Source organism: Sceloporus undulatus, chromosome 4, assembly GCF_019175285.1.
Source record: "Sceloporus undulatus isolate JIND9_A2432 ecotype Alabama chromosome 4, SceUnd_v1.1, whole genome shotgun sequence".
NCBI classification, from domain to species: Eukaryota; Metazoa; Chordata; class Lepidosauria; order Squamata; family Phrynosomatidae; genus Sceloporus; species Sceloporus undulatus.
Genome location: NC_056525.1, coordinates 199,324,554 through 199,396,642, shown reverse-complemented (window position 1 = coordinate 199,396,642; position 72,089 = coordinate 199,324,554). Strand labels below are relative to the sequence as shown.

General features: G+C 40.1%; 1 protein-coding gene across 1 annotated transcript; it reads left to right on the top strand.

Moving 5' to 3' along the window:
* The first annotated feature begins 32,924 nt into the window (after positions 1 to 32,924).
* Positions 32,925 to 66,791, top strand: LOC121929349 (transmembrane protein 68-like). Its single transcript, XM_042464836.1, has 7 exons — positions 32,925 to 32,939; positions 37,331 to 37,646; positions 42,967 to 43,131; positions 47,406 to 47,599; positions 62,703 to 62,763; positions 64,216 to 64,355; positions 66,702 to 66,791. Exons 1-7 carry the CDS (start codon positions 32,925 to 32,927, stop codon positions 66,789 to 66,791), a joined length of 981 nt encoding a protein of 326 aa, XP_042320770.1.
* The last annotated feature ends 5,298 nt before the right edge of the window (positions 66,792 to 72,089 follow it).

Genomic DNA, 72,089 nt, shown 5'->3' with positions numbered 1-72,089 from the left:
GCAGAATTCCTAATTTTTGTCTTAGTTCATCAACAAGCATTTTACATAGATCAGCACGGCCCCACAAGTATCTATTATGTCTTAACCCTCTTTTCAGCTTCTGCACACTATAGTTCATTTTATTCAAATAAACATAATATCAATCTAGCTAGAACCATTTAGCATTATGCCTGAAAAATCTCTCTCTTTCTTTATAATTTTTCCACTTAGCATTTCATATAACAAGGAGAGGAATAAACAGAAATTGCATAGAGCTCATTCTTATCTTGCCTTTGAAATAAGGATACATCAAAATACGTTATGACTGCAACAGAAAATAGATGCTGATGATTAGTGCTCCAAAATTCTGTACCAGTAACATAATACTGGTATGGCTACCTAAAGAGTGTAGGCCAATATTAAGAGTGCACTCTCCTTTTTATTTTTCCTTGTGTTGTTGAATTTGAAAATTCGAATGAAGTTGGAGTTGTAAAATCGAAGGCTTTCATGGCCGGCGTCCATAGTTTTTTGTGAGTTTTTCGGGCTATGTGTCCATGTTCCAGACAATGAGCACTATCAAGCAGACATCAATTGTCTTTTGTAGACCCTCCACCCTGAAGCCTGTCATTAGCAACAAAAAGAATACACATGCAAATCACTCCTGCCTTTCCAGGTCACACATTATATATACCCAAGTCCTTTCCAGGCAAACATTCTCTGAAGATGCCAGCCACAGATGCTGGCAAAACGTCAGGAAGAAACTTTTCTGGAACATGGCCACATAGACCAAAAAACCCACAAAAAACTATGAAGTTGGAGTTTCATGTGACCTAACTGGCTTCACAGATTTGCAGACAATGCAAACCATTCTCGGCTGAAACAGTTAAGGCTTACTACTAGACCTATGTCGTCCAAGTTCCCAAATCTCTTTCAGACAGCTCACACAGTGCATAGGAGTTGCATAGGCGTTGTTAACTCCCCATAACTTCATTGTTCACTATTAAATTCTCTTGGTATTAATAGAAACTTGCGAGGGGCAGGGAGGAATAAATTTGTGGTGTAGAATCAAAAGAGGAGGAGAGGAAATGAGGGATAAATGGATTAAAAGACAATGATAACGTTTTCCTAATTTTGAAAGGAATAGACACGTTAGTCTCTTGCAGCAGAAAAAGGAGGAAAGAGGAAAAGGGAGGACTAAGGGGAGAAACAGACAGCCCCTTTGCAGCATCTTCCTGGCAGCTTGGGGGCATGTTGTTTAGACGACGCATGCCCCCAAGCTGGCAGGAAGCTGCCATAAAGCCACCCACTTGACCACATTGTAGGCAGCTTTGCGGCACTCCAGCAGTGCGGTGTTTATACGCAGCACGTCATAGGAGCACCACAAAGCTGCAGTGGCAGCAGAAAAGCCAGCTTTTTGCTGGATCAAAAAGAGCGGCTTTCTGCTTCTTCTTTTTGGGCCAGCAAAAAGCTGGATCAGGGCCATAGCACATGGTTGCCACGGCCCCAAGCCAGGGTCCTCTGTTTCAGCCCTAACTAGTTTTTATTTTAGCATGAATTTTTATGGATACAAAGCCATTTTTTTAGATGCAATAAGAAGTCCCCCCCCCTTCTCAAGTTTTATTATGTTAAATTGCGTAGAGGGTCCTTCTCCGGGTACTTTGATAAATACTGTGACTGTGTTTGTCAGCACAGTATGTGTCCCCTTGGTCTTTATATGATCTTTCTGCCTTGCATAGAGAAGTTGCTTTGGTTGTGTCTTTCCCTGTATACATCAGGAGATGGAAGTACGGGTGGAGGGTTGTTACAAATCTTCAACATGGAGAGACAGGATTGACATTGCTAGTATGAAGAATGAGGCAACCACACCAGGCAGATGGCAGGAATTACCACACAATAGTAAATATTTTGCAGAAGACTGACAACTTGGACTGTTATGTAAAAAGGAGGAAGGGAGGGGAGGGAAAGTGGGAAATGGAATGTGGCAGCACCTTTAAAACTACATTTTAAGACTAAATATTTTAGCATGAACTTTCATAGATAAGCCCATTTCTTCAGATGCATTACACAGAAAGCCTCAGATATAAAGTATATTTATACAAATGTAGGAGTAGTATAGAATAGGATCCAGAAAGATGCAAATTATGCTCCTTACTCTAAATTTTCAAATGCTATGTGAGGTTATGCAAGTCTTTCAGATCTTCACTATGGTCAGTTAGTATTGATTTGTGAATGCAATATACATGCTTACCAAGCCAGTTTCCCTAGGTTGAAAATTATCTCTGAAAAGTTTCTGTCTGTTATACGTGCAGTACCAATGACTTTTGAATTAATATATGCAGTATTGATCCATACATGCCTAATACCCATAGCTGGACCACAAGCTGACTAGACTGAATAAGCAACAGGTGTATAACCAAGAAACTATTCTCCAAGACTATTCTCCCACTACAGTTGTTGTTTGTACCTTCATTTCATTTCTGCCTTATAGTGACCCAAAGATGAGCCTGTCATGGGGTTTTCTTGGTAAGATTTGTTCAGAGAGGGTTTGCCATGTCCCTGAATCTGAGAGAGTGAGACTTGCCCAAGGTCATCCAGTGGGTTTCAATGCCCATGTTGGGAATTGAAACTTGGTCTCCAGAGTCATAGTCCAACACTCAAACCAATACACCATGTTGGCTCTTATAACGTCAAATAATAACACTGGCTGTCTTCCTTATAAAGGTAGAGGTAGTCTCTTAACATGAATGTCTAGTTGTAACCAACTGTAGGATGTGGTGCTCATCTCCATTACTAAGCTGAAGAGGCAGTGTTGTCCAAGGACTACTCTGGTGGTCGTGTGGCCAGCCTGACTGCACCAAACACTGTTACTTTCCCACCAAAGTGGTACCTATTTATCTGCTTGCATTTAAATGCTTTTGAACTAAGGCCTAGTACAGACTGGTGCTTTAGGCCAGCCTTGGGCCAATTTTAGAAATCCGTAGGGATGGGTGTCCATACACTCCCAGCCCTACTTTCTGCACCCGTGCATCTTCTTGCCATGCCCCCATCTACATAGGGCACCATGATGACGTCCATAAAAAGAAGCTGCCTAGAGTGGCTCCTTTTTACGGAGTGTGTCAGTGCTGCGCTGTGCAGTTAACGTGGCACTGATGAGGGGCAAAAAATGGGCAGGATGCAGCCACATGTCTGCATCCCCCCTAAGTTGGCAGAAGCTGAGACTAATGACAGGAGCTCACCCCATTATGCAGCATTTGGGCCTTGAACTGCCAACCTTCTGATCTTCTAATCATCAAAATTGGTATCTTATCCACAGAGCTCTACCACATCCCAACCTGTCTTCCTTATAGGTGTTTTAAAAAATATTATTCAGAGATAATTGCTTGAAAGACTTGAGGTACCTGAATGCTAAGCGTTAATATTTAAAGGGTATTCAAAAATAAGAACTAATTATGCAGATAAACAACTTAAAATTTTCCTCAATTTTTTTCCTTAAACAATAAGAACATATGACATGAGGCATAAGAAATACTAAATATTTTCATATTGTTGCTTTATATTATTGATCTGGTGAATAGGCTTCAACATGGAAACAATGATCTTAATGTGAAGTTGAAGGATTTCATGGCTGGTGAAATCACAGTTGGTGAAATCAAGACTCAGAAAATGCAAATGAAAACCACCCAAGGTGAGGATCATTAATGGATCATTAATTAAATGGACATCCTAAGGCCTTGCTATTTAACAAAAGAACAATACAGATTTACATGTAAATCACTTCCTCTCAACCAACAGTATAGATACCCCACTGTCTTCCATGCCAGCATTCTCTGAAGATGCCAGCCACAGGTGCTGCCAAAACATCAAGAATAAACTCTTCTAAGTCACAGCCTCATAGCCTGAAAAACTTACAAAAAACTAATTATCTTAATATTCACAAAAGAATTAAGACACTATGGCCTGATACAGAGAGCCAAAATAAAGCTGCTTCGAGTCACTTTGGAGATATGGTGTTTCAATGATGCATGCTTCCTAAGAGTCTGGAAGCTTCACCAAAGCTGCACTCCAGTCCTTAGGAGTGGAGTGTGGCTTCGGTGCAGCTTCTGGACTCTTAGGACGCATGTATCACTGAAACACCATATCTCCAAAGTGACTCGAAGCAGCTTTATTTTGGCTGTCTGTATAGGGCCTTTATGTACTATACCTCCCTGGTTTTAGAAGCTAACTGTTGCAATGATGACTGCATATGAGAATCTTCTTAGAATTGCATCAGTGTTGATTTCAATGTCAGGTGTGTTCACAGAGTAATAATAGATCAATCAGCTGTCCATCTCACATTGGGAACATGCACATTTGACAGCAGAGGAAGATATGCTAGTTATGACTGAGAAGTGCTTTCAACCTAATGGGGATGACTTGCCACATGTTCAGTGGAAGGTGCGCTTCCCTAATATCCAAAGTTGAATTTGAACTGGCCTGAAATAGCTTAGTTCCCATCTTTAAGATAAGCAAGTTGGTATGAGTACTGTATGTAAACTGTCTGTACATTGTTTTTTGTGGGTTTTTCAGGCTATGTGGCCATGTGCTAGCAGAGTTTCTTTCTGACGTTTCGCCAGCATCTGTCTAAGACCTAGTTATGATGACAGAGCTCCATTGTTGTAGTTATTTCTGCCAATGCCATCTCCAAAAACCTACCTCTTAAGCCAGGCAGTGTTTTGCAGATCAGTGGATGGGAAATGATGTCTGCTGTCCTTTCCCAGCTCTGGTGTGCATTGGTACATGTAGCCGGAGAGGCCCCACAGTGTCTCACCTCAGCTGCTTGTCTCAATGTGTCCAGTGACCATGTGAGTGCTGCTGTCATCTCATTTCCCCAATACTCCGATTTACAGTCCTTTGAAACTCTTCAACTGGGATACTGTCTGGCTTAAAAGGTAGGGTTTTGTGATCCTGTTTGGTCATGAATGATCATAAACATGAATCTCAAACATTATGAGATCTCAAATCTGGCTTACAATCTTGTAAACTTTGGACAGGCTGCTATAATCAAGAGCCATAAAATACAGAAACCTTTACTGTACAAATGTATAACCCATTTAACAACAGTAAGATGAAGTACCAAAAACTTTTGAGCATCATAGCCAAATATAGGATTTCTTGAAGGAAGACAAAAAATATTGCTACTTATGGATATCCATTACTATTCAAAAATATTTGAATAAAATATAAATTTAATTCAAATAACAATGTAACAATTTAAACAACAATCATTAAACAACAGTACTTTTACAGTACAATTTAAACAATAGTACTTTAGTGGCAAATAGTAAGAGCTGTTTTAATAGCTGCTATTTACTCAAAGGTTACTATTTGTCTCTGGTGAAGAGCTAACAGTGACATGCTTCGCAATCCATACTATGATTAATTGAACTATTTGTGCAACCCCCTAATCCAGTAAATTGATTCTATTAGCACAACACTTCTGCAAGTTGTTCCCTGAATAACTGCATTTGTTGTTACACAAGGGTTTTTTTTTAAACAGCTCATTACAAAATCTCTGGATTTAGCAATTGCAGAACTGCTAGTGGAACAACACCACGTCTTATTTTCTGCAATAATACATACTGCATACAACTATCATGTTTACTCAGAAACAATGCTGAAAGGTCTGGAAACCATGCCCTATGAGGAAAGACATAGGGAGCTGGGGATGTTTAGCCTGGAGCAGAGAAGGTTAAGGGGTGATATGATAGCCCTGTTTAAATATTTGAAGGGATGTCATATTGAGGAGGGAGCAAGCTTGTTTTCTGCTGCTCCAGAGACTAGGACCCAGAGCAATGAATGCAAGCTCCAGGAAAAGAGATTCTACCTCAACATTAGGAGGAACTTCCTGACAGTAAGAGCTGTTCGACAGTGGAACAAACTCCGTTGGAGTGTAGTGGAGTCTCCTTCCTTGGAGGTCTTTAAACAGAGGCTGGATGGACATCTGTCAGGGATGCTTTGATTTAGATTTCCTGCATGGCAGGAGATTGGTCTGGATGGCCCTTGCAGTCTCTTCCAGTGCTATGATTCTAAGACCTTTTTTTTTTTTTTTAAAGATCTACTGCTGAGTTGGTAAGCATAGCATTGCTGCTTCTGACACCATTACAATATTGCTGTACCATCTGTTATATAACAAATATGCAAACAGAACATAATGAAGTGCTTCAGCTAACCGTCCATCATTTTTCCAGAGTGAGAATATCAATGTGGATCATCTTCATTTAAAGTACAACTCCCAAAGTTCTTTCTGGGTCTCAGTAAGAACATAAGAAGAACCATATTGGTCCAGATCAAAAGGCATATCTTTTCAGCTTTCAAGTTCCCATAGTGGTTGATCAGATTCATTTCTTGGCAGGCCTCAAAATACAGTTGGCTTTCAGTATCTATGAGGGATCTGTTCTGGACTATCTCACAGATACCAAAATCTGTGGATGCTCAAGCCCGTGTTGCCCTCAAAAGCAGCGTGTACATGCAGCTGCAGTCCATTAGGGATAGCCCCCATTCTCCCATGGTGGCACATGCATGTAGTCGTGCCACCACTAGGGACAACAGAATTAATAATGATAATAATAATAATAATAATAATAATAATAATAATAATAGGTTTTATTTATATACCGCCCAATCACTGAGAATCCGAGCGGTTTACAACAGAGGGGATAATAGACGGTTCCCTGCCCTCAGGCTTACAATCTAAAAGACACGACACAAAAGGAGAAGGGAATGGTGAAGGGGGAGGGAATCAGGTCCAGCAGTTATTCTCTCCCTCTGAGGCCTGGACCAAGGCAGATGGACCAGAGGGAGGGCTCTTCTTCGTCAGGCTAGCCCTGGTGGAACTGGGCCAGCCTATTCTCTCCCTCACAGGCCGAAAGATGACAGTTATGGAGGGAGGAGTCTCTATCTTCAGGCTAGCCCTGATGACGCTGGGCCAGCCTATTCTCTCCCTCACAGGCTGAAAGATGACAGTTATGGAGGGAGGAACCTCTATCTTCAGGCTAGCCCTTGATGATGCTGGGCCAGCCTGTTCTCTCCCTCACAGGCTGAAAGATGACAGTTATGGAGGGAGGGGCCTCTGTCTTCATGCTAGCCCTGATGATGCTGGGCCAGCCTATTCTCTCCCTCACAGGCTGAAATATGACAGTTATGGAGGGAGGAACCTCTATCTTCAGGCTAGCCCCTGATGACGCTGGGTCAGCCTGTTCTCTCCCTCACCGGCCGAAAGATGACAGTTATGGTGGGAGGAGCCTCTATCTTCAGGCTAACCCCTGATGATGCTGATGATTCACGATGATATGAATGTGCCATCATAGGACAACAGGGCTGTCCCTAATGGCAGTGCAGCCACCTGCATACACTGCCATTGGAGACAACTGAGGCTTGCTGTCTGCAAATGCTTGAATCCATGGATAGCAAGTCTGTGGATACCAAGGACCGATTGTAGCATATGCATATAATAACATTCTCCAATGCATATTCTCCAGTAGGTGCCATTCAAAGGCATATTACCTCCAACACTGGAGGCATTATATTGCCATTGAACTAGTAACCATTGATAGGCTTATCCTCCATGACTTTATCTAATCTCGTTTAAAGGCCAACCTAGTTGGTGGCCATTATTACATCTTAAGATAGAAAATTTGTTAGTTTAACTTTGTCTTGTGTGAAGAAGAACTTCTTTTCCTCTTTTGTCCCAGCTTTTTAGGTCACAAGCCATGAAGGTCTAACATGAGTATTCCATGTTGTACATTATCTTGAAAGATAACAATAACAAATGATCGAGGCTGCCTATTCATTTTGAAAATAGAATCTTTGTTTCAGGCTATTTGAGACCTTGGAAAGTTACTTAGCTATGTCATTCATTGCAGTTGTTGTGTTATTCATTGTAAAGCCCCCAAAAGTAGTCTGTTGTCACTGTGTACAATAATATTTCAACAGATCAGAAGGTTACAGATAATTGCACAATACAAAACAGCTTTTGTATGTGGTGTAACTGATTATGTAAAACTGACCAAAATAATAATTTGAAATTTTTTAAAAAAAATAAACACAAAAAAGGGAAAAAATGAAATATTCATGTCAGTCATACCAAATTCATACAACCATGTCTCCAACTGAGCTAATATGTCCTGCTTTAAATTCATCTGACTGTAGTTGCAACTTTAGTTCACCCTAGGGCAGCAACAAAGCAATAAAAATCCTAGATGGGACTAATCCAGCATGATGAACAGTCACACCAAAGTGCAACACCCACATTCTAGTAGATTTTAATCCAAACTATAGCAGTATATAATAGATACAAAGCCTGGCAATCCCAAATCAAAGCATGAGCAACACAAAACAGATGTGAAGCAAGGAGAGTTCCACAGCAATGCAAAATAAAGCAGCCACAACAACAATAATACAGTCTTAGATCAGCTCAGAACAAGGCACAAATTGCAAGGCTTGGCCGATAATCTTAAAACTCAAAACAACAAATTGTTTTCATCAGCTTGCTTTTATGGTTTCAGCATCCTAAGCACAACTAGTACTCAAGCATAGATGATTAAGCAGAAAAAAGGATCCTTCATTTAATGGTTGATTCTCCTGGTGGATTTATGCCTAACCTATATCTACAAGTGCTTTGGTTCTGAAGAGGAGGGAGGGTCCAGAGACAATTGTCCCTTTTATTGTCTATGATTTGCCTGCTTGCACGGGTATGAGAGGAATTTTTTTTCTGTTCTGCCTCAACTAAAAATTCTACCACACCATCTCCATTAATTTTTTCTTCAGTCACCCAAACTTGTAGCATTGCAGTAACTTGAAACTGCAGTTGAACATTTAGAAATACAGTTTAGGCATCCAAAGAAAAAGGGTGCAAGAAAGGTTACCAAGGGAATACAAATGCAGCAAACAGAAGAGTTCTGGATGTGAATGATTTTCAATCTTTCACTCTCTGCAATGCTAGAATTCTGGGGAAAGGAGGAAAATTTCATTTTAGAAAGCAGTGCCTGCCCCATAACTGCACTCCTGTTTGTGATGCTCAGTCATGTCCTCATTAGATCATCTTTCCATCAGAGCTGTAATATCTGACTACATTATCAATCTTATCAGCTGATATTTGGTGAAAGCAGAGGAAAGGCTGAACTAAGGTATAAGACTGAAAAGAAGAAAGTCAATCAGGGAGAGAGAAGAGATCACCCACAGGGGCCTTTGCAATCCTTACGTTGCTGCCCTCAAATTATCTGACTAGAAATTCCTTAGAATTCTTTTGAGGAAAATAGCAAATTAATTATATGCATTTCCTATTTTCCCAGACTGAGTCAACGAGGTTCTTTCAAGGCCTTAAGGTAGATATCATGTAGAATGGAATTTTAAGAGAAAGCCAAAATCATTTTTGGGCCATTCACCTTGTGCCAGAAAAGGCTTGCTTGGTCTGCATTACTTCCATGAAATAGAAAGAAGGTAGTATAATCTTCTGGTTATTTCAGTTCAATTCTCATTCTCCTCTGACAGGTTTGAGAATATATGGGGGTTGTGAAGGTCAGCTGGACACTTTGAGGTTCAAAAATGGGGTTCAGGGGCTGCATTTATACTGTAGGCTGCACTTTTCCCATTCCTGCTCTAGAACCATTCCAACTGATAGGAGTGTTTCATCATCTTTAATGTCTTTACCAGTTCTACTGGAGTGGCATGTGCATTGTCTTTGGTTTTCATTACATGTCTTCCCATTTTTCCAAGATATCACTGGATTTTTCTGACAGAGGTTTGTAGGGCTGAACCAGCAGATTTGATGATGGCTACATGATCTGCCAAGACTGTTTGCAGCAGAAAGAGAATATCCTCAGGTAGGCTGAGTTAAATTGGAATATTTTTCTTACCTGGCAGGGGTGCGGTCAGAGGCCTGAGACATTCTTTGCTTCTATAGATCAAGACAAACTTTACTGTGTCTCAACATGCAATCTAGCTCTTCCAAAGTCAAAGTAAGAAGTCACCAAGAGAACAAGGAGAATTTGTGACCCAGCATTGTGTAATGGTGTGTTCCTCCCAACAGTGTGTATCCTGATCCTTGCTGATCCTTGCAATGTATAAATCACTCTATCAATGGCTTCTCCTCTATCTCCGTCTTCTTCTCCTTCCCCTCCTCCTCCTTCAGGAAATAATAAACTATACAAACTAAGTCAGGATACAGACCGACAGAAAGAGGTGGCCAGGAGCCGCCTCTTTTTTCTGCGCAACCGCGCCACAGCAACCAAATTGTGTGGCATGGCTACGCGGAAAGAAAAGGAATGCTGAAAAGCGGCTCCTTTTAGCGCTGCCTCAAACTGCCTGCAGTGGCACAAGAACGTCACTGCCAGCGCACCCATCTGGACAGTACACAGCAGTGACGTCACAGCTGTGCGCGCCGTGTATACAGTGCCACACAGCTGTGACATCCTCGTGATGTCTTAGGGTTGTGGGGCATCTGGAAACGGTGCCCCGAGGCAACCCTAGCACATCGCCAGGATGTGCTAAAGGGCCCATTTGTACAGGGCCAATGTTTCCTAAAAAAAAAAAAAATCAAGTATGGTTACAAATGTCCTGCTGTTAAAAGACTAGGAGTTCATTATTCTGATGCTGTATATTTAGGAATATGTGATCATATAAGCTGTGGAATTTCCTGCCATTGGAATCTAGGTTGGAATAATCTCTATTATCCTTTCACTGGCCAATAAAACCTTTTTTTATTATTTAAACAGGTATTTCATGATTAATTGACTGAGGATATTGTCTAATAGGGTGTATGTGCACATTGCATTTTCATCTTTGTTTAATCTTTTAAATTTTAAAAATGATTTATGCTGTTTTAAATTCTAGGAGTTTAACAGTATAGCTAACTGAATTGATTTTCCACTTTTGTATCATTACTGTATTTTGTTTTAACCTTGTTGTAAACCATCTGTGTCTCATGTCAGAATAAAGGTGAGGATATTAATTAAATTAATTAATACTAATAAACATTACACTTAAACACGCCCAATACATTATATCACTCCTTCTGACTCCTTGGAATAGGAAAACATACCCATTCCAATTTGTGAAGGAAGTAACTGCGGAAAAGACTTTTGTAATCCAGTTTCAGGACAGTGGAGGTTAAGATAACTTTCCTTATTAACTTTACCAGGGAGGAGGTTGTTTATCACTGAAAAGCTTTTAATACTATGCCAACAACTCAGAGCTTTGCCTAAGTCAAAGATGTAATGATAAATGAGAAGGCAAATGAGAATGAAACAACAAATCATACTTTCATCAAAAGTACTACATGTTGCACAATGTAGTACTCCAGAGAAGTATGCCAAGAGTTCTACATATGAAATGGGACTCATCCACTTATTCTTTTTCACCAAAGCTCTCTGCTCCATCTCAAAATCCAATCTTCAAGGCCAGGACTTTTTCCAGAATGGCATGATATGTGACAGGATGACAGCATTCACAGCCATTGAATAAAAAGCGGCACTTTAAATATCACACAATGTCATGTGATAATTTTCATGTTAATGTGCAATATTAATGGGAGCATCCTGCTATGCTCCCGTCTTTTTTGCCCATGTGATAAAGTCCATATACATTCAGTAAGGACTTTATCACAATAGACAGTGAATCATTGTAACAGCTGGTTAATAGCATCTTTTGCTGGGACTTATCACATAATATTGCCTCTTTTCTGTCATCTTGGTGTTTGGTAGGCATTTCTTTTTGTTCATGCAAAATTTCAGTGAATAACTTTTCTGCTTCTGTGGTGCTAGCATTTGTAGGAGTTTATTGCTTGGGCAAATAAACTGGCTTACCTCTTCCAGCTTCAATTCTGGATGGAGGATGCCCCCAGATGTTATAATACATAAATCACCATCGATCTAGGTGGGGTTCATCCCAGGTGGAAGCCTCACTTAGCCCACACTTTTTCAAAGTCGGGGAGTTTCCAACTTCAAAAATTGGCCAGCTGAGCGAGTCTTTGAAGAATGTGACTTCCTCCCTACACTCCACAAGGCACTTTTTTTCCAGATCTAGGATGATTAATTGCAGCTGGTTTATTGTGGCCAATTAAATACTGTCATTTTAGTGCTGCTGATCCAGCACTGCTAGTTTGGCATGGTTGATTAGTTGGTCACAGCTGTTTCCATATGGCTGATTGAGCGCAATTGTTTCAGAGCCAATGGGAGTGGACAATTCAATGCTGCTCTTTCAGTATGGCAATTCAATCAAGTAGCTATTTCAGCACTTCTCTGCCACTTGTCCCATTTCAACACAGGCATTGGAAATGGGGTGAATGGGAAACGTAATCATATGAAAGGGGTGAGTGGGGAAAGTGATCAGATGAAAGATTCGCAATCAGATTAAAGCATTTGAGTGAAAAAAGTGATCAGATGAAAGCAGTTGAGTGGGAAAGCTACAAAACACACTAATACAAAGCCATTTGTACCCAGTTACATACACAAAATTGTGCTGTTTCTCGTTATCTATTTTCACCTCTTTCATCATTCTCCATCACTATCAAAAGCAGTACAATATTTTTCCTTGACATATATGGAAATAGCTCTATAAACTTCAAAGGCAGTGGATTATTCCTATCTGGCCACAGATTCCATTGCATCCAACCACTCTGGCATCCTAAGGATCCTTCAGAAGAGGGAAAACCAGTACAGATTCGAGCTCCATATAATAAGACTGAAAGAATTTTTTCTTCAAACACTTGTATAGTGGCTGGAATATAATGTCCTCCTTTAGTGTAGAAGACACTCTGCAGTACTGTCATATTCCTATGTGCACTTTTGATTGACAGTTCTGCCTGGGGTTTCCATGCCTCTGATGCCTGAAAGATTATTCCTAGATATTTAAAGCTGTTTATCTGCTCAATTGTTATATCATTTATTTGCCATTTATAAGTGGGTTTTTCTTTTCTTTTTTGGGGGGGGGGGGGGGGGGAACTAATATCCAGGTTTTGTTGTAGTTTAACGTTAGGTCTTCATTGTGACAGTATATGGCTAATTGTCTAAGGAGCCTTCTCAGGCCTATTTCAGTGTAAGATAATAGAACAGCATCATCTGCATATATACAGAGTGATGGACCAGTTGGAGCGAGTAGAAAGATTTCCCTTTTAAGAACCTGATTAGAGAGTTAATATACAGGTTAAATAATAGAGGGGCTAAAATACAGCCTTGCTTAACATCTCTATGAGTAGAGATAGCATTGGTTAGGTGGCCCTTGTTATATTTGACTCTAAGACTCGCATGTGTATACAGACCTTGAATAAGTATTAACAGTCTTTTATCCAGGGATAGTTTTGCAATTTCCTCCATAATAGGACTCTATCAATTGAGTGAAAAGCTGCCCCTTTGCAAAGGGATAAAACCTGGGTGCCTGCTTTAGCAGGCTTACCATCAGTGGGGTGCTGCTGAAGGGAGTGATGTCAAAGGAGTGTCTGGGGGTAAGAGCCAGTCCCTTTGTTTAAGAGGGGAGGGATGCATGAGTTCTCTCTGCAGTAAGGGAAGTTTCCATCCTGCCTAAAAGAGCATGTGGTGAAGCTGTTATTTTTTAAAAAGGGCCTCTTTGAATCCCACCATTCTGAATAATTATAAGCCACTGCCTAACATTCTAGTTTTGGTAACATTCTGGAGCTGATGGTGGCCTCCCAGCTCAAGAGGTTTCTGGATGAGATAGATTATCTATTCCATTCTGGCTTCAGGACTGGTTATCAAATGAATATAGGGAACTGGATTGGGGAGTGCATCATTGTTGGTTCTGCTAGACCTTTCAGTGGCTTTCACTACGATCAACCACAGTATCCTTCTGGGCCCTCTGTCTGGATTGGGACTTGGAGACACTGTTCTGCATTGGTTCCAGTAATTCTTGAAGAGGCAAACTCAGAAAGTGTTGCTGGGGGACTCCTTTTCGATGCCCTGGGTGTTGGCCTGTGTGGTCCATGTGCTGCTTAACATCTACATGAAACTGATAGGAGAAGTCATCCAGAAATTTGGGATTTGATGTCACCAATATGCTGATAACATCCAGCTCTCTGTTCCATCTGATTCCAGGAAAGATGTCTTAGGCATGGTACAGATACACCAAATGCGGGGACCACACAGTCCCTAACCCTAGTATGGCACGGCGCCATAACAATGGCGGTGCCCCATGTATATGGGCATCGCCATTGTTATGTGATGAATGCATAGCATCCGCACATTGCGCCATGCTTGTGACATCATGAGTGCACCATTGGTGCACTCAGGCTTTACAAGTGCAGCGCAAAAGGGACTCGCTTTTTGGGGGTCCTTTTTCCTCCACAGGGAAGCTGCGTGGTTTGGCAGCTGCAGCTTCCTTGCAGGGGAAAAAGGCACCGGCAGGCCTCCCTTTTTGGGAGGTCTGTACCGTGCCTATGTAAACTAACAGTCTCAACAGACCGGCGATAAAGGCTGGCATCAGGATGGAATGAGGGCGTAGCGTCCCCACAATGCACACCCTGACTCTGCCCCCATGTCAGCGTGGTGCTGCACACTCCACCACATGGCGGGTTGCATCACGGTGCTCCTCTGGTGCTGTGTCAAAAAGTCACAAAGCCAGCAGCTATGGAATCCTTTCTGTGGCACAAAAAGGAGCTGCTTTTTGCAACTTCTTTTTGTGCTGCTGCAAGGCCAAATTGGAGCTGCAGCATGTAGTTGTCGCAGCCCCGATCCGGTGCTGAAAGGGGCAGCCTGTTCAGCCCCTAAGTAAAGCTGTCAGTAATGGAATTGGATGAGGGCAAATAAGTTGACACTTAATCCAGAAGTACCCCTGGTCAATCGAAAGGCAGATCAAGGAATAGGAGCTCTGCCTGTACTATATAGGGTTATACTCCTCATTGCAGCTTGGGTGTTCTCCTGGATTCTGCACCTCAATGCCCAGGTTTCAGCAGTGGTCAGGAGTGCATTTGCACAGCCAAAACTAGCATGCTTGTTGCCCATTCCTTGAGATGTCAGATCTGGCTACAGTGACATCTACCTTTATTCCATCCCACTTGGACTGTTGTAACATGTTCCACATGGGGCTCCCTTTGGAAACTGTTTGGAAACCTCAGAGGGCTCAAAATGCTGTAGCCAAAATGCTGACTGGAGCCAGTTATACAGATCATATAATCCCATTGTTAAAACAGAAGGCTTTCTTTCTGTCCTGCCACCATTCCAGGCTTGTTTGGCAAAGGTGTGTGTGTGTGTGTGTGTGTGTGTGTGTGTGTGTGTGTGTGTGAGAGAGAGAGAGAGAGAGAGAGAGATATTCTTCTCAATGGCTGGTCCCACCAATTCCCTTCTATGGAAGGCTGGACTGGCCCCTTGCCTGTTTTCCTTTTGCTGTTTGGCACAGATCTTTCTTCTTGAGTTGGCTTTTAATGTGTAAGCAAGGGAACTTATTATTTGGATGTGTGCTTTATTTATTTTATCTTCTGTATGTCTTTTTCTAATGTTTAATGTGGGGATTTTTAATTGTGTTCACTTTTTATTGTTAAGGTGTTTAAATTGGTTCTCTTTAGTTCCCTCTCTGGGAGAAAGGTGACATACAAATGAAATAAATTTTAAATGAAATAAACTTTAAAAGGCTATTTCCTTTGGCAATGAGGAGCAGTTAATCATAAATCATAATTATCATCGTTCTTATATTAGTATCTTACAAAATGTAAGGAATCCCAATCTTACAAGATGAGCTAAAGTAGATCAACAGTGCCACCTGCAGTGAATATGAAAGATCGCCTTTGCTTGGTTTCTGAATAAACACTTGAAATTAATTCTTGTTTTCTTATCAAAAAAAGTTATTAGACAGAAGCCCACTCTTTAGTTAGTGATAAATCCAGTTCTGGTTTTTGTAGAATATTGGGCTGAAGCTAGAAGTGACTAGCAAATTGGGCTGAAGCTAGAAGTGACTAGCAAATCTGGTTTATCTAAATGGGTTTACTCTAGGCAAGAGGTATACTGATTTTTAATAAAACTTATAATTACCTGTTTAATTTTTTTTTCAAAAATGTAATTTCTAATTACATTTAAAAAAAATAACTGAAGAGTCATTAAGCAGTTGAGAATGGTCTCTAGGTCTCTGGCTTCATGACTGATATTAGAAATGGATGTCAGAAACCATTTTTCATGAATGAGCAAAATGACAGTCCGCTTTTCCTAAGCGATGTCTTTTTGCTAGTCTCAGATTTTCATAAACTGATCTAGCTGCACCTCATTGTTTTGTAAACATAAGAAATAAGAAAGTTCCTTTAACTGCCCCACATCTTTCGCTGTCCCTCTCCAAGACAAGTTTACACTTTTGCTTTGAATTTGAATTTTATGTGTTTCATCATTGCACTGCATATTTAGCTCAAAGATGCTACTCTACCACTGGTGTTCTTAGGATAGTTTTAGAATATTTGGTAAATTTTGTGTCTTTTTGTTTGGGGAAAGTAAATTCAAACAGTCTTGCTTACTTCTTTTCCTCTATGATCCTTGGCAGAATGGCTCAGAGCTTTCCAAGGAATAAGTCAGCCTGGCATATGTAAGGAGGTTTAAGCTAAGTCATGGTATCTGTCGCAATTCTATTTTTTTTTTCTTTGATATCTTTTTCTATCCTTCTTTCCTTTCTATTTCTGAGGAAGCCTTTGTGAAGAACAACAATCCCAATCTGGAAAGATCCTTCTACAGGTTGAGTCTCCCTTATCCAAAATGCTTGAGATTAGAAGAGTTTGGGATTTTTAAATTTTTATTTTAGAATATTTACATATACATAATGAGATATCTTGGAGATGGGACACAAGTCTAAACCTGCAATTCATTGATGTTTTGCATATGCCTTATATACCCATACCCTGAAGGTAAATTTATACATAATATTTTAAAAAAGATTTGTGCATGAAAAAAAGTCTGTGTACACTGAACCATTAGAAAGCAAAGGCATTAATTTTGAGGAAGTAAGTCAAAAGTTTACAGATTTGAAGGCTAGGAAAAGTCAGTTCTGATTTAGTTGAGATGTTCATGAAGGACCTTATCACACTGAGGTTATTGGAGCTAAGATCAGGGGTGAGTGCGGGTCGAATGATTCAAATTGACGTTATAACGTGGCTGTTTTATCACAACTGGTTGCTGTTCCGTTGCCCTTCTGAACTGAGGGGGAATCGAATCCAAGGCAAGTCACGTGATGCGGATTCAGGCAAAGCGGTGTGAGTGTAAATCGTATTTCCACACCTTTGCATACCATGGGGATTCAACAATTCGAATTGGGACCCTTGCACATGCTCAGTGGGGTCCAACCTTCTATTTTCCCATCCCTGGCAGCCAAATTCAAAGGGTCCTCTGTGTCAGAGCCCCCTTCCATTTCATCCACATCTATATCTATCCTCTTGTCATTCCCCTCCTCTATTTCAGCAACATATATCTATATCTATCCTCTTGTCACATCATCACCTGCATCCTCCTAGAAACCGATCTGCTCCCTTCCTTCACCCTGACACTTAACCCATCATCCCCTGACTGCTCCTGCATCCCCATCTCGCCCCCTCTGCCACCTAACTCATCATCCCCTGGCCCCAGTGACCTATCCCATCACCTCCTGACTGCCTCTGCCTCCTGATCCTGGCCCCAGTGACCTATCCCATCACTCCCTGACTGATGTGTATGTATATATGTGAGTGTGTGTGTGTGAGAGAGAGAGGGAGGGAGGGAGGGAGGGAGGGAGGGAGGGAGGGAGCGAGCGCTGGCTGGCCAGAATCCTCTGCCGAAGGTGCAGCGGGGAAGGAGAGGGAAGAAGAGAGAGAGCCCCAATGGAGCCCCGGTTGCCCTTAAAGTGGAAAGGGCCACCGGAAGCAAATGGGGCAAAATGCCAGCAGGGCATCATCGGAGATTTGCAACCCGGGGGGTTTGCGATGGTGTTCAAGAGCATCAGCAGATTGGAATTCCACACCAGACCAATCCGCAGTGAGTTCGAACCCAGCCTTAATGCGAATCCCGTCAATCGACTTATTTAGCGCACTCACCAAAATGGGGAGCCAGGAAGGATTCAGTTCGGAAGCCCCGCGGAAGCCTCACAGAAGGGGCTCCTATTGAAAGCAACCAGGTGTGAAAATGCATGAACGTTCTAACGTGAATTCGCATCACTCAATTCGCACTCACCCTAGTTCTGAGCTCAAAAACCCCAGTGTGATAAGATCCTAAGTGCTGAAAGTCTTGAGTATCTGTTCCTGTTTGTTTTGTTTTGTTTCATTTATGACTATATTTACATATGCATTTGTCTACCACTTCTACATTATTTGGGCCATTACTGATGATGCAAACCTAATCCAGTAATGTATGTCATGTAACGACAAAGTTTAACATTAAATGAACATATTTTGATGAAGTTCCTCAAATTCTATTGTTTTCTTTCCAAATTTTCACTTTAACCACATGAAACTATGTAAATGTAAATATATTTAGGCAATATGTATGATATTGTAATTTAAAGGTGTAATTTTAATTTTGCTAGTTGTTTATGTAACTACTATTGCCATTACATTCAGTCATATACAGGAATTATTATTTCTTAGTTAGATTAGTACAAAAAAATCACTAAGCATTCTGTATGGTCTGGTATGGAAAGAAGCCCATGGGGCTGACACCATGATTTACTGAACTGGGTGATGCTAATCCTAGTGACACAGCTGAATGCAAGTGGTGATGAAGCAAATTTGATTGTAAATTGGCAAACATCTTTTATTGTGCCTAATATCGCAGCATTGAAAGTGGCAAAAAGCTATTCCTCCTCTACTCTATTTTAAGCATACTGTCCACTAGAGCTTTTCTGGGTGGTGATGAGCTTTTTAGGGGTCAGGTTCAGAGAGGCCAGTACTAGAAGCCCCAGTTTCCTGCTGTGATATATTTGCCAGGCACAAAATTTGCCAAGCACTTTCACTCTGAACTTGATACCACAGTTAATAGGAAGATGCCCAGCACGCATCTGGTCAATTTTCTTGGGATCAGTTTCAGTTACTGAAGTCTTGAGTCAATCCATCCCCACCACATGTAGTCTTGACCTTTGTTCAACTTGGCTCTTAAGATTCTAGCAGAAGTGGGCTGATTGGATAGGTTTAAATGATGGTAAATGCCTCACTATATCAGGGAGGAGGATCTCCCTCCTCTGAAGAGAACCCTGCTGGATGTATAGGTATGTGATAACTATCACCTTATCACTAATACTCCATATTTGGGCAAGGTGCACTGGTAACTTTCCAATTAGAGTGCTGCAATGCACTCTATATGGGGCTGCCCTTGCAGACAACTGAGAAATTGCATCTCTCTCTCTCTCTCTCTCTCTCTCTCTCTCTCTTTCTCTCATCGTACAGATGCTTAACTAGGTTTCTTCCACTTCCATTTTAGCTGAGAATCTCAGAATGAAACCTGCTCCTCAACCAACTGCCCATGTTCAAGGATGCAAATACCTACCTGAAGAGCTACTGAAGATTGCTAACAAATAAGCCAGAGTAATTGTAACTGAATTGTAGCTGTATCAGAATTATCTTGGTTTCCTTACATACAAGTTGAGTATCCCTTATCCAGAATTTGAAAATCCAAAATGCTCTAAAATCCAGAATTGTTCACGCACCCACACACTCACCAGAGATGTATGTTTCCTTAGATTGGAATTCTGACTGTTGCATCTGTACAAAAGTATTAATGATTCTTATTTTTAGACACAGGAATTAGGACTTTTATACTGCATGTCTATGTGGCCTCTTTGGGAATGTTTCTCAAATAATCTAAAGAAAGAAAGAAGGCAGAGAATAATGAAGATAGATCAAGAAATTAGTTAAAAATAGATTTTAAATGGAATTCAGAATTTAAGAAGTAGGAGGATTTTCCTTGAGAACCTCATGAAGTTTATATCAGGGGTTGTTCAGGAAGTTATTTTGCAGATAAAATCTCTCCGATAAGAGCTCACTTAGATGCTAGCATTGCAGCAGAAGTGATGGGGGGGGGGGGGTCCAGCAACTCCATTAATAATGTTATACTGGATCAGTTTAATAATAATAATAATAATAATAATAATAATAATAATAATAATAATTGAATACTTTTGTTTGAGTCTGTGAGTACCGAGGATGTGGACAAGCTCCTTGATAGTGTGAAAAAAACAACTTGCCCTCTCGATCCTTGCCTCTCATGGCTGGCTGTCCAAGTTGGAGATGCAACAAGGATGCTTTTAAGACATATTGTTAATGCATCTTGCAGGGAAGGCTGATTTCCAGCCTGCTTTAAAGAAGTGGTGGTAAAGCTACTTCTAAAAAAGCCTTCCCTAGATTCCCTGGACAAAAATAACTATAGGCCAGTCTTCCACCTTCCATTTCTGAGCAAAGTGATAGAGAGAGCTGTTGCCATTCAACTCCAAGCAGTCTTGGATGAAACAGATTATCTAGATCCATTTCAAACCAGCTTTAGGACAGGATATGGAGTTGAGACTGTTATTGTCTCCTTAGTCGATGATCTCCGTCTGGGTATCGACAGGAAAAGTGTGACTCTGTTGGTACTTTTGGACCTCTCAATAGTGTTCGATACTATCAACCATGGCATCCTTCTGGTACGCTTGGGAGATTTGGGAGTTAAGGGCACTGCATTGCGGTGGTTCCAATCCTATCTCTCAGGTAGATTCCAGATGGTGATGCTTGAGGACAGTTGCTCCTCTAAGAAGGAGCTTAAATCCGGTGTCCCGCAAGGCACCATCCTGTCCCCAATAGTATTCATATTTACATGAAGCAGCTGGGAGAGATCATCCAGATACATGGGGCAGGCTGTTATCAGCATGTTGATGACACCCAGATATATTTCTCCATGCCTTAGACTGCTGCCGTGACTAAGGATGGCATTTCTCCTCTGAATGAATGTCTTAAGGGGGTAATGGATTGGATGAGAAAAAAGAGACTAAAATTGAATTCAGAGAAAACGGAGGTACTCACAATAGGGAACCCTAATCTAGGTATGGAGATAAGTCAATCAGTCCTGGATGGGGTCACACTTCCCCTAAAGGACTGTGTTCGCAGCTTGAGAGTGCTTCTGGACTCGTCCCTTCAGATGTCAGCCCAGATAGATGTGTCATCCAGGAGTACTTGTTATCAGCTTAGGCTGATATGCCAGCTGTGACCCTTCCTGGAACCGAAGGACCTAGAAATGGTGGTGCATGCACTGATAACCTCCCAGCTCAACTTCTGTAATACACTCTATATGGGGCTACCCTAGTGGCTAGTTCAGAAACTTCAGTTAGTTCAAAATATGGCAGTCTGATTCGTCACCGGAAAATCTTGAGGTGACCATATAACACCAATCCTAAAATCTCTGCACTGGCTGCCTATTAGTTTCCGGGCACAGTACAAGGTATTGGCAATAACCTTTAAAGCCCTCCATAGCTTGGGTCCAGCTTACCTGCAGAATGCCTTTTGTGTACAATCCACCCCGCACTCAGGTCCTCTGGGAAAAATCTACTGCAGCCAACGAAGACTAGGCTGGCTGCAGTTACTCAGAGTGCCTTTTCATCTGCTTCTTTTAAGTTATGGAATGACCTGCCGGAAGAGATCTGACATATCACCTCTCTTGACTTTAAAAAAGGCAGTCAAGACGGATCTCTTCCGGCAGGCCTTCCCTGATTGATCATCCCAGTTCTACTGATATGGGTTGCCCTATAACTGTCCCAGAATGTCTCGCTCAATTATGTCTATTTTACATAATTTTAATCTGTATTTTATAGTGCTGTTTAGTTTTAAGGTGGGGGGATAAGGGGATTATGGAGTTTTATTATGTATGTACTTGTTTTTTTTATGTACTTTTATTTTTATTATTGTAACCCACCTCAATCCTTTGGGACAGACAGGGTATAAATAAAACCTATTATTGTTTTATTGTTGTTATTGGACACCAATACTCATGAGCCATGGCCAGCATAGCCAATGGTCAGGTATGATGGGAGGTGTACCACAACATTAAGAAGGCAACACATTCTCCATCCCTGGGTGTGAATATGAAAAACCCAGATTTAAAACTTAGTTTTTTGTAGTACTCATCACATGGGCTACCTATAACATCTCAGCTTCACCTAACTTGTAGGAATATTGCGAATCACTCTGAGCTTATTGGAAGATTGATAACTACCCAAGGGACATGCTTACTGAGCCAGATAAATGGCCTGCCTAATCCAGCACTGTTTAATCTGGCCAGTTTCCAGGGTCTTGGCAGAGTTCTTTCTTAACCTCATTCAACTTTAAATCAAGGTAACGATAACACGAATAGAACCTGGGACCTTCTATAATACGCAAAGCATACAGTTCAGTAATTAACTGTATGTCAATCAAACAGAGTCTCCCTTTGATCCTGGCTTGACATTTTATTGAGACAGTCATGACAATAAAAAAGACAACACATCCTCTAGAGCACAGAGAGACTACAACAATTCATCAAGCACACTGACCATAGCTTGGGAATATCTCTGGCTTTACTTCGTGAATGAAGATTCAGGAAGGACTCATCCCGCGCTTTCTACAAGTGCGTTGATGACTAAAAAGGCCAATCTGAGATAGACAAGTCCGGTTGCAGAAAGCAAAGCAGAAAGTCTCCTTGGATGATGTTTCCGGACTGTGGTTCTTTCTGCATTCTTTCTCTTCAAGACTCGTTCAGCGTGAGCTTTCAAAGAAGGCTGCAGCATCATGGATAGTGCATCTACATGCCTCCCGTTGTGAGGCCAGGGTGGACCATTGTTGGTGATCAATTTGGCCGAGCCTGAGGTGTTGTTTCAGGGAGTCCTGTATCTCTTCTTTGGGGCACCCCTCTTACGCTGACCGATGGCGAGTTCACCGTAGAATACTATTTTTGGGAGGCGATGATCCTTCATCCTAGAAACGTGTCCTGCCCAGCGCAGCTGCATTCTCAATAGCATGGCTTCGATGCTAATGATCCCTGCTTGCTCAAGGACAGCAACATTTGTCACATAGTCAGTCCAGTGTATATTAAGAATTATGCGTAAACAGCGTTGATGAAAGCTTTCAAGGAGTCGTAGGTGTTGGAGATAGGTGACCCATGTTTCAGATCCATAAAGGAGAATAGACAGCACAGTGACTCTATACACACTGATTTTGGTGCTTCGCCTCAAGTGTTTGTTACTCCAGACTCTTTTATGAAGCCTTCCGAATGCACTTTATGCCTTTGCTAATCTGTGATCGATCTCTTTATCAACCTTGGCATCTGAGGAGATGATGCTTCCCAGGTAGATGAACTGCTGGACGGACTTAAGCACAGAATTTCATACAGTGATGTGGGGATGGCAGTGTTCTTCCTGAGGTGCAGGCTGGTAGAGAACTTCCATTTTCTTTAGACTGATTTCCAGCCCAAAGAGCTCTGCAGCTGTTGCAAAACAAGATGTTAGGCATTGCAGAGCTGCTTCTGTATGGGCAATGAGGGCAGCATTGTCAGCAAAAAGCAGCTCACGAACTAGATAGTTTAGGGTCTTAGTGCGAGCCCTCAGGCGGCTTAAATTAAACAGGATACCATCAGTACGGTAGCGTATATAGATGCCATCTTCTTCTTCGAGATCTGCCATAGCCCTTTGGAGCATCATGCTGAAGAAGATTGTAAATAAAGTTGGAGCGAGAACACAGCCTTGTTTCACACCATTAGTTATTAGAAAGGGTTCCGAGAGAGTGTTGCTATATCTGACTTGACCTTACTTGCCTTCGTGTAGCAGGATAATCCTTTTGACGAATTTTGGGGGGGGGGCATCCTAGTCGTTCCAGGATCTGCCACAGACCTTTTCTACTCACAGTGTCGAAGGCTTTGGTGAGGTCGACAAATGTTACATATAGTCCTTTGTTCTGCTCTCTACATTTCTCTTGCAGTTGTCTAAGGGCAAATACCATATCTGTAGTGCTCCTATTAGCTCTGAAGCCACATTGGCTTTCAGGAAGAAGTTCTTCTGCATTAGCAGGAACTAATCTGTTCAGGAGTATCCTTGCAAGGATTTTTCCAGCGATGGAGAGCAGTGTTATACCTCGATAGTTTGAGCAATTGGATTTTGCTCCTTTTTTCTTATACAGGGTGATGATGACTGCATCTCGGAGATCTGATGGCAGTTCACCTTTTCCCCAGCAACTCACAAGGAGCTCATGGAGCATGGAGTACATGACTTCCGTGTTTCCAAGCTTCAGGTGGAATTCCATCAATCCAGGCTGCCTTGCCATTTTTCATCTGTTGTATGGCCTTAAGCGTCTCTTCCAAAGTGGGAGCTATCTCCAATTCATTTTTCATCGGTTGTTGTGTCATATGTTGAATAGCTGGACTATTCGGTTGGCACTAAAGAGGCTTTGGAAATGGTCAGCCCATCGGTTCAGAATGGAAGCTTTATCTGTGATTAGTGTTCGACCATCTGTACTGTATAGGGAGCTTTGGACCTGATATGTAGGTCCAAACACTGCTTTAAGAGCTTCGTAAAATCCTTTGGAATCAACCAGATGTGTCTTTTCTGCTAAGTTGATCCACCACTTGTTCTGAATGTCTCAGAGTTTTTTGTTGGAGTTGACTACATGCGAGGCGAAAGGCTGCTTTTTTTACATGGCAAGATGGCTGGGCGAGGTGTGCCTGGTGAGCAGTTCTCTTCTTTGCCAACAGCTCCTGGATCTCTTGGTTGTTTTCATCTAACCAGTCTTGATTTTTCTTGAGGGAGAATCCTAAGGATTCTTCCGCAGACTGCAGGATGCTGTTTTTGATATGTTGCTAAAGCGCTGCAGGAGAAGAGTCTACAGGATGGTCTTCAAGTTTTGTTTGCAAATTTGCCTGGAAGTTGTCTCTCATGGCAGCTTGTTGAAGATTGTTGACTTGGAGTCTTCTGTTTAGGATGCCACCTCTCTTAGGTTTAAACTTAAAATGAAGATTTAGTTTACAACTTACAAGGCTATGATCTGTTTGACATTCTGCACTGGGCATCACTCGGGTATGAGGGACATCACGAATATTTCTCTGGCGCACTAGGATATAGTCAATGAGGTGCCAGTGTTTGGATTGGGGATGCATCCAGGTTGTCTTCAAGCTATCTTTCTGCTGAAAGATAGTGTTTGTAATAGTTAGCTGCTGTTCTGCACAAAACTCTAGCAGGAGGCATCCATTATCATTACAGTTTCCAACACCATGCTTGCCTAAAACACCTTTCCAGGCTTCGAAATTCTTTCCTACCCTGGCATTGAAGCCACCAAGGATAATGATTTTATCTTCTGCAGGGACTTTTTGTATGAGGTGATGTAGGTCTGAGTAGAATTTGTCTTTCTCCACAGGGTCAGCTTGCATAGTTGGGGCATATATACTGAAGAGAACAACATGTGGGAGGCGTAATGAGATAATGCGATCAGAGTGTCCTCTTGGCAAGGTTTCGAGTTTGGAGGCAATGGAGTTTTTGATCATAAAGCCTACACCTGAAAGATATTTTTCAGTTTTGGGTTTGCCAGACCAGTAGAGTGTGTAGCCGGCACCGTGTTCTTTAACGCTACCTTCCTCGTGGAGACGAACTTCACTAAGAGCAGCGATGTCAATGTTAAGTCATAACAGTTCGTGGGCTATTAGAGCAGAACGACGCTCAGGACGTCCATTGTCTGCAGAATCTTGCATGGTTCTGATGTTCCAGCATGCAAGCGTTAGTCTATTTGCACCTTTGGAGGCTGGTGTGTGCCTTTGTTTCTTTGTCTTTGTTTGACCGCATCAGAAGATGCCCGTTGGCCACGGCTAGCCAACCGGGTAAATGGTGATGAGCTTTCTTTAGGCCACCTTTTCTAGGCCCCTCTCCATATGGAACAAGCAGTGCTCTCTTTAAAAAAGGGTGCTTGGTCATTCAGGATGCTGCCGAACAAGACTGTCATCCCCCGGGTCAGTCTCAAGCAACCAAAGTCCTGAACTGCCTGCATGCAGGGTTGGGTCTGCGGCTTCCAGTGCATCTTTACACCTGCCGTTTCATCCCTCGCCTATCGCTACAGGGCTTTTTTGGAAGATGGATGTATCCTTCGAGCCCGTGCAATGGGTTTTTCTGGTGGAGAGCAGCATGCACAGAACTGGCCTCACCCTTTAAATCAGAGGTTTGCCTGCTAAGGCCTTGACAAGCATTGACAGTGGCAATGAGGTCCTCGGGTCGTAGGTTTGATTAGAGTTTCCTTCTCTTAGATGGTTTACCTTAAAGGGTTAGACGAGCACCATCTGCCCGGGTTTTGGATTAGAGTTTTCTTTCTCCTAGGATGGTTGCCATAAGGCTAGAAAGCCCATCCTGCCCTTTGGTGCTCTTGGTCAGACCCTTTGGTTGTGACCTGTCTGGCATGGGAGGCCCTGCCGGTGGCTATTATACCAGCGCCAGCATAGCTCACAATTTCATTAGGGTAAGCAAGCCTCTCCCCCACGACAAGGGGGCGTCAGTGGAGAGGTTGCCAAAATATATTGCCAAAAACAGCCTTCAACATATTGAAGGTCACCCAATGGGTTTCCATAGCCAAGTGGGAGTCATCGCCCAATGCTAAAACTACTACACCATGCTGGATCTCTGCCTTTAAACCTCCTGTCATTCTGTGGGAAACAGACTTTGATTAATTGGTTAAGGTTGGAGCCTGGGGCTAAATAATACAGGAAGCTAAATTCACATCTTCTCACTCATCCTTTTGTTTTCCATTTTAAAAAATCTTCCAAGTAGGTCTCATTGAGTTAAATAAACAAGACATGAGATGTACCACTGATTTTTGTAGATTATATTTCTTGATAGGGAGTCAGGAGCCATGGAGCATACAGTGATTCGGTTCTGTAGGAAAATGTTATTCCTATGCTCAGAGGCATTCCAAATATTTCTGATTTAGAATTCTCCACTTTTGATTCAGTGACTTATCTTTGTAACTTGCACTTACAGTAGTCAAATACAACCTACTTCTAGCTGAAATTAACACATCCCTTACTAACTTTTAATTTCACTTATTATTCTTGCTGTTGTGTGCCTTCAACTCATTTCCAGCTTATGGAGACCCTGAGGCAACCATATCATGGGGTTTCCTTGGCAAGATTTGGCTTCCTCTGACTTTGCCTTGGCAAGATTTGGCTTCCTCTGAGGCTGAAAGAGTAGGACTTGCTCAAGGTCACTGAATGTGTTTCCATGGCTGAGGGGGTATTCAGAGCCTAGTTTCCCAATGTCCTAGTTTGACACTCAAACTGTTACACCATGCTGGTTCACTAACTTTCAGTAAACCAGTAGGTTGAAGGATAATGAGGGTGGGAGAGTATAGCAAAAAGGGGAGAAAGAAAGATGAGTGCAAAAACTGAACCGGACAGGATGAAAGCCTATACTTGTAATTGCCTTTCCAACTTGAGACATGACAGACATGTATATTCCCTCCACAAGTAGACAACAATTGGATTATAGGTTTTGTAATCCGTCGGCGGTGAGAAAATCCATGGGACAGCTACTTTAAAGAACAAAAACAGCATTTCTGAAGGTGACAATAATGAAATGTGCCCTTACTGTGATCATAATCTCCATGGCATTCTCCGTAAAACCCTTGCACTGCCCTGGAAGTTAATGTTCAAAGCCTTCACATTTGCAGCTTTGACTTTTGCAGATTTGATTATTCATGGATTTGATTAACATCCCCAAATGAGTTTCAATTCAAGAAGCATATTACAAAAGAACAAAAGGCAAAGATCAATAATGGATAAAATATGAAGACTTAATTTGTAAAAATATGGAGGGGAAACTCATCGTAAAAAAGATAGAAGAAATTAATATAAATGGAGAAATGCAGGACTGGTTTCTATATAACCAACTAAAAAGCTGCTTTAAAACTGACAATGAAACAATCGGTTTGACCAATGATAACAATGAACTTGATAAAATAATATTTGATAAACAAGGAAAACATATATCTAAATATTACAAATTACTGAAGGGAAGAGATTTGGAAACTGAAGCGATTAAATATAACATGATAAGATGGGCACAGGACACCAAAAAAACAATCACTATAGAAGAATGGGAGAAATCGTGGAAAGGGACAAATAAATTTACACTCTGCCAAAATTATAAAGAAAACTACCTGAAGATGTTTTACAGGTGGTATTTAACCCCTCAAAAAATTCATCGAATTTACAAATCAGGTAGTGTTAGTTGTTGGAAGTGTGGAAGACCAGAAGGAAATTTCTTTCATATGTGGTGGCTGTGTCCCAAGAGAAGGAATTATTGGCATTTGATTCATAAGTTTACAGAAGATATCTTTAAAATAAGTATCCCTTTTGAACCGAAATTGTTTTTATTGAACATGACACATGACATCAAAAACGTTAAGTTAAGCAGAGTTATTTTATATATGGTTACGTGTGCAAGAATGTCCTTTGCACAATACTGGAAAACACCAAATATCCCACCGATCGAGGAATGGCTGAGCAGACTTTACGAGGCTAAGAATATGGACATATTGGCGGGTTACAAATGGCCCTCAAGGGGCCGTTTTCCCGCTGCCGCCATTCGCTGCGTAGGGAAGCCCCAGCTGCCAGACCGCGAGGCTTCCCCGCGCAGCAAAAAAGGAGCGGCGAAATGCCGCTCCTTTTTGGAACGTGGAAGTGGCGCCACGAGGGGTGGAGTGCGCCCTCGCGACGTCACTTCCGCCGCGACACGTCTGGACGCACAGCGTCCAATACGTCAACATGGCGGCGCCCATGTGGATGGGCACCGCAAAAAAGTCCGCGCTCCACACGTACTGGGAGGAAGGGCTGTCAGGAAGGTAAGAACCTTCCTAACCCTAATACGGCCCTTCCTAACCCTAGTACGCGCGGAGCGCGTACTTTATGGCGGTTTGTAACCCGCCATTGTCTGCTTTACTAAAGGGAAAATCTGTAGAAAGTATGGAAAAAGAATGGAGTGTATTGAATTTTATTGAAGGAAATGTGTTACTAAAAAGCTCAAAGAAATAAGGTTGATAGATAATTGAAAAACGGAAAGCACCATGTGAATTTAACATTATAAGTTATAGACCAGGAACAAGTGTATAGCTTACAGTATATAGTAACATCCAGATATAAGGGAAGGAACAAATAGAAGGATAACAATATGGATGATCAAATGTAAATATTTGTTATATGTTTAATTGTTTAAATGTGTAAATGTTGGTTTTAATAGGGGTGTTTTTAAGGTTATGGGGTTTCTTCTTCTTTATTCCTTAGATGTTGTAATAGTCTATTCTAAATTAAAAAAAATTCATGGATTTGATTAATATGAATGAATGAATGAGATGAATGAATATCTTCTCTCTAGGAATCTATAGGTCAGTGATAGTGAACCTTTTAGAGAGCGAGTGCCCAAACTCAGTGTCATTCCTGCAACTAGTGCTGGGGGAGACTTCCAGGGGTGACACTTCAGCCTTCCAGGGGGAGGGACTTCTGGAGGCAAAACCCAGTACATACTCTCTCAGCCTCAGACTAGCAATAGCAAACCCCTCTCTGACAAAACTTGCCAAGAAAACTCAATGATAGTTTCACCTTAGGATTGCCATAAGTCAGAAATGACTTGAAGGCACCACACACACAAGTCACATCCTCTCAACCTCAGAGGATGGCAATGGAAATCCCTCTCCGACAAAGCTTGTCTCATAATAGTTTCACCTTAGGGTTGCTAGGAACTGGTCAGAAGGGAGGGAGAATGCTCTGGACCCATAAGTTGGAACTGACTTGGAGGTACACAACAACAACGAGCATAATAAAACACAGAAGGCACAGCACAATAACAAGAACAAAGAAACTCAGTGGTTTCAGCATGTGACTCTGGAGACCCGGGCTCAAATCCTAGCTTGACCATGAAACCCACTGGGAGACTTTGGGCAAGTCACTCTCAGCCTCAGGGAAAGGCAATAGCAAAAATCCCCTCTGAAGAAATCTTGACAAGAGAACCCCATGGATGGCCTCATTACAACTCACAAGACTAGTTCCCAGAATCCTACAGCCTACATGGTGAGGGGCTTCTAGCTAGAAGGGGCAGGACTTTCATCCAGATGGGCTGTGCATCACCCCTCATTAACACAGCATGGTTTTCCGTGGGCAAACCAGGCTGCAGCAAGGAGCCAAGACAGCTATGCATGCCTCCCTGCCCCTCTTTGCCATGGCCCAGTTCTCCAGAGGGAAACCAAGCTGCAACAAGGAGCTGGACCAAGTGCGCTTACCCTCCCTACTTGCTGTGGCCATCACATGCCCTCAGAAACTGCTTTGCGTGCCAGGGGGGACATGCATGTCACAGGATCACCACCACAGCTGTAGGTCCTCCAGCATGACTCTATGGTCAATGTCCACCAAAAGTCATGCTGAAGGATCCAAAGATTCCTAGAGAGAAGACTTGTCTAGGCATCTGTAAATCTTCCATTGAAATTCTTTGGTCAACCTCTGGCTGATGTTGACTGTAAAGTTGTCCTGCAGGACCTAGAGTTTCCTAGAGAGGGGTGTCTCAGGTAAAAAAAAAGTGTGGGTTTTTTTTTTTTTTTTTGGTTGTTGTTTGCAGCTTTTCCACTTTTTACAGGGGCCCTGTGCCCCAATCCCAGTGAATGTGGAGGTTCCACGGTAGTAAATTAATGGCAATTCATCTAATGAAATAGAATGGGTTATGACTGGCAGTGGTAATAATTTAATTTCACTTTTATTGATATTTAACAATATCACATTACTTTTCAATCTAAGATTTCAAACTCTGGTTTCTAAGAGCTGCTGGTTGAAGTTGCTTCTGCTGTCCATCCAACAGTGGAATGGAAGTTAGAAACAGCAAACAGAAGCTATTTGTCCATGCTATGGGGAACTGGGAACTCAATTTAAACTAAGAGTCAGAATGTTTTACGACAAGAAGAAAAAACACACTACAAGATCAAAAAGAATTAAAAGAATGCTGGAGGCAATACACAGAAGAGTTATATAAAGAGACGAAAAAATGAATGATATGTGGAATGAAGAACCATATGAAGATGAACCCCAAACTCTAAAAAGCAAGGTGGAAGCTCGAATAAGACATTTGGAAGAATAAATCATGAGGAACAGATGATATTCCAGTGTAATTGCTGCAATCCATACAGACAGACTCAACCATAGTGTTAACTAAAATATGCCAACAAATATGGAAAACAAAACAGTGGCCAGCAGATTGGAAATGATCAATATACATTCTCATCCACAAAAAAAGAGACACAAAATGCTGCAGCAACTATAGGACCATAGCATTAATTTCCCACGGAAGCAAAATTATGCTCAGAATTCTGCAACACACTCCAACCATACATGGAGAGAGTATTTCCAGAGGTCCAAGCAGGATTCAAAAAAGGAAGACACACTAAGGACCATATTGCAAACATGTAATGGCTAATGGAGTCCACAAATGAATTTTTTTTTGGGGGGGGGAATCACCACATTATAGGCTACAGCAAAGCATGTGGTTGTATAGCTCATGAAAAGCTATGGATAGCTCTAAAGGTCATCAGAGTGCCACTACATCTGATAGTCCTGATAAGAAATCTGTATTTAGGACAAGAGGTTATTGCTAGAACAGAATTTGGAGAAACAGAATGGTTCCCAGTTGGCAAAGAGGTCAGGCAAGGATGCATTCTATCAGCCTATTTCTCAGTTTGTATGCAGAAAATATATTAAGAATAGCAGGTTTAGACTCAGAAGGAGGAATGAAGAAGCAACATCAACAATCCTAGAAATGTGGATGATACCATTTACTAGTGGAAAACAGCACAGAATTGGAACAATTATGAAAGAAGGTCAAAGATGAACGTGCAAAGGCAGGCATAATGCTGAACATAAAGAAAACAAAAATAATGACCACAGGAGAAATCATAAATGTAATCTAGATAATGAAGAATCAAAATAGTTAAAGATTTGCCATTGATCCAAATGATGACTGCAGTCTAGAAATATATAGAAGACTAGGAATGGGAAGGGCAGCTATGAAAGAACTAGATAAGAGCCTAAAGACATACAACTGAACACTAAAGTTAGAATAGTTCAAGCCATTGTATTTTCCATCACTTTGTATGGATGCAAGAGCTGGACAGTAAACAAAGCATATAGGAAGGAAATCAATTCATTTGAGATGTGGTATTGGAGAAGAGTGCTAAGAATATCACAAGACAGCCAAAAAGATAAACAAATGGATCCTCAAACAGATCAAGCCAGAACTCTCCCTGGAAACCAAGATGAGGAAATTGAAGCTGGTACTCTGGTCACATCATGTGAAGTCATGACTCACTAAAAAGACAGTAATGCTAGGAAATATTGAGGACAGTAGAGGAGAAGACCACACATCAGATGGCTCCTCAATTTGGGAGGTCATTGGGCATAAATCACAAGACTTAAGCAGAACAGTGGAGGATAGAGGGGCTTGAAGATGTTTCATCCATAGGGCTCCTATGGGTCAGGGCCAACTCAAGGGGTGTTAACAACAACATAGCAATTTACACATACTTAAAAATGGAAATAAACCAGAGGTTCAAGTTAAAAGTCAACTTGAAAACAGATAAGTCACTCCACAGAAATCATGTTTGCAACAAATAAGAATTTCTGCATCCAGTCCCCAAATTTCACTCAGATATTCCTGTGAAATCACATTTGTCTCATATGTCAGTAACTTCTCATCCTACAGAAAAGGGAAATATGTTTTTACATTCATCTTGTGCCATGCCTCCTGCCACTTCCCTCATTCAAAAGATTAGAATAGAACTTTTCCTTGATATTCCGTTTCTAAAACTGCATTAGGAAGATTGGGTGTGGGTGCTGTTCCACCTCCCAGTGTGTAGGTGTGTGGAGTATTTTCTTCTTACAGGCAGGCTACTCACAGGTTCTGTTGCTACTGCTGGGGTTTTCCTCCTTTCCCTCCCTCCCATACTGAGTGTGTGGATAGCCATGAGCAGCTATGAGGTGAGTTGATGGTGGAGGGCAAAGGACAGAAGCTTGAGAGGGTTGCTTTTGCAAGGAGTTTTAATGAGTCTATCTGAGCTGTTTAGACATGTTGTCAGGGTGAGGCATGTGAAAATGTGGCAGGTATATTGAAAAAGTACCTGAGTTGATAGCACTTGTGTACTATTGAGGTAAGAGAGATCTGGAATATCCTTGAATCCTTCAGAAGCTATATGCCCTCTTCATGGAGAGCTATGACTGAAAAGAAGCAAAGGAAATGAATAAAGGTGAGTGTCAGCTGGCAGGGGTGAGAACCATGAAGATGGTAGAGCTTTGTGGGTAATATCTGAGGTATTGACTTATGAAGCAAGATTCGCATGAGCTTGTTCAGTGCTTTTGTTATCGTTCATCTGCCTGAGAATGATAATGCTGACATACTTAACAAGGACGGTGTAAGATTACAATATATGTTCTCGCTTCTTTAAAGTACTAAACAAAAACCAAACATTATACAGAAGCCTCACTGGGAGTATGAAAAAGGACCCCAATCTTGAATTGGTGTGATTGTTTAGTGGTCAGACATACTTTGCAAGAAGATGTTTTTAAGAAATAAAATAAAATCCCTTTTGCTCCAATCATAGGTAGGGTAAAACAGAATGCTTTTGTGGTTAACATATTTTGTGGGGAAAGAAGTTGTGAAAGTGTACTACAGAAGCTATCAATAGGAAAGCCATGTTTGCCATTAGAGTAATTCTTGACAATAAGGGAAGCAAGTCATCAGAGAGATCATTGGCTGCAACAGGTTAATATTAAACATAATGGTCTAAAACAACAACAGGAACAAGAACAACAACTAGAATGATCCTAACATCTACCCTCTGGGCTTAAGCCATCTCCCTTGATTCTTTTTCAAGTGCATCTGCTAGGATGAATTAAAAAAAAGTTTATTTCTGTTTTGGAGAGGGAACAGGTTGGCAAACTCCAATTCTCTACGTTAACGAAACTAAGCTGGTTACTCTTAAATGGGATGGCAAAACTCCTTCCCACTGTTTCATCTTTATAAATAGCTTCGTTCCTTTCAGAGACTATGGAACATCCTGTTACCATATATATCTCCAGGGTTCTTTAAGTGGTGTGTTTCTTAATCTGCCAGTAATTCATTTTAAAGATTCCTGACAGCTTGGTGCTCTAGGCTTCATGTGTGAGATAGAACCCAATAGCTTAAGAGGGTCAAAACTATTAATTACAAGCATTTACTATAGCAATATCATTTACAGAAGGGAATATTGTTTGCTAATTTGGAATTTTTCAGATTTAGTGACAGTTTTTAATGACTTAAGGAGAAATTGTTACTAACACAAGTCTTTCTTTTGACCACAACCAAATGTGCTAAATTCAGCCTAGCTAATGTTCATATTTACTCACAACCAGTGAGTAAACAATATTGATTGTACTTATCTGATTGCCTCTGTCTTTTTTCTGTTTGTCTGTTTCCGCACTGCAGAAATAATCCAGTTTGATGCCACTTTAACTGCCATGGTTCAAAGCTGTGGAATTCTGGGAATTTAAGTTTATTGTGAAAAAAGCTCTCTGACAGAGAAACCTAAATGTCTCCCAAAACTACAATTCCCAGAATCCCATAGTATTCAGCCATGGCAATTAAAGTGTGGTGTCAAACTGGATTATTTCTGCAGTGTGGACAGCCCCCTAATCTCCCACATCAGCCCATCACTATTCTGAGTTCTTGGAAATTCTAAGCAGACGTTTAGAAACACTAAGCTTTTGCTGAACAACTGAAATACCTGTCTCTTGCCAAAACAGAAAGATTATTTTAAAAATGGCTAGTAATTCGAGCAAATCAAACATAAACATGCTCAGAAGAAACTGAATAAATCCACCTGGTCTAGCTCCTGTTTAGGACCAATTAAGTGATCATCTCTCTTTTTAGCATCTATCCTCAAGCAGCCACCATCACCACAAAGATCTAAGACATAATAACATCACTCTGATAAAACAGTTCCACACACAGCATTTCTCCACAAGTGGTTAGTCAAAACCACCCAGTTTAATAAACTAAGGTTTGAGGAACAGTTACCACAGCTTGTCCAAGAGTGCATCTACACTGTTGAAATAATGTAGTTTGTCACCACTTTAAGTTCTGCAGCTCCGTCCTATGGAATCCTGGGATTTCTAGTTTTACAAGGTCTTATCTGCCAAAGAGTGCTGGTGACTACAAAGCCTAAGATTCCGTAGGATAGAGCATCTATAATGTGGAGATAATTATGTTAACCTCTGCAGCTAGAATGTAGGGGCATCTCAAAGGCTTAAGCTGTGAAGAGGAACAGAAGTGTTGTGGGATAACTAGTGATCTGCATTTTTTGCTTGGGTTCTATCTGCTTTATACAGTTATATCAGTTTTATATCAATGTATCCTGTCATAGCTATATCTGACAGAATCATTCAATTTGTAGTTTGATGAGATACTAAGTTTGATGGACTAACTCTAGTGCCTATCTCAAGATATATACCTATGTGAAGAAGCAAAATGAGAGTATTGCTCTCTCCAAAATAAGATTAATCCAGATTTTAAATGTCTCGCATTGTATAGAATGAGAATTCTTCACATACAGAACTCATCTGATTTCTGTGTTTAGTTACTTTTGCTGCCTCTTCCTTTTCTTCTAAATGCTCAATTGAAGTTTTAAATTATTGCAATGCTAGAAATTTGAGGAATGAAGGGGAAAATAATTTGGGGGTACAGAATTATTATCTGGGAATCCTATCTTCCAGAATTCATTTTGATATAGCCATGACAGTTTAAGTAGCATGGAACTGATATAACTGTGCAAGGCAGATACCCTGTTTGTAAATACCTCATTTCATTAAATATAAAACACATTACAGTGGACCCTTGTTATACGCTGGGGTTTGGTTCCAAGATCCCCCGTGTATAACAAAATCCGTGTATGCTCAAGTCCCATTAAGTATAATGCCATAGCAAAATGATATCCCTTATAAAAAATGGAATATCAAGGTAAATTTATACTTTGTTGGAACATTTTCAAACCGTGTATGCTTGAATCCGTGTATAAAAAATCTGTGTATAAGAAGGGCCAACTGTATTTAAATCTGCAATGGGAACTTTGTGGCTCTAGCTAGTATTAAGGGATGCTCAGGGTTAAACTTCAGCAACATCTGGAGGGCCATGAAAATATCACACCTGACCTAAATGCTGCTGATTTCTTTGCTTTTACAAAGAACCCTAGCCTTACTGTGAAGCTGTAATACTATTCATGTTTATCTGGGACGTTTGAGAAACACATACTATTAACTTCTAAGGGACCATTCAGACTACCTTTTGCACCGAATTTTAACACAGATTAAAAGTGGGAAGTTCCTGCTGGCACTGGTTTTTACACACCCGGATCAGGGTTTTGTACACCAGATCCAGGGCAAATCCCCCTTAGAGCGGATTTTCCAAAAGTGGATTATTTCCCTTTTCTTTTTGGAAAACCTATTTCTTCCCTGCTGTGGGCAAATGTGAACTTGGCCCTGGTCATGATTGGGTCAAGTTCAGGGGAGGAGTTTAGGTCAGAGGGTGGGCAGTGGGCGGAACATGTCTCCCCTCTCGCAAGCGACTTTCTCTCTCTCTCTCTCTCTCTCTCTTTTCTAATTTTTATTTTTGACAGATTATGAGAATGCTTGTGCTACAGGTTGATACATATTGATAGAATGTGTATGCTTGTGCTACATTTCTCTTTTGTTTGTTTGCTGCTGACACAGCACAGCACTTTGCAAGTGGCATTTTTAATTATTTGTGTGTGTGTGTGTGTGTTACAAAATATGTGAATGCTTGTGCTACATATGTTTCCCTTTCAAATTTGGCTCCAAGGTTGACTCAGCCTTCCATCCTTTTGTTGGTCGCTAAACTGAGTACCCAGCTTGTTGGAGGCAATTAGCAGACAAATTGTAAACAACTTAGAGAGTGCTGAATTCACTATTAAGTGATATAGAAATGTAAATGCTATTGCTAAGTTGAAGTGGGTTCTAGTGTCTCAGTGGAGGTTACTTCTCAGCTTCTCCTAGAACAGAACCGTGGAGTATTGTACGTGCATTGTTCCCTTCTCAATTTACTCAGTTCATAACAAGCTGTACCATATGCATCGTAATCTCCTGCAAAATATGAAACTTTTACAGAGAATAATAGTGCAAGACCCTTCAGTGATGTGGAATGGATGGTTTAAATATGGATATGTTTCTGTAGATTTGGGAGGTGGCACTATTAGGACCTCTTGGACTTTCCATTTGAGTGAAACTTTTGGATGCAGTGGCATGATTTGATTTATTTCTGAGATAAGACAATATAAATGGCATGGAAAGAATTTCACTCTGCTTTTCTTTTTTTTAAACAGGAGGTGATACGTATGAATAAATGCTACATTAATGGACAGCCAACTATGACTGACTCTGCACACCTCCCATACCTATCGGAAGAACTGTGTATTCTTAAACATCTTTTGGGAAAATGTTTAGACTTGCTGGGTGCTGTTGCTCTGTTTATATTTATAATCCCTCTATTCATTATCCTTCTTATCTACCTTTCTGCTTTATTCCTCCTAATCTATCAGAAGACCCATAACCTGAAAGGAGATTATTGCAGTAATATATGGGATAATGGACGACTGATTTTAAGTACCATGTGGGATAAATTTGCAAGATTTTGGAATGGTAAGCCAAGTGGGAACTGTGTGAAGTTTTAAATCTATTATAGGATGATCTATATATGTAGGATCTAAGCAATATATACTCATTACTGGGAAAGAGTTGTTTTATCTTGCAATGTTTGAAGTCAAATTGGGCTTTCATTCCACAGTGTGTATCTGTTTTAGAATATTATTACACAATGCACTGGATATTAGTAATTGTTGTGTTGGTGGGTGAGTGTGTTTTAATGATTTATATGTTTTAATGTGGTTTTAATTTTTTCTGATGGTTTCATTGTGTTTTAACTTTTGTATTTTCTGGGTTTTTAACAATGTTTTTTATTCATTGTAAGCTGCTTTGAATCCCAGTCTGAAAAAAAGGCAGATAGACATCATCATCATCATCATCATCATCATCATCATCATCTACTTTTAATGATGCATGCATTTTACAAAAGACAGAAATTGATCTGTTGGTCACAGTCCAGAGAATTTTTGCTGTACGTGATGGTTTCTATGAATGTTAAACGTGCTCTATTCATGATTTAGGCAGGCAGGGCAGTAAATCAAACACATTGGGAGATATTTGGAATTGTTTGTATGCTTCTTTGGATTGTGCTCTTTGATGCAGAGGAAATAAAATGATTATAAGTTGAAGGTGGCTATGTTTAGCTTGGAGAAGATAAGACTGAGAAGTGACATGATAGCTATCTTTTAATATTCAAATGGAAGATATGCAGAAAATGGAACAATTTTTTTGCTGCTCTGGAGACTACAACATGAATCAAAGAGTTTAAATAGCAAGAACGGAGATTCCACCTAAATATTAGATATATTATTAGTGTAAGAGCTGTTTGATAGTGGAATAGATTGCCTCAGAGGGTAATGGACTTTCCATCTTTGGTAGTCATTAGAAAGAGGTCAGATGGACATCTTTGACAAGTGCTTTAATGGTGTATTCCTTCATGGCAAGGGGGTTGGATGAGACAGTCCTTATAATCCTTTCTGATTCTGTGGCACTAGTAAATTTAAGAATACAAAAAGGCATTATAAATTAAGCATCCTCCCTTTCTCACATTCCTTCACTTGAGCATCTGTGTTAAATGTTCAAGATGAATTTCAATGAATAAATATATAGCAACTTTGTGATGCAGGTTGAGTATCCCTTATCAGGAATTCTGAAATCCAAAATATCCCAACAACCAAAATTGTCCATGTAGGGAGCTGACACAGTGACATCTTTGCTTTCTGATGATTCAGTGAACCTAAACTTTGTTTCACACACAAAACTATTAAATGAATGGGTCAACTCTTGCATACAGTGGAACTCCTTATACACTGGAACTATGTAATCTGCTGAACTGAATTTGTAGCATACAAGTGGATCTCTTTTCAGGTGATATACATAGTTAATTGTTTGTAGTCAGATGTGTAACAATTGCTTTGGTATCAAAATTTAAAAATCTTTTCTCTCAAATGGTTCCGCTATAAAAATACTAATACCACATCATTATGGCAAGGCTTCCAAATATTTTGTGACAGAATCTATGGGACCAGGTTGTGATGTATGGGGGGGGGGTCTCTTACCAAAAGGGCTTGACCTCTATAGGTTACAGGTTAAGTCACTGGTTAATCTGCATACTACAAGCTGTTTCACCAAATAACTCGCTGTCACCACATATTGATAAGCAAGGAGCAGTAGGCCTCTATTTTTTATCTATTGGAGATATAATTCAAAGCCTGTGGGTGGGAGGACATATAGTAAGAATCCACTAATGCAGAAGTGTCTGTTAATTCCCATTTCCTTACTGATTCTAACCCTATTGCAAGAGTTGGAGAAATTACTTTTTGCCATACAGTTCTCAGAACCCTCCCAGACAGCATAGTCATTGGCCATGTCTAGCAGGGATTTTCAGATTTGTAGTCCAAGATTTGCTTCATCATTCTTTCTGTAGGCTGCCAATCATTTATCCACTTAGGCTGCATCTACACCACAGAAATAATCTGGTCTGACACCACTTTAACTACCATGGCTGAATGCTATGGAATTCTGGGATTTGTAGTGGCTTGTGACACCAGCAAAGCTCTGGCACCAACAAAGCGTTGAGCCATGGAATAATCAGACCAGATTATTTCTGCAGTGTGGACACATCTTTAGTCTTATACAGTGGTACCTCGGGATACGAAATACCCAGGTTACGAAATTTTCGGGATACGAAAAAATCCCATAGGGAATCATTGTTCCGGGTTACGAATGTTTTTTCGGGTTACGAAAAAACTTTTGGTGCTTTTTCCGGCTTTTTCGCACAGAATCGCGGCTTTTCCCCATTAGCGCCTATGGCAATTCGGCTTACGAAGGCTTTTCGGGTTACGAAAGCGGCCGCGGAACGAATTAATTTCGTAACCCGAGGCACCACTGTATTGTATTCTGTTCCTTTATTTAATCCCACCAGTAATCCCTGAATACAGTTCCACTGAAGATGTTGAAGGAGCCAACAGTATTTATTTGATTTTTTAAACCACCATCTGCAATCTGAATGCCAGTTCATATGCATTTCAAAGAATCCATGCGATGATGAAAATGATGATGATGATGATGATGATGATGATGATGATGATGATGATGATGACGACGACGACGACGACCTTCAAGTCCTATCTGATTTGTGGTGATCCTAAAGTGAATTTATCATGAGGTTTTCTTCACAATATTTTTTTCATAACAGGTTTGCCATTGCCAATCTCTGAGGGTGAGAGACTATGGAGTTTATTGTACTGGCCCTGAAGAGGCCCAGTGCATTCTAAACGTGCACGCGCACGCACACAATGGGATGGGGCCAAGAACCCCATTTTACTGCACAGTGGAACACCGCCTTTGCAGCTGGGTGTTCCAATTGCGTCCCTGTTCCGTCCCAAGAGGTCACCATTTTCTGAGAACACAGTTCTCGAATGGTGCCTCTGGGAACGGAACAGGGACGCAATTGGAACACCCAGTGGCAAAGGCGGTGATCCACTGTGCAGTAAAATGGGGTTCTTGGCCCCATCCCGTTCTGTGTACGCCTGTGTGCGCGCACGTTTAGAATGCACTAGGCCCGTTTCAGGGCCAGTACGATAAACTCCTATGACTTATACCACAACATTTTTTTAAAAAGGAGGATATGTATGTTCTTTGTTGCTGTAGTTTTGTCTTCAAGTCATTTCTGAGAGACTGTGACTTATACCATTACATTTGAAAAGAAAAGGAGGATATGTATGTATTTTGTTGTTGTAGTTGTACCTTCAAATCATTTCCAGTTTATGGTGACTCTAGATAAACCTATCACAGGGTTTTCTCGGCATGTTTCTTCAGAAGAGAAGAGGAGGCTTGCCATTGCCATCCTCTGGGACATTGAGAGTGAGATTTGCTCAAGGTCATGCAGTGAGTTTCATGGCTGAACCAGGAATTGAACCCTGGTCTGTAGATTCACAGTCGAACACTCAAACCACTATGGTACACTAGCTCTAAATATTTATTTATTTCCTGCAGAGATAGGATGAGGAGGCATCAAACAACATTATTTCCTCCTTATTCCTTTTGTGAAAATAATATAATGGTTCAGAATCATTCTGTGGCTAGAAAGACCCCTTACATCAATCGGAAGCAGATCTATTATTTAACCTGTTATATCATAATACACATCAGTGGTTTTCAAGTAGTTACTTGATTGTAGATGTTTTTGAAAATTAAAATATATGAAATTAAAATATACTGAAATAATATATGACAGCAAAAATGTTTATAGGAACCATGTGTGTGTATATGCCTTCAAGATGCCTTTTCAGGCACAGAATACTAAAAGGTGGTTTTGCCAGTTGACTCTGCTTAGCTTCCATGATTAGATGGGATCTGGTGCCTTATCTAACTATGTTGTTGCAGTGCTATTATTACACTTTTACCGCTATGGATGCCTACTCTGCAATCCTGGGATTTGTAGTTTAAAGAAGGGTATTTTGAATTCTCAGCCAGAGAGCTCTTAGAAGTCACTAAACTACAAACTCCAGAATTCCACGGGAGCCAGCTAGAGCAGCTGAAATGGAATACAGTGGTGCCTCGGGTTACGAAATTAATTCGTAACGCGGCTGCTTTCGTAACCCGAAAAGCCTTCGTAAGCCGAATTGCCATAGGCGCTAATGGGGAAAAGCCGCGATTCCGTGCGAAAAAGCCGAAAAAAGCACCAAAAGTTTTTTCGTAACCCGAAAAAACATTCGTAACCCGGAACAATGATTCCCTATGGGATTTTTTCGTATCCCGAAAATTTCGTAACCTGGGTATTTCGTATCCCGAGGTACCACTGTAATAGTACTATAACAATATAGTGCGATGTTGTCCTTAGGGAGTCATTAAATGCTGCAAGTACTAGCACAAATTGGACCCAGTTCAGTGTTACTTACCATATATACTCATGTATAAGTCAACCTCATGTATAAGTCAAGGGCAGTTTTTGGATCCAGAATCATGGATTTTGATATGACCCATGGATAAGTTGAGGGGCAAACAGTGGAGGATGTTACAAAAGATCTAAAGGGGGGAAACAAAGCACCACTTCCCTCCCTATATCTCCCTCTCTGCACCTCTCCCAAGCATCAGTCTCGACATGGAAAAGAGGAAACAAATCTCGGTGCGTGCGCGTGCGCGCGCACACACACACACACACACACACACACACTTCCCCTTACCAGAAGCATCTCCAAGGCTCATGGCTTGCGAAAAGGAGGACAGACCCCACTGTCTCTCTGCTTGTCACTCCCAGGACTCCCAAGGCTCATAGCTTGCAAAAAGGAGGGCAGACCTTTCTCTCTCTCTGCCTTTCATCCCCAGGACTCCCAAGGTTCAGGGCTTGCAAAAATAGAGCACAGACCTTTCTCTCTCTCTGCTTTTCACTCCCAGGACTTACAGGCAAAATGGGGTACAAGCCAGGCCATACTTTCTGTGTGTTCCTTTCCTCAGCAGCAGCTTGTTAGCTCTGGCTGCGCGGGATGGCTGAGAGGGAAACAGACACAGACACAGACACAGACACAGACACAGACACACACACACACACACACACACACACACACACACACAGAGGGAGAGAGGAGGACAGTGCGTGCTGGGGCTTCAAACAGGGAGCCATTACAAGGCTACAGAGAAAGGTGGGCACTTTTTCTTTCAAGAAATTTATTAGCATTAACTCATTGCCCCGTACATAAGTCTACCCATGATTTTGGGGTTCATTTTGGGGCATAAATTTTTCAACTTATAGTTGAGTACAGTATATAGAAATTTGGAATAATCAATTTTATTATTTTTTAAAATATCTAAACAGGTTATGAACTACATGGCACAGAAAACCTACCAGATGGACCAGCTCTACTTATTTATTATCATGGTGCAATACCCGTAGACTACATGTACTTTTTAGCCAGATATTTTATTTTGAAACGGCGGTGTTGTTACTCAATAGCTGATGACTATCTCTTCAGATTTCCAGGTGATGTACAATGTTAACCTAAAAGGTCTATATATTTCAGACAACACAGATGGTACTTAAATCTCTTTTCATAGTCATTTTTTCTAAGTGAAAGGCAATTTCAGGGGCAGCCTTTTATGAGTTCAGTTTTCTAGTGAAAACTAGTGGTGTAGCAGTATATGTTTAAGTTTTGATGCTCATGGCTAATTCATAGCCCCATGTATAAAGAGTATACAAATATGCAGGCAACTGTCTTGATATTAACAAACCAGTTTTACCATGTTTGATTTCCCCCAGGAAGAGGTCTTTTGTAATGCTAATTGACTTTAATAGCCCTTTCGAGACCAAGCCATACCAAATGCCACAAGAATATACTATTGATGGGGAAATATATTCTCTACCCTCACACCTTGCTAGTGTAGCTAAACTAAATAAAAATAAAAAATAGGAACACCTGTGGAGTTTGACAAATTCTGCAATCATAACCACTAATAAAAAAGTTCTGTCACTGTTACCCTGTGTCCTCTAGTTCTACTATACTTTTGGTAAGAAGAAATTGCCAGAGAAGTAGACTGTGTGCATGTTATTTCTGCCATTGTGTGCCTTGAAGTTGTTTCTGACTTAGGCAAACCTAAGGAGACCCTATCACAGAGTTTTATGAGGCTGGGACTGTGAGGTAACCACCCAATAAGTTTCCATGGCTGAGTGGGGATTTGAACCCTGGTCTCCAGAGTTGTAGTCCAATGCTCAAACCACTATGCCATGGTGACTCCTCATGTGCATGTGGTTGCCATTATCAGTTTGTATTATCAGTTAGTAAGTATCACCCAGACATTAGAGCCTATTAAAAGGCATCTTAAATTCTTAAACTAAATAGAAAGGGGAAATTTAATCTCCTTTTAAGACCTTCTCTCATTTTGATGTTACCCTTCAACATACTGCTGTTATGCATTAGGTCTGAATTGGTTAAAGTTAACCACACTTTCCACATACTAGCGACATAGTGGCATCACTAGGATTGGTGTCACCCAGTGCAGTAACTCATTATGTCACTCACCCCATTGACCTCCCATTTCACATCATACAGAATTCTTAGTAATGCTTTTTTTAATGTCACTTGTAAATCATAATTCCCATATACCACTGAATGTAATTCTAATAATCGTGACATAAACAACTATGAAAATTAAAATTATACCTTCAAATTACATCACTATACACACAACCTAAATGTATTTACATATACAGTACATAGTGAAGATTTTGTTAAGTTGTGATGTTTTCAAAGAAAATTTACAAAGAATAAAAAAATAGCATTTCAATTTAAAAATTTTTTAAAAAAATTACCTTTTGAAATTTGAAATTTTAATTTTAAAAAATTCTGGGGCCTCTCCTTTTTCCTCCCATTGAGCTTCATCTCACTCCCACCATATCTTAAAGCCTTTTAAAGGGAAGTAGATGAATGCCATAGCCCATTTCTGCCAAAAGGTAGGTGTTTGAGGAGCAGTGGTGTCACCCCTCTTTAGGGTATCACCTGGTGCAGTCCGAACTCCTCTAGTGATGCAACTGGAACAAGGGTGAGCAAAATATGACCCATAGGCCACATGAGGCCCTTGGTACCCCTAGGTACAGCTTATGGGATCCCCTAAAATCTCAAGTCCCTCAAATCTCCCAGATCCTCCAATTTTTTACATTTTGGGGAGTCTGATATGGGGTTTATTTCCCCTCAAAGAAACCAAAATGTTCCCATACTACTTAAAAGGCAAAGACTGGCTCCACTAAACCCACCGCAGTCTCTCAAATCAGACCCAAAAATGAACTGAAAGAAAGACCAAAAAAAGCAGCCAAAATGACAGCTAGAAGTGACATCACACCACTTTCGGCACACTGAAATTCACAATTGAGATCCACCAGCTGGGTAAAGGAAGGAAAAATGCTCCCTATCCTGTTTATAGTTGCCCACCTCTGCTATATAAAGGCATATAAAAGAAATGTTGTAAATAATAATAATAATAATAATAATAATAACAACAACAACAACAACAAAGATTTATTTATAGCCCGCCCAATCACGAAGAATCCAGGCGGGTTACAACAATAAAATACATCAATTACAATAGAGTTAAAAATCAAACCCTAGACCTACCAATCCCCCCCCCCCATACCCAATACTAAAACAGAATTAAATAGTAATAGTATAAAAAACATTAAAAGCATTAAAAGCATTTTAAAAAGGCAGAAACATAGGCAGGGAAGAATAGACAAATGAGGGGACAATATCTCTGTATCTGGGGAGGGTAACTAAGTTGGAAAGGCCTGCCGGAAGAGATCCGTCTTGAGTGCTTTCTTAAAAGCTTTCAGAGTGGAAATGTGACAGATCTCCTCCAGCAGGTCATTCTATAGTTTAGGAGCAGTAGTAGAGAAGGCCCTCTGGGAAACTGATGTTAACCTAGGTTTTTTTGGCTGTAGTAGATTTCTTCCAGAGGACCTTAGTGTGCAGGGTGGACAATAGGGAAGAAGGCGTTCCCTCAAGTACTCTGGGCCCAAGCCATGTAGGGCTTTAAAGGTAATCACCAACACCTTGTACTTTGCCTGGAAACTAATAGGCAGCCAGTGCAGGGACTTCAAGACCGGTGTTCTATGGTCATTCCTAGAAGTTCCCATGATCAGTCTAGCTGCCATATTTTGTACCAACTGAAGTTTCCGAACTGAAGTATAGTGCTATTATTTTCTCACTACAGCCCAGTTTATTAGCTCCAAATGTTGCTGCAGCTTCCATTTATGTAACTTAATTACAGTTGTGATAGGTCTTAATATTTGAAGTGAATGTTTCATATTATTAGGTATCTTAAGGCTGGAGTGCTAAAGAGACATCCCTTGGATTGTATCTCATCATCAAACTCTCAGTAGGACTGACTTCTGAGTAGACATGCCAAGGGCTATAGTGCATGTTTCACTTCTTTGGTAGATAAAAGAGTGGAAGAGTTCAGATTGCTCAATACATCATATGTTTCATTCTCTGAAATGTATATTTAAATCATCTTATCAACTGATTACTTGACACACTTACATCTGGTATTACAGGAAAGTGTCAAGTTTTTCTAGCTCTTCTTACCTCCTTGCTCTGAGAGGGTAAAATGGTTTTGAATTGTAAATTACATTTTTGTACCCTAGATGAACATCCACAGCCTAGACCTAATGAATTCTACACAGCATGAACATCTGGTCTCTATAGTAGCAATTTTCACATTGTTAGCCATCTCCGTCTGTATTGCAAAAAAACAATCAAGAATCATTTGGTACTAACATCTAATATAACATAAACATTCATGAATTACAATCCACTCCTTATTTGGTGTTTAACTCCATAGTATAGCACTATATTTGAGTGAATAGTCCTTATGCCATGCCTTTACTAAGGGCAAATTCTAAAGTGTTACCTTACAATGCTTTTCCAGCTCCTGAAAAGATTCCTAGTTGCATATACATAAAACATAGAATCGGCTTATTATTATTATTATTATTATTATTATTATTATTATTATTATTATTAATCTTTATTTATAAAGTGCTGTAAATTTACTCATAAGTTCTTATGAGCGCTTCATGGTATCCTAGTTAATGATGGTTATAATCCTACATTGAATAAGATTGAACATCAGTTACACATCAAAATTCCTCATCACCTCTACAGCTGACCCCAATTGTATCCACACATCTAGCTCTCAACTGTATTGCTTTACATAGAAACTGAGCTGCGGTAATTGATATTTTTGAATCTTGACCACTCATGAAGTACATGAAGTTTTAACATGGGTATCCCAGAACATTGATTGTTTGATATAGGGACCAAGACACTGTTTGTACAAATTACACTTGAATAGAATATGAGCTAAATCTTCTATCTCTTGGTCTCCACAAATAGAAGTTCACTCATCGTAAGGAATACCATTAAATCTACCATATCTTACCATTGTGTCAAGCTGATCAAATCTAGCTCGAGTAAATGCCTCTCTCAGGTATTTTGGCATTTGTATTTTTAGGTAGTTAGGTCTTTGAAAAGTGCATTTAAAACGGCTCAGCCATTTTAAATTGCCTACCTAACTAAGGGTGGCTATATCTTTTTGGGCCTCGATATCCTGGATTCTATGTCTTGCACCCTTTTTTGCTTGCCCATTGACTGTGCAGGTTACAGGGAGTCCACAACTCACCATAAAGTTTGTTATTTACATAAACCGCATTATGGCATTATTATATATTATGGGATGACATTACATAATGCTTATTTCTTACAGGTCTTAGATCTTTAACAAGTGTAATGTGCATTATGCCTCGTACAAAGGAAGAATGTTTAAATATTCTAAAAAATGGCCATCTACTGGGAATTTCCCCTGGGGGCGTTCGAGAAGCACTCTTTAGTGATGAATCATATAAACTTGTATGGCATAAACGGAAGGGTTTTGCTCATCTGGCTTTAGACGCTAAAGTGGTAAGTACTATGTCTACATTATTTTTTATCCAAATATCACTGAATGCTTTTTTTTAAAAAAAGTAGCTGTACAGCTAGAGTACATGTTTTTACATATAAATATTTTCTTCTTATCAGTCATTGACAATTAATTTTCATGTTCCCAGCCCTTGAATAAATAACGTGTCTGTCTCTATCCTAAGATAACATGTTACAGCAAGGAAAAGAAAAAGAGAGTGAGCTGATCACTATTTGTAGTGTATAGGCAAGATTATAAATAAAATGAAATTACTAAGTGGGAGTACAAGAGACTAGAAAGAGAATGATCTAATTTGGTGATATGGTTATCAGGAATGAGAGTGATATCCTTCCTTCATAGGTTATTTATATTTATATAATAATAATAATAATAATAATAATAATAATAATAATAATAATAATAATACTTTTTATTTATAGACCGCTATTCCGCAATGATCATAGCGGTGTACAGTACAAAAATGCAATAACAATACAATACAATACAATACAATCTCTCTCCCTCAAGATGGAGGATGAAGGGAGGGCTTGTCTTCTTCCAGGCAGGCCTGGTGGTGCTAGCCTGCCTCTCTCTCCCTCAAGATGGAGGATGAAGGGAGGGCTTGTCTTCTTCCAGGCAGGCCTGATGGTGCTAGCCTGCCTCTCTCTCCCTCAAGATGGTGGCTGAAGGGATAATTTATAATTTATAACAATTTATAGTATATATTTATATTTATATTAACAATTTCTTCCACAATTGGTACTTTCTAAGTGAGCAATTTCCAAGAGCACTCGAGCATAAGACATTGGGTTCCCTAATGGAACCAGGGTGATAGTGTGGTCCCTGGCTTATTGTGGGTGGGGGTACCCTTCAAGAGCTATGGAACAGAATGGAAGGAAACCATAATTAAGAACTAGTTAATTAACAACAGGTTGTTTAGTAAGCAAGTGGAAATTCTCTTGACTTGGGTCTGGGTGTAAAAAGGCTTGTCAATGAATACTTTAAATCAGCTTCCATTGATTCCTAAGGCTGCCTGTACTCCTTTCTAACTTCCCTCGCATCACAACACCACTTTTAACTTCAAAGGCTCCTTGTAACATCTAGGGGGAGCAGTGTAACAATTTGGCTACATTTTCATCCCCTGAGCTATTATGGGTTTGAAGAAGGCCTTTTTAAAACCTGCTTCCCTAAGTGCCTAGAAGCCAATTCTGGTATTGAAAAAAGATTTCTCCGGGCCTTAAATAAGTTGTGAGGGAGCTGGCAAAATGGCTTGTGTGCACATTGTGTGAGAGGCACAGAGGAGTGTCAAAGGAATGGTGAGGTTTGTGATGACCTACTCCTGCACTTTACTTAGCCCTGCTTTAAGCAGTGCTTCAGTTCATATGAGACAGTAAACAGAGAACCACATGCATCAGGAGTGGGCAGAATCTGGAATATAAGGTTTGAAAATTAATTCAATTATGTTAACTGTGATAATCTGGAAAATTAATTTACTAGCATAAAGACTGATAGCTGAGATCATTTAATTGATCAACTTATTATTAAACAACTCATCATCATCTTACTGTTAATCAGCTCCTCAGTTTAATGTTAAAGTGAGACTAGATCATCAGATTTACAGACAATGGCTCAGAAGTTGTCACTGTTAAACATAGGGAAAAACACTGTATCACTGGCTCCCATAAAAGGTTTCTTTTCATCAATTTGACTGCTTCTAACCTGAAATTTCCTCCCAAATGTACTACAAACCCCATAACAGGACTTTAGCCTAGGAATGATGAGAGCCCTGCATGTCTAGGAACTGCCATATTGAGGAGGGCTGTTCCAAAGCATGAAATTTCACCTTGCAACCTCTTCAGTTCAGTCTGTCACTCGTCTGCCTCTCTTTTTCCCACCTTAACCAACATATACACTTCACACACACTTTAAAGGTCTTGTTTGTTAAGGTTAATAGGATTTGTTTATTTCAGTGAGGGGGCACTGATCTCCACAAGTGCAACAATAAGTAGATGTTTTCAAAGATTGGTCAGTAAATTTGTTGGATAATTCTTCATATGAAAAGTCTCTGAGCATGTGATTGTTGTTATGTCTGTTCAGGTTGCCTCTGACTTATGGTGATCCTATCACTGGGTTCTCTTGACAATATTTATTCAGAGGGAGTTTGCTATTGCTTTCTTCTAAGGCAGAGAGAATGTGACATGCCTAAATGGGTTTCCATAGCTGAGCTGGTATTCAAACCTTGCTCTCCCATAGTCCTATCCAACACTCAAACCACTATACTTATATCTAGCAACATACACTGAACATATTCTGGAAAACTGAATCTACACTTATCGCTCCATATTCACTAGGGTTAGGGGCACAAGACCCCTGTGAATATGAAAAAATCACAAGCTACAAATGCCTAGTAGACTATTCTCTCTAGGAATCTCTAGGTCTTTTAGTGCAACTTTTAGTTAAAGTTGACTATAGAATTGCACTGGAAGACCTAGATATTCCTAGGGAGAACATATTAATCAAATCTGTGAATAATGAAATCTGCAAATATCAAAGCTGCAAATACAGAGGGATGAGTGTACATCCTTTCTGCATCTCCATTCCCAGTCAGGTTGTACATGTTGGTAGAGCACAGGCTCTGCATGCAGGACCTAGTTATTCAAACACAATTTATTGCATATGCAGTTTTAATGATCAGATATCTAACAAGCCCAGTCTCTTCTGTACCTATTTTACCTTAACTGTACAATCAAAAGGAGTGGGTAAGGAGATGGGTGAGTAAGGAGAGAGAGTGAATGGAGAAAGCCAAGAGAGAAAGAAATTTTCAGTACTAACTGTATTGTTTTATTCCCACTGGAGGACAAGACTTTTTTCTGTCCCAGAAGTAAGTGTCACAAGTTTATATTGTTAGTTTGTCCACTGTATTTTTTATTTACTCATTATATTTCTGGTTCCCAAAAGCCTAGTATATTCAGGGACCAAGTGGACGTGGGAATGGGAACAACCATTTCAAGGCATGAAATCCTGAAAGAGAATGCCCTGACATTTATTGAAACAGTTGGGCAGTTTGGTAGGGCCCTGCTAGGAATCTTCCAAGAGAAGATTTCTGGGAGAAGAATGTCAAAAGTGTCATGCCAGCACTGTAAACAATGAGGGCCAAAACAGAAAAAGAATGCAGAGGAAATAGTTAAGTTACATGTCATTTTATTTTGCTCCAGGATATTTATGAAGAGGGTGTGTTAAAACCAAAACTAAATTACTTGATTTTTTACTGAAATAAGACAAGGTAATTGAAAGCAATAAATGCTTATAAAACTTTGAAATTAATAAAACAATAGGAATTAAATTAAAATAATAGGAATACTCATTAAAGCATGGCAGCTAAAGCAAAATGTTCAATAATAAAGCAAATGATGAGGTAATAAATGTAATAGTGTATGCTTATAAAGTATTATTATAGGAATGCAAAACAACATAGTAGTCTTCTGCCATGTTCCAGCCACAGTACATTAAGTGCAAATGCTTGGATAACTGTTCTTAAAATATTAAGGACTAGATGCCATATGTTAAATCATAATGCTCAATATTTGATATGTGTATCTATTAATTTAAACCACAAGAATAGAACACCCTATAAAGATTTTAAAAAATTGACAAAGAAAACCTTTTACAAATTGGGCCTATCCCAACCCAATACTAATAACCAATTTACAAGAATCCTACACAAGCCAATCTTCAGACATGAATGTTGACTGCTGGATCCAAATTCTTTACACATTTCTTTGTTTTCTTCTTTTAATGGGACCTGTCCCTTAAACTGGATGAATCAAAATTCTGAAGTCAATTCTTTTGAGTTAATTACAATCCTCCCTCTGTTCTTGCAGTCTTGAGCCTTGTGTTTCTTGCCTATGTGTGGGGGCGAACGGAGGGGGAAACAATAGGGGCGTGTGTCCAAGGAACATGTGCACGCAGTAACATACCTATATTCAAGCCAATGAGGCCTGAATATAAGCAAAGCTCCATTTTCACAGAGAGGTCCAGAACAGATCCACCGCAAAAAGGAGGGGCCGACTGTACACACCCTTTTGGCTTTTCACACATTTTTGGTAACTTTTGGTCTGTTCTGCATATAAAGAAGATAACTTCTTAATATCAAAAATCATAGGCCAGTATTTCAAATGATCTATTTAGTTAAGTCTATTTCACTAAGTAACCAGTGTAACATAGGGGCTAAACAGACCACTCCTTTGGAGTGGCATCCCAACACCTTCTTCCTCACCCATTTGGGGTTGATGCAACTGCACGCCACAGCCCCAATCTGGCATTTTTCAGGCCCCAAAAGAAGTGGCAAAATGCCGCTCCTTTTGGAGCCGGAAAAAGGGTGCCTTTGCCGCTGCAGTGACACTTTCTGGTGCTCCTTTTGGTGTGTGTCATCTGAACTCGACACCAAAGGAGCAGGCAGAGTGATAGTGGCTTCAGGGTGGAGTTGGGGCATGCATCATGCAGCTGCCACACCCCCCACTCTGCAATGAAGCCAGTGTTAAACGCTGGTCTGTGCAGCACCATAGTTATTTAAGCATTGGACTATGACTTGGAGACCAGGTTTTGATTCCCTGCTTGGCCACGGAAACCCACTGGGTGACCTTGGACAAGTCACATGCTCACAGCCTAAGGGGAAGGCAATGGCAAACCTCTTTTGAACAAATTCTGCAAAGAAACCCCTATGATAAGTTCGCCTTAGGGTTGCCAAAAGTCAGAAATGATTTACAGTGTATGGCACATACCACCACCACCGCACTCTCCTGGACCAACCGCCCTCAAAACTGACCCTACATTTCCATTGTAAAAAGATTGCTGAGCAAATTAAATTACCCTAGTTCCCATTTGAAACTATGTTTCAATGTGATCAAATCTGTCATGATGAAGCGAGGCAAAGGCAACAGAACTGGATTTTCCAGACACCAGCTTAAAAGAGGTTCTTTTGAAAAAATGTCATTCCAAAGCTTGTCAAGCAAGTGGGAACAAAAGATCGGGATCACAGTATTCTGGAGGGGAGGGACTAAAGGCAGAGGGGTGTTTAACATCCCTCCGCATTTTTTAGGGGGTGTCCCCCCCCCCCCCCAGTGCTGTCTTGTCATTGTTGGTGTGATGTTTGGTTCCTTTTTTAAAAAAATAAATAGATAAAATGAAGCAACGAAGCAACAGAATGGTTTAGTTACTACTTACAAAGGTGCTAAACCACTCTGTCTCTCAAGCGCTTAACTGTATTTACAAGAAAGAAAGAAAGAAAGAAAGAAAGAAAGAAAGAAAAACATGCCCTGTCCTCCTTCTCACAAGTCTCCCTCGGTCCTGGTGCCCTCCATTTCCATCCTCCTCCTCCTCCTCTTCTCCCTTTCCAGCTTGGTGATGTCCCCTTCCCTGGCCCCATGCTCCCCAGCCTTGCCTCCGTCTCATCCTACTCCTCTTCTCCGCCCCCCATCTTGCCTTGCTCCATCGCTATCCTCCTTGTCACACTCTCTCAGCCTCAGAACACACTCTCTCACCCCCCACCCCCCCCCCCCCCAATTTCCAAGCCAGGCTTATGTCAGATGATTGACCGGGGAGTTTACAACAGTGCTGCCAGTGGGAACCATAGTCGCCTCAAAAAACCCCAATCACACAGGGTAAGGGGAAAAATCCTTTCATAATGAGAACTAGGGGTATTTTGAAAAGGCTTTCCAAACCGGGGCAGGAGTGAATCACAAAGTGATTCATGCTGCCATTGACAATGACCCCTGAGAAAAACACCATTCACCCATGCTCTGATCACTAGAACAATGGACCACCATTCTCCCCATGAAGATGATGCCCAGTAAAGTACCTTGTGGGGTAGGGATGACTGATGATCAGAGGCATCACTAGAGATGTGCAGACTGAATCAGATGATATGCCAGAGAGCAGCCACACAGGACTCTGAATGGCCATATTCAAGGCCACAGCACCACCGTCTTCATCAGTTGTCTGAGCAGGTGGCTGGCCTGGGGAAAGAGCAAACAGTTCACCAGCATCCTCTGCACTGGGTGAAACCAACCTCAGCAATGCTCGTAGTTATGATCATGGCAATGTCACAATTGTAAAGAGTGACTGTGAATATGGAATCATTATGAATGAGTAAATCTAGGTAACTTTCATATTGACTGTTTCTGCATAGTCAAACTGTGATATGCTATGATCGTAACTCCCCTTTCCCCAATTTACTTCACTGAGAAGCAGCTGAATGGGAAGAAGGTCCATTCTATCAGTGAACTGAGAGCAGATTAATGGTGGCGGGTTACAGACCACCGAAAAGCGGCAGTCTGCTGCCGCCGCCGGTTGCAGCATCCAGGAACCGCAGCAGCCAAACAGCGTGGTTCCCGGATGGTGCAAAGAAGGAGCACGAAAATTCTGCTCCTTCCTGCTCCCTGGAAGAGATGCCGCAAGTGCTGAAGCGTGCACTCGTGGCGTAATTTCCAGGGCGTGACATGCGGACGCAGCGCATCCACTACGTCAAGATGGCGGCGGCCGTGTGGAACGGCCGCCGCCATTTCATATGGACTCAGTCCGTACTAGGGTTAGGGGCATCTGGAAGAGACACCCCTTTCTAACCCTAGTACGTGCTGAACACGTACTTTCCTGCCCGTTTGTAATGGGCCAGTGTTTCCATTAGGGTTTTTTTGGTGGGGGTACTGGCAAGGACAGGTTACTTCTACTTTACTAAATAGCTGATGTAAAATACTGGCCCAAATTTTTAAGAATTTATCCCCCCCCCCATATTTTCTTTTATTTTTTACGTAAAAAATTACTGATTTATTACCTTTTGGACATTATGTTTATTTTTATAAGTTTCTTTGTTACTGTTTTAAGCATTTAAAAATATCCTTATTTTGTCTAGATTTTAATATTTTTATTTTTATTTTTATTTTAACCTGGATTAATTTCTACAATTTCATCTGTCTTCCTTATTCTCATTTATATCCTACCTTTATTCTCAAACCCAGATTTAAATGCAACTGTAAATGACATCAAATAGAATAGAATTAAAGTCTATAAACAATTAACATGAAGATGTAATTAAATTGTCTCTCACAAATGTTAATTAAACTGCCAATAACAATTTAACACATGTCTGAAATAATAAAAGCAATATAATTAAAATAGTATAATTAAAAAATGTTTTAACAGCGTACAGTTAAAAGCACTGCATGCTTATTTCTTGTACTTCTGCTTTGGACCTGAAGCTATCACTTTCTCTTGATCTGAATGCTAAAGTAATATCCAGCTGAAAGAAATATAATTTAGTTTGCTTTTCACTAGGTTAGCTGGAGGAATTCTAGGAGGCAAGAAATTTTAGCAGTATTTGAAATGTTGATTTCAACATTTATATCAATATACCATTGTATGTTAATTCTCTATTATTATTATTATTATTATTATTATTATTATTATTATTGCTCCTGTAGTATCATTCACATGTTTTTATACTTTTATCATTGTGTATATTAGACATTTTCATATTTTAGTTTAGCAACATCTCCATCTATATATTGTCTCCTTAACATCTCCTTTATTTTCATATTTCTGGATTGATTTAATGAGCTTGAACATATCTACTATTTGCATGGTGAAATATTAAAGAATTCTTTCAAATTGGTCCAAAACACACTGCAGAAATAATCCAGTTTTAGGCCCCATTCAGACTCACCTATTTGCGCTGGATGGAACGGGATAGATCCGTATCCCCCCCCCCCCCCGAATACCTCCGGAAGCAAGTGCCCACTATTTACCTCAGGGTAATTTAACCCTGAATACCATGCAGCTCTGAGGAGAGTTCTCATTTGCCAAACTGGTTTTAAAAAAGGCTCCTTTGCTGTCAGTCAAATTTATTTCTGCTTTTGTTGAGGTGATGTTTCCTACAGCAATTGGGCCACCGGATGTGTGCTTCCCCCCTCCTTTAAAAAAAAACAAAAAAAAAAAAACAGGTGCCAGTATGCGCAGATGCTGTCAAATTTAAAAACCTCCAGGTGTGTGTGTGTGGTGTGTGTATTTGGGTCACTACAGATTATGGATCTCCCCTGCCTCCATTTTCAATCCCAAAATGCAATCTAATGCATTTGCATCCTTCCTCCTTGCCACCCTAGTGCTTCATATGCACGTTAAATTGGACAACGGCAAGAAAAATCCTCATACAGAGGATCAGAGATATTGATACCCAGCATTCATTATCAATTGCCAACACAACTTGCTCTCCCACAAATCTAGGTGTGGAATTTAGTCTAAAGGGTGGTGCAAACTACTTAAAAAATCTCACAATTCCCAAATATTGCTTGGCATTTACTAAAGTGAGATTTAATGCATTTCCATCTGCGGTATTGGAAGGCCATTTCCAACATGTTGAGTACAAAGATCGTCTGTGCCTATGTGGAGAAGGGTCTGTAGAATCCATATCACATATCCTTCTTATATGTACTTTTTACAGGGATGACAGACTGAGACTAATAAAACCCTTATTAGACAAATTTCAGGGAAGATCTCAGGGTTGGTATACAAGATATCTATTAAAGGACACTGATAAAAAGGTTACAGAAGAGGTGGCAAAATTTTGTTTTGCAGCAATTAAGACCCGTAGGGCTATAATAACTACTACAGCAAGAATCAATAACTGGTGTCAGTAGCTAACAGTAAACACCCCCTCTTGACCCAGCCTATTTTTATAGTGCACTGAACCACGAGAAAGAGCAGTATCTCTTTCACATAACAAGGTCTGCTTATGTTCTTAACTGATTAATAAGATGAAAAGCTACAAGCTTGTTATATTTAATTGCACAGAGACTGCATATTTATTCTTAATATGTTATTGTTGTGTTAAAACTGGTTGTGGTTGTTTTGTCTTATTTTTAATTTTTATATTGCCTGGAGATCTGTTGACTGTAATAAAAGCTTTGATTGATTGATTGATTCATCAACACATATAATAATAATAATAATAATAATAATAATAATAATAATAATAAATTCCTCACCTCGGAATACCATTTCTGCATCCTTTGCTTTCCCTCAGCCAGCCCAGTTCCTTACAGACAGTAGCAAAAGCATTCTGTATCAATTTGCCAAATTGAGAGAGAAACATTTGTAGCATTCACACTTTTACAAAGTCTTTTACAAAGTGCATGCTGCTGGAAGCAAGCAAATGAAAGGGAAAGTAGCACAAGCAGACACATTCTATCTATATATGTATCTACCTGTAGAACTATGTGCATAGATTGTATAAGAAATAAAAAATAAAAAGAGAGCTGCCTGGTGCAAGAGGGAGTCTTGTTCGGTTCTGTGCCCTCTCTCTGACCTACCCTGAACTTGACCCTTTCTCAAGCACCCTGATTGCCCTTTGCATCCTTCCTCTGGCTCCTTGGCTCTGTCAGTCACCCCGATTGCCTGGTATCCCTTCTTTCCCCCAGCTCCTTCCTCCTCCTTCACTCCCATGAAGGGGAGGGAATATTGTGCCCACTGCCCTCCTTCTGACCTAAATCCCTCCCCTGAACTTGCCCCGATCATGATCCCAGCCGACTGGCGGAGGGCAAACGTTGTCCCCATCTTCAAAAAGGGGAAAAAAGAGGATCCCAACAATTATCGTCCAGTTAGTCTGACATCAATACCAGGAAAGATTCTGGAGCAGATAATTAAACAAAGAGTTTGTGAACATCTAGATGGCAATTCCATAATCACAAAAACTCAACATGGGTTTCAGAGAAACAAGTCATGCCAGACAAATCTAATCTCTTTCTTTGATAAAATTACCAGCTTGGTAGATGAAGGGAATGCTGTGGATATAGTATATCTTGATTTCAGTTGGAAATGACACTTCCATTGGAATGACACTCTAAAGTAGGGCTGCACGTTTGCTCAGGTTCCAATGTAAATTGTGTTTCAGAGTTAGTCTGTGAGTTCTGTGGGTTGCTGTTGTTTTTTAGAAAAGCAAAGATGATATGTTGTTGTTTGTAACTGCCCTCAAGTTGACTGACTCATGGCAACCCTGTTGATGAGACATCTCAAAAAAAAAAAATCAAAACTGTCCTCCACTGCTCTGCTCAGGTCTTGCAAATTTAGACCTGTTACTTCCCTAATTGAGTCTATCTACCTAGCATGCAGTGTTCCTCTTTTTTAAAACTGTCCTCTACCTTTTCTAGCATTATTGCCTTTTCTAATGAGTACGACAGTCTCAGTTTTGACATCTTGGCTTCAAGGAGATTTTGAGGCTTTATCTGTTCATGGATCCATTCATTTGTCTTTTTTTTTTTTTTGGCTGTCCATAGTATCCTCAGTACTCTTCTCAAACAAACTGATTTTCTTTTTATTCACTGTCTTCACTATCCACCATTAACATCTGTAGTTTAGTGCTCAGTTGTATGTCAAAATATCATCGTCATTATGTCCTGTGGCCTTTAAATTGTTGTTTACAGTGTGAGGAAAGAAAAGAAATGTATGTACTTCATGCATAGTAGAAATTCTTGACCTAATTGTTCCTCCTCTAATGAGAACACACCCTGAGTTGTGTTCTCTTCACACTCCAGAGCAGGGCTTTGATCTTAATTGATACACATAACATCAAAACCCACACACACTATTCTGAAGGTTCCGCTAATGATCCCAAGGAGGTTTTCATAGAGCATATACGACTGAATGGGAAGGAAAGAAGTGGACTGAGATCAATTCTTCTCCCCTTCAGACAATGAAAACACCATCTGGATTAACACCATCCAAAAGATCAGAAGACTTATATTTGCAAGAGAAAGACCCTGCACCCAAATAAGTGTCTTATACTCTCCTAAATTGGGATGGAAAGAAAGTTCAAAAATATTTTTAAATGGTCAAATGGTCAGAAAACTTGTTTCTTGACTGTAAACAAATGCTGAGGAGAATCTGTGCAATTTTGGCTTATTCTAACCAAAATTCGCACAAGTTTGTTTAAAAACTACTGTTTTCTGTACAAAATAGCCATGTGTGAATTTTGTGCAGAAGTCACAAGTTGCAAACAGTTTTTGCAAACTGTACAGTTTTCAAAGATTTCCTTGCACCCAGAAGAAAGCTGATAAATTACTCACAGCTTCCTTCAGAAAGAAAATTAGCGAATTACATCCATACTCTTAAATTAGATCTGTGCCAATCAAGTGTTTAAACTCGCATGTACAGAGCCTCTAATAACACTATATGTGCCTTTGCTATCATTTTTTAATGTATGTCTCAACTCTCTGTCAAATTTGGCATTCAAGATGTAATTAAGATGAATGGCTGTCTAATGCTTAAGCTCTTTCACCTTAAATACAGTCTAGTAAAGCAAAATAGATAATGTGATGTGTTCACACTGTAAGTTTCCATTCTCTTTGCTTCATTGACTGCCAACTTGCAGGATGGGGAAATTCTCAATATGATGTCATATCATACACTTTGATTTACAAGGCGTTGCTGCAAGAGAGAGACATCAGGCAATTACTTTGTTGTGAGCAATTCATGCAAGTCTGATCTTGGTACCAGAGAAGGGAGGGACAAGGAGGAAGGGAAAAGAAAGGGGAAAATGCTTTGTATAGTGCGGAAGAATAAAATTAGACTCCAATATTTTAAAACAAATGGAACCATGCATAGTAACACTGAGATAAACATAAGGTCATTGTTCTATAACATACAATAATTAATTTTTTACATTCTTTTTGAGGAACTGTGAATGATATACCATTGAACAGCTTAATCTGTCAGGAATATCAGAGCTTCCCTAAGAGAGCAAATATCTCAGACCAAGATCAAGGACAGGTAAAACAAGAACTAGCAGAACAGGCTTTGCATACATGGTTGGGCATGAAATGTCAGCGCTCATTTGGGAAGAAATATCTACCTTTCTGGAAGCCTTTTGGGAACCCATTAGCATTTATACTACTATCAAATAGCTCTTCAAGAATCAGTTGCTCTTATATCTCTTGGACATGTGTGAAGGCTGGCTGCTTGGAATTAGTATCAAAGATGATCTTAAATAAAAAGAAATAGCTAATTAAGGAAATTATTTCTCTTTACATGACATGTCTTTACATAGCATGTACCCTGAGCACATGGTCTAAAGGGGTGGGGTTTCTGCTGAGTCAATGACTTGCTTGAAAGCAGAATTAGCAGCCACTAGCTCTATGTAACTGCTGTCTCAAACTTTGGAGCTCAGCTTCTGAGGAAAGATCAGAACGGGAGCTGCAGATTTTCTTGAGGAGGTCATCCAGGAAAAAAAAATGCCAATTAAAATGAAAAAGGTTGTAGCATCAAGGCAGCAACCTTGAGGAAAGTTACTATTGGGAGCAAAGCATGCACAACCCACACTGGCCAGCTGTTAGACTCACCCACTTTTGACAGAAAACTTCTGATGACACACAGACTGAGTTGATAAGCCATATGAGCCAAATGGGCTAAAGATAGGAGGATGGCATACCTCTGTCTGCCAGGGTTCCATAGATGTGCTAGTATCTCCAAAGGCTGTGGGGAGAATTTCGGAGCCAGCTCATGGAGCTTGTCAAACTGAAAATAGGAAGAGAATCTGCCAAGGGGTTCTGGATCCTAGGAATATGATGGGATTGGAATAGGATGTTGTTATTCAGACATGGGAGGAACAGGCATCTGACTAGACCCATAACCCTAGAAGACCAAGAACTTTGGGAATCAACTACCAGGACTACCAGAACCTGGACCAATGCAGCATTGTCACAGCAGAACAGGTCCGACCTGTTAGCAATGTTTTCCACCCAGCTGTGAACAGCTACATCAATTGGGAACAGTTCTATGACTGTCAAATGCCTAGTCATACTGCTGTTTATACAGCCCAGGGGCAAAGGTTCAGCACATCACTGCCCCTGCCAGTAAAGGCCAAAGCCATGTGCACCTGCTCCATCAGAATGGACCTATAGCTCAGCCCACAAAAGTTAGGTGTACCTCCAAAATGATACTACATTGTAATTATGGAGCAAATTGCACCAGACTCCCAAACCTTCCCTAATTTTCTTAGTATATGGTAATTGAGAGCAGGACCTCCCCCCCCCCACATTGTATTGTACAGTGCGCCCACATCATACGTGAGTGCACTTTATGTAGCCTTCATCATATGCTAAAAGCCACTCAGGGAGAAGGGGTGTCGCGTCCCATAGGGACTAATGGGGCGTGTGCCTGTGGCACACGTACCACCGCGCCACCATGTGCATGAGCCCCATTCATTTAAATGGGGCTTGAGCATAGGCAGAATTTGCTTTACATGGGGAAGTCTGAAAAAGATGCCCAGGAAAAGGGGGTTTAGGGGAGGGACCCTTTATCTTCTCATGTGCAAAGTTGCACAGCAAGTCCTGAAAGGCCTGGAGGGTATCATCACACACCAAAGAAGAGGGCCCACCTGCAAACAAAAATTATCAAGATAATGCATAATTACAGGATTTGTGTGATTTCTTGACTGTACACAGCTTGAGGAAAGTCCTAATCAAATATATGGCCTGATATCAAACAACCCATAGGCATGGCTGTATCATAGTAGTATGCACCCTCAAAGTGGAAGCCCAAAAGGTCAAAATCATCCTGATTTTGTTTTTCATCTCTTGCACACCATCATTGCATTATATTTGACTTCTGTTTAATCCCATTTTCTGCTTCTTAGAACACATCTGGCAAAGTGATAAGCAAGGAAAGAGAACAGTGACATTTTTTGTTATCTGCTTTTGGTATTGAAGGGGACACAAGGAAGTTCTCTTTAACTGTTACAACTTGAAAAGGTCATCTTATGAGATGAATGTTTGGGTTGGAACAGGGAGAAAGAACTCTTGGCTGGCAGGGCCAAGGTGGGTAACTAGTTTGGCAGGGTAAGTGGAAAGTTGTAGCAATGGGGTTTGGCAGCACCAGCTCTGTATATGAGATATAAGATTGAATAATGTAGCATATATATGGTTAGATCAGTCATTTCCAGTTGCCATGTGTTTGTCACATGGTCATTTCTAAGTTGATCCTGTATCAAATCTATATGCATGGCTCTGTCATGATGATATGATAGGATGTAATGATAATATGATGGTAAGATGATATAGTGATATAGTATTATGCTGGTTTATTGAGAGGGGAATACGAATCCTGTAGGAAGCCAAGTTTGGGAAACAACAGGAGGGGGCAAATGGCTGGAGGAGAGAAAGATTTGTGGTTTTATTATCCTGTTGTTCCGGCAAGCGGACCAAGGCTGTAAACCAGGGATGTCTCCTTCTTTAAGTGTGATTGGATGATAATTCAGGAAAGAAAAGGGGAACCATGAAAGGTCACTTTGATCCAGATCAAAGGCTTGGGATCGTAGCTGGGAGGGGGCTGGATGATCTGGGGGGAGGGGAAACTTTTCTGTTCTGACATAAACCCTGGACGGAGGACCTTCTGTCTCAATTCCTAGAATTAAATATTTTGTTTAAATCACACTAAGATGTTCTCTTGGGCCCCATACAGACAGGCCAAAATAAGGCTGCTTCGGGTCACTTTGGAGGTATGCTGTTTAAATGATGCATGTGTCCTAAGAGTCTGGAAGCCATGCCAAAGCCATGCTCCAGTCCTAAGGACAGGAGCACAGCTTTGGCTCAGCTTGTAGCTTCTTAAGATGCATGTGTAATTTAAACAGCATACCTCCAAAGTGACCCGAAACAGCTTTATTTTGGCCTGTCTGTATGGGATCTTGCTTATTGGAAACTGAGTCCACTGTTCTTGAATCCTGTCCGAAATCCATCTTACTGTAGGAACATTACTTTAAAAATATTCATTAATGTCCAAGTGAAGACAATGGTTGAAATTCATTTTTTGAATTTCTTTTCCTCCAGGCTTTTTGTGAAGGTAAGTTCACCTGAAGTGACTAGAAAGGTTGGCTGTTCTGACACAGCCTCAAAATGTGGGAAAATGCTCCTGGGAGCAATGGGATATGATGATTTGATGTCCCAACCCTCTCATGAAAAGACTGTACAGAAATAAAACTGGCTGCTTTATTTAAAATTATAGAATGTACCGTTTATAAAATGTAACAATGCTTTTTAAACTATTACGTCTTTTCTTCTTCCTTAGCCCATCATTCCGATGTATACACAAAATGTACGGGAAGGATTTAGGGTCTTTGGACGAACAAGTAAGGCATACTTCTGGTATATAATTTAGATCAGGGGTAGGCAACCTTTTTGAGCTGGGGACCGGGTTGCTGTCTCTCAGACAACTGGGGGGGGGGGGGGGAGCCAAAAAATAATTAATTAATTAATTTTTGAAATATTTAAATAAATAAATAAACCGGGACAAATGTAAGACAACATTTTCAAATGGTGGACACTTTTTTTAAAAAAAGTGGAGGACACGCAAAAAAATTTGCTGATTTTTAAAAAAATGTTAATATAAATGCATGTTTCTGAGGCGTCTATAGACAATTGCCTGCGCGTGAGAGGCCAAAGGCGGCAATCGGCGGCAGGACCGGCCTGGGGCCAGTCCCAAGGCCTCACTGGGCCACATCCGGCCCGCGGGCCGCAGGTTGCCTACCCCTGATTTAGATAATTGAGTTGGAAATTGGGCAAAAATATTATGTTCTCCAGTCTGCAGCTCTGTTAATCATATAGCTCCTACTTGCACATACAATGTGATCCTGTCCAGTGAACAAACTGGGAAATTTGTGTGAGTATTTTGTTATTGCAATTTCTATCTGTACACCACTTTGATCACTGTGGAAAAGTGGTTTATAAATAAAAATAATAATAATAATAAAACTTATTATTATTATTATTATTATTATTATTATTATTATTATTAGCAAGAGGGCAGGAGAAACTCCCATAGATGCTAAGAGACCTGGACACTGTTAAATTGTGGTGTCAATGAGGAAATCTAATTTTCACTTATTAACTTTAAATGCATTCTTTATTCTGAGGTGTTGTTGGGGACAGGATTTGACACATTTGGATAAGACTATCTCTTGGATGCAAAATTAAGTAACATAGATCCTCTTCATCCCTTGTTGTTGGTGTTGTGTTATCTTCTACTTATCCTAGGCAAAGAAGGAGCAGCCAAAGAGGCAAATGCCTTCTCTATTAATTCAGCAGCCACAAAATTGCATTCAGTAACAACTAGGACAGATGGAATCCAGGAGGGTAGTGGTAGAGGTGTAAATTATTCCTCAAAGAGGTATTAAGAAACATTTCTTGTTTCTTGACTTTGAAAGGTATTGCAATTGCAGAATAAATATACAGTCAGCCCTTCTTATACACAGATTTTTTTATACACGGATTGAAGCATCCATGATTTCAAAATGTTCAAAAAAGTAAAGATTTCAAATATCAAACCTTGATTTTCCATTTTTTATAAGGAACAATATTTTGCTATGTCATTATATTTAATGGGACTTGAGCATCCACAGATTTTGTTATCCACAGGGGATCTTGGAACCAAACCCCAGAGTATAACAAGGGTCCACTGTAGTTGTCAATTAGTGTTTAGAAGAAATATGTTATTCATTTCTTCCACATAAAATGCATTTTGTTTTACAGAATCAAAAGTGACATTAAGTTTGAGACCATGTTCATTTGTTTTAATGGTATAGCATTAGCAAGGTGGATATATGAATACAGTCGATTACCTTTCCTTCCTCCATATGGTGGATTACCAGTCAAATTTCGTACATATATTGGAGAACCCATTCCATATGATCCAAATATAACTGCTTTGGAATTAGCTACAAAGGTATGCTTTGTTTATCAGCTAATGATATAAAACATCTTCATTTCCCTACCTTATTGTAAAAATAACTTTATAAGTGAATTTCTGTCAAAGGAAAATGGCTTTAGTATTGGTTTTCATTTTGGCTTGTTACTCAAACTATCTTTGAAAAGAAAAGAATACAGTTTTGCATATTTTCTAAATACATCTAGGATGCAACATGGCCACATTTCATACTATATTACTACGTCATATGGAAGTTGAATTCTAGTGTCCTTGTTTGTAGATAAAAGTTACAGTTATTATTATTATTATTATTATATCAACAAAGAAATTAAAAAAACATTTTTAAAAAATGCGGGAGACCTATAATAGGTGTGGGAAGAACAAGTCATGGCCCCTTGATGGAGTACTCATCAGTTTTCTGGCAGATAGCTCTAGTACTTAGTGATGGTTGGTAGGATTCTGGCAAAGAAAAGTGAACCCAGAAAACCGTGATCCATTTAAGCAAAACACTATTTATATTCTTAAAGAAGAGTGCATACTTGGGATCACTTAGCACTAGTGTTCTCCTTACCTTCATTTTGAGAGATCATGAACATGTCCACTTGTTTGTAAATCTAAAATGTATCTGTGAACAACAGGGAAGTCATCATTACAGGGAGATCCCCACACAACAGCAAAACCAGCCCAACAGGCTTACAGTCCACAGTACCATTTCAGAGGATCTCTGAAGCATGCATATGTAGCATTGCTTATAGGTTTAAGATATACTGACAGTACAACTGGGAATGTGGTGGCTCTATGGTTAAGATGCTGACTCTGATGATTGCAAGATCAGCAAGTCAGCAGTTCAAGACCCAAGCACCACATGACAGAGTGAACTCCATCACTAGTCCCAGTTTCTGCCGACCTAGCAATTTGAAAGCATGTAAAAGTGCAAGTAGATAAATAGGTACCACTTAGGTGGGAAGGTAACAGCATTCCATGTGCCTTGGCATTTAGTCATGGTGACCACATGACCATGGGATTGTCCTTGGATTAATAACGGAGATGAGCACTGGCCCGCTACAGACATGACTTGACAATCATGTCAAAGGAAAAACCTATACATACAACAATATTAAACCTAATAGAGCCAGCCTTCCATATCCATGGATTCTGCATCCATGGTTGACAATAATAATTTAAAAAATTCAAAAGGCAAGTCTTGTTTCTGACATTTTATATAAGGGATATCATTTGACTGTGCCATTAAATATAATGGGACTTGAACATCCATAGGTTTTGGAATCCATGGGAGGCAGGTGAGGGGTGCTGGAACCAAACTCCAGCAGATATCAAGGACTTACTGTATTATTATCATGTCTATTTCAGTGTTTGGAATTTTACTTGGAATTGTAGAACACCAATCAACAATTTTGTTTTGAGTACTAAACCTCACTATATATGTAGAGGGCCAGAACCCACAATAGTCTTCCTGTACATTTCAACAGAAAAATCAAATTCACTTGTGCATTATCTTCCTTAGGCATGGGCTGAGCTGCTCTTTCATTTGATGCAAATATGACGAGTTACATGTGTGAAAATTCCACTAATCCAGCAGAGCCCATGCTGGTTCTAGATCAGGCCTTGTGTACTCATTGTATGAATAGCAAAAATATGATACACTGTGTAGAGGTATCTGCATGAAATAGCAATAGGATATTTGCCACTGCCCACCAGTTTTTCCAAGATGTATTCTCCTCAGCTGTTATATCCTTCAATTTTTTTTGTTAAAATAAATACTTTACATAATCACAGCTGTATGGCACAGACATTTACAACTCTCCCATTCTCATGTACTCTAGATGTCTCCATCTTCTGAGATAAATGAAAGAAACTGACTATATTGGGAAGCACATTTCAAATTAAAAAGGGAAATAACATGGCACAGAAGAGAGAAACTTGTTTTAATATGTCCAGGTCTCCAAAGTTTATTGAGATACTAATTAAAGCTTAGAATCAACAGCTCTTGATTGTTCAGATGCTGATTTTGTTTAGAGAAAATGCTGAGATGATAGAATTTCTTAAAACTATTCTGAATTATTGTCTTAAATAACTTTTCATGTTATTCATAAAATAATTTTCATGTGGCTTATTCACACTATCAAACTTAGCTATATGATATGCTTTAGTAGATTTTACTGACAAATTTAATAGCTCTTACAGATCTCATATTTTCCTCAGAGACTTGAAGCTGATTTAAATATGAATCATTGTATTATTCATTTATAAATGCTTCACTTTCATTTTAGTTGATTATTTTCCATGCTCATAGAATGGTACTAATAAAATGCTTGATCTCCTTCTTTCCCTTTTTTTGTTCAGACTAAGGCTGCACTCCAATCATTAATTCAAAAGCACCAGCAAATTCCTGGAAGCATCTTTAAAGCACTAATGGACAGATTTCACAAATAAAAGGAAAAGGACTGAAATGGACTCCTCCAATCATTATGCACTGTTTTATTTTTTTTGCCTTATTTTTACTTCTTGGAAGAGGTAGAGACACTTACAGGATATTCCACCTCAGTTGTCACAGGTAGCTTGACCAGCATGGGATACTATGCATATGACTGGGAGTGGAAAGTGGCATTAGCTACTCTGCTTGAGGTTAAAAGTCATTTGGGGCCAATTGTTAAATTATAGTGTACATTATAAAGAGTTTCAGTACTAGATTTATCTAAATAGGACCGTTACTGCAGGTTGTCTTGTCTTGGCCAAGAGCCAGCTTGGCAGAAGAATCTTGATAGGCAGGTTTGTTCCTGTGATGTATTTTCACAAGGATAAATTATTGCACAAAACCCATGGTTGAGCAATATTTTGTTTAGAATTAACTAAATTGCCACAAAAGTGGAGTTAACATTTTCCATTTCCCTAAATCTAGGTAGCTTCATTCGCACAATAATTATAGGGCAGAAACACTGAATTAGGGATTAGGAATTCCTTTGAACAAACACACACAATTTTCTTAGAGGGTCATGTTTCAAACTTTTTAAGGGGATAGTTGAATTAATGTGTTGTATCTAACTGCAAAATATACAAAGAAAACACATTAAATGTTGCATTGTTTCCTGCTACTATGGTTCAGCCTTGTCATAATTTGTATAGTAAGAAGAGAGCTGAGATAGGAAGTATTGTAGTGTAAGAGTGTGTCAGATAAGGCTTAGGGAGACCCAAATTCAAATCTCTGCATGGTCATTATTGTTATTAAATGATCTTGGACCAGTCATGTACAAGGGGGCTATAGAAATAAATTAAGAGAGGGACATGTGTAAACTGGCTACGCACATTGTTTGTGTAGTACAAATAAATGATTATTAATTATGACATTCTGTCATGCACATTGAGACTTCTGGTAGCAATTTACTTATATCACTTTTTTATTGCTGGCAAAGACTAAAATATTTATTAGCTTACCACAAGAAGCCGTCATGAATGACACACTATCATTTGAGTAATAGGGAAAATACTGCAAGAAAATGGAAAATGAAGGCAAACTTCTAAAATTGCAGTGCTACATCATGGAGGTTTGCAGGGTTGTACCAGAACAGAAGCAAAGTTGCATTCCACACCAGACCAATTCGGATTGAAACTGAAGTGAGCTTAGAAACAATTTTTGTGGATTCGCTTGTTACCGAATTCACAAAAATCAGGAGTCACTTTGGATTGAGTTTGGATCCAGTTTGGAATGACCCCCCCCCCATAGAAAGCAATCACGTGTGATAATCAATCATGTTATAACGTGAATTCGCATGGTTGGACCCAGAGTGACTTCAGATTGGAGTTGCAAAAACCGTTGTGTGATATCGTCCCATTTCTTTTAAGGATCCTAAATACACCCTACTTTAATCCCATTACAAATAAAGGGCCCTCCTTCTGACTATACATGCATAGAATTAACGTTAGTGAAAAGGGAAAAAGTAGACATTCCCCCTATTATCTAAGAATAAAATATGTGTCTCTGTAAAAAGAAATGATAAACTAGAATTTGATTGACGTTAGGAAGGTTGAATTTGAGCTCTGTAAGTACGTAGCATTTTTTTGGATGCTGGCAGCTTCTCTGAACAGTGTGAGACAGTGGATGTGGGCATCGTTTGGAATGTGTAAGCTGTGCTGTTCAATCTTTGTATTTATAAATAAATTCAAATGTTACAAAATGTCACATGTCTTCCATGGCCTTTTTTCAAAGGAAACCAACCCCAATAAATGCTGTGCCCTGGAACTTCTCAACACTTCGGAAGATGAGATGATACATAACTACAATATCTCAGCCTAGTGATATACTGCAGATACTGTCACTGTGATGAACAGAGATAATCAGATGGTCTATGTGGTCTTGCCATCACTTCTGTTGAGAGGGCACATGCTCAAATAGCAGCAAAATAATAGCAAATAGCAATAGCAAGTACATTTCAATACTTTTTAAATTTATATATTTCTAAATTTCTATATTTTATTTCTAAAATAAGCATACCCTATGTGCTAAATTAGCACAAAACAGCAAAATTATGATGACCAGTAGATATTAGTGTTCATCTGAACTGCATTTTTGGTGGAATGTGAAGCTCTCTACAGAGGGAAGCTACCTTTGCTCCATCTTTGTTGGTCATTCACAGGTTTTCAAAAGAGTTTCCTCTCTGTTTATTTGGGATGGGCTGGACCAAGATATTTTGCTGCCTGAGTCAGAAGGGTAAAATGGTGCTCACTCCTTTATTTCCCCACTCATGGCTGTGGAATCCTTTTTCTATTACTTGGGCCAGGACAACCTCTTCCAAGGCTACAGAAGGGATGCCCCATGGGGCTCACACAGCTCTGCCCCTCTGAGAGTTTCTAACTTAAATTTTGTCATATAGAGTTCTGCTGACCTCCTAACACCCTTCTACAGCCCCCCCTTTCTTTACCACTTCCCTGGATCTTTCCACTACCCCCAGGGATTGTGGTACTACCCATTTTGGGACTCACTGGTCCCATACCATCAGCAGCAGTATCTCATTAGCACAAGGCAGCTTCAACACCTTGTTTTGAGTCTATACATTTCCTTGGGGTATGTGTTTTGCTACACCACAATCTCTCATTCCTTTTGTTTCCCTTCCATAATGTTTACATTCTTCCTCATTACTAATGTCCTCTCTCTCCTTATCCCTAACCCCCTGCCATAATATCAACCAAATTGGTCACTGTTTCTGACTGGCATGTGCATGCAGGCCTTCTGATTCTTTCCCCTTTATCCCATTTGTTCAATTATTCCGTGGACTTTCCCACTCTCCTCCTTTTTTTGGTTCTTTGTGTCTTGGAAATTCTCGACCCAGAATGTTAGATTTATTTGTATTTATGTATTTATGTATTTATGTATTTATGTATTTATGTATTTATTTATTTATCTATTTATGCCTCTTTGCACACTGCCTTGAGTGATTCCCTGAAACTTTTCTCTCCCCTTTCCCTTAGAAAAAGGATCAGGTGTCAGTGGAATTTGACAAGAAAGGAGAACACTATGGCTCAGATAAGAAATAAAACAAATAAAACTGAAATGTTCCACTTCATCAGGGGTTCAGTGATATCTGTAGAAAAAAGTCAGGGGACTGAGTTCCTGGCCCTTTTCAGTTTATTTCTTTTCTTGATCACCATGAGAGTCAACGACTTCAAAACAACAGTGGTGAATGCTACCCAAGGAAGAGAAAAAATTTCCCATGCAAAATTTAATGCTAAATTAGACTTTCTCTACAAAGTCCCTTTCCACAATCTGTATATCCCCTTTCAAAATGGATTGGCTACTCTAAAATTGTTCATGCCTGCTTCTTGGAAACTGTTGGGGTTTGCTCCCAATTTGCAATTGTGTGGGGGAAGATGATGTGACTTGCTTTCCCTCTCTTCAGGTCCCACCAAAAACCCTGTCCATGTGTTTTGGTGCTGAAATGCATGCATAAAATCCCTCTCACTGTTTTCTGGTGGGTGATTTTCTCTCTAGTGGAGAGGGGCAGAAGGGATACCTTTTGGGTGCAGGAGGGATTAAATTTCTTTGAAGTCAATGTGGCTTACTTCTCAATAGATATGTATACATGGATCCACCTTAGAGCAAGTTCATTTGAAGTCAACAGGGCTTAATTTGGAGATCTGTCTTGGACTGGGCTGTATAAAGATTCAGAAGGTTTGGAGGCATTGTACAATGAGAATGTGCAAAAGTGAAATGAAAGAAAGAGTTTTTACTAAGAAAAGAAAAAATAGAACCTCATGCTACTAAAGCATTGTACAGCCTGAAGGTCAAGATCTTTTGGCAGGGGAGGAGCAGGTAACAGAGACAGTAGTGCACTCACATGGCCTTCAATTAGGATTATACAGTGGGCCTCTAGCATCCACTGGGGTTTGGTTCGAGGACCACCACCACCAGAAAGCATGGATGCTGAAGTCCCATATAATATAATGGTGTAATAAAATGGTGCCCCTTATATAAAATGGCAAAATCAATGTTTGCTTTTTGAAATTTACATATTTTTTAATATTTTCAAGCCACAGATGGTTGAACCCATAATAATAACAATAAAAAACCTGTGGATATGGAGGACCAACTGTACATGCCTCCTAACCACTACCACTTTGAGACAACTAAAAGTGCATGTAATTGTAGGAATAATTCTGCATGGAAACCAAGAGAACATTTCCTGTAACTAAGGTAAATTATAACAATTAAACCAAAGCAGTACAATATAATTTTAAAAAACAACAGCACAGGTATTCACTAACAAGAGAATTATTTAACTGTGGATTAGCCCTGCATTTGATGGCCCTGTTACCAGATGCCACTGGGTCAAGAGGAAGGAAAAAGACAGAGATAAAAAGAATGCCAAATTGGTAAACCTTCTGTGTGATGAGATATTGCACAGTTAACATTAGTACATTGTACTGCTGCTCTCTTGTCCAATTATTGAATGAGTATGTGTTAGAAAATGCACAAATATGACTTCAGAGTAAACATCACTGATAAGCTTCCCCTTCGCCCAAGGATGGGAAAAGCACTGATTAGATCATTGGGTATGAGTGAATGCACACAAAGAGGCATCCTCCCAGAGGATCTTGCAATTATAGTGACATTCTATTGATGAGGAAATTGCAAGATGCTCTGGGAGGATGCCTCTTTGTGTGCATTTATTCACACTCGATAACACATACTCATTCAATAACTGGACCAGAGAGCAGCAGGGTCTCTAGGGATGGCATCTCTCGGTGCTGTAACTCATAATTTCATCCCCCATTGACCGTCTCTCTACCACACCATACAAGATCCTTTGTAAAAAAATTTGTACTAATGTACAAATGCACCAATGTTAACTGTGAAATATCTCATCTTTGCAGAGATGTTGTGCAAGTGCAACCAACCTGTCAATACTATCCTTTCAACACAATTTCCTGCACTATACTTTGTAGTTTCTTGTTCTGCAGTGATTTCAAGCAACCAACAGATAAAAAATTTCCTGACCTAGACTTGACTTTGTAGCCAGCAATTGTACAGTACAATGGGCCCCCACTATCCACTGGGGTTTGGTTCCAGGACCCCCCTCCTCCCCTGTGTATAACAGAATTTGTGCATGCTCATGTTTCATTAAATAAAAGGACATTGTAAAATGTTGTCTACTATATAAAATGGAAAAATCAAGGTTTTTTTTTTAAATTTGTATTTTTTGAAATATTTTCAAGCTGTGGATAAAGAATTCAGGGATA

Bases quoted from the DNA above. Each gene is read 5' to 3' on its own strand.
- LOC121929349 (XM_042464836.1), top strand. The intron at 47,600-62,702 runs GTAAGTACTATG...CTTCTTCCTTAG, and splicing joins TGGCTTTAGACGCTAAAGTG to CCCATCATTCCGATGTATAC. The intron at 64,356-66,701 runs GTATGCTTTGTT...TTTTTTGTTCAG, and splicing joins CTTTGGAATTAGCTACAAAG to ACTAAGGCTGCACTCCAATC.